At 42.6% G+C, this 72,089-nt stretch overlaps 1 protein-coding gene across 2 annotated transcripts; it reads right to left on the bottom strand.

Moving 5' to 3' along the window:
* Window positions 1-24,612: 24,612 nt before the first annotated feature.
* On the bottom strand, window positions 24,613-54,200 carry pxylp1 (2-phosphoxylose phosphatase 1). Of its 2 annotated transcripts, XM_033630610.2 has the most exons (6): window positions 54,087-54,200; window positions 50,591-50,737; window positions 36,933-37,121; window positions 35,199-35,325; window positions 26,636-26,775; window positions 24,613-26,437 (listed from the first exon to the last, which is right to left on the bottom strand). In XM_033630610.2, exons 2-6 carry the CDS (start codon window positions 50,670-50,672, stop codon window positions 25,413-25,415), a joined length of 1,563 nt encoding a protein of 520 aa, XP_033486501.2. In that variant the 5' UTR covers window positions 50,673-50,737; window positions 54,087-54,200; the 3' UTR covers window positions 24,613-25,412. The 2 variants fall into 2 exon arrangements, with proteins under 2 accessions (XP_033486501.2, XP_033486500.2); XM_033630609.2 differs by lacking the exons at window positions 50,591-50,737; window positions 54,087-54,200 and adding an exon at window positions 41,641-41,795.
* Window positions 54,201-72,089: the final 17,889 nt, after the last annotated feature.

Raw genomic sequence — 72,089 nt, 5'->3', positions numbered from 1 at the left:
TACATGTTTCCCTGAAGTTAGCATGTCGCTACATGAGGCAGTGTAGGCTACATAAAGTGAACACTTACAGTAATGTGCCTGCAGCAGATGACCATAAAGAAATTTATCATGCACTGATGTCGGGATCTGTTCAAAGATGGTCTCTGAAGTCGGATGTAAATGGTCATCTTTTACTCCCCTCCACTGACTTCTAATTTAAAATTGACCATTAAATGTTGCCTACAATACTTTAAAAAAGGACATTACAGGAATGCTGCACTTTTATGTTCCTGTTAATATCCTAATGTGCTGCTAAATTAAACTTTATCACCCTTATCATGTCAACAAAATACAATTTTTTAGATCAAAGGCAGGGGTCAAAAGGTCAAGATCTAAGGAGCAGATGAGTGAAAGAAAAAAGAACATCTCTCTGAACTTGAGACTGCACAATGGATGCAAAGCAGCCCCCAACACATACACACACTGCTAAATTAAGTCTTCACCTCCAGTTTGCCTGTGACACATCTTCATGACAGTAAACCCCAGGACGGGGCGTGAGGCGCTAACATCCTTGAAGCGCACTTTCAGCAGCCTGGAATGAGCAGATAAGCAAAAGTAAGTCCGCTAAAAGTGAAATATGGGAAATGTTGACATGTAACCAGAGCGCGCTTCTCCCTCTCTCTCGAGCCCCGCTGGATCATTGCCCCGGGGCTGCATCCAACAAGGTGAACGGGAGAATCCTAATGAAGCTGTGAGGACTCAATCAATACCAGCTCAGGATGGGAGTGAGGGGGGTCTGCACAGAGACAGGAGGGGGGAGTTGGGAGAGAGGGGAGGTGTGGGAGAAAGGCAAAAAAGGAGAAGGAAGAAGACGGATGAATGAAGGGAGAGAAAGACATGGGAAAAAAGGGGGTGATAATGAGAGCGGGAAACATAAAGAAAGGGGAAGGAGAGGGGCAGAGGCGTGCAGAACGTGAAGATGAAGGCAGGAAAAAGATAAATGAAGAAGGGAGGATGGAGCAAAACAGGACAAAGAGAAAGAAAGAAAATGTATGTGTTAGGGAAGATGCAGAAAATGGCAAAGAAGGAAAAAATGATTACACGAGAGAAGGATGAGGAATGGAGAGAAAAAGACGACAGAATGAAGACAAATACGTGAGGAAAGGATGGAGGGAGAGAGGGGAAAGAAAAGAGAGATTGAGAGAAAACCATGAAAGTATATAAACATATATGGAGAGAGTGATGGAGAAAGAGATTGCGGCGGAGAGAGGAGTGTGAGTCTAAATCGAAGACACTTAGAGAAAGCCCATTGATTGTGGTCACGGCTGGCTGGGCCCTCCTATTTGGTTAGTCATCTATTTCTCCTGTATGCTGAGATCAAGCCTTTCCCCTCCTCCTCCTCCTCCTCCTCCTCTTTTATCTCTCCATCAGAGATGACTGGACCAACTAGACCTGCAACTTTCTATGGAGAGGAGGGCAAACTTATAATTACTACCTCCAACTTTCTATAAGCAGTTCTCTCGAGATCAGCAGGGGCCTGTGGAAGGCTGGCGAATCAGTCAACGAGAGAAGTGTCAAGCGATGTGTCAAGTAGTCAAACATACAGACTCATGCTGATGCGATATGAGGCAATATCGGCCTTTTATTGACACAAGAGCTCATCAGCGGGTTATATTTCTGAATTTTTCCTGATAAAAATGAAAAACCTGGAGCTAGGAGTGGACATCTGGAATTCCAACAATGCCCACATTTAAAACACAAAGAAAAGTTTTAAATCCTAAACATCAAGTATAACATTTGTGACTATCACACCTGAACAGTTGTTGTGTTAACTGTCACAGACAAGCTCCGGGAATGTGACAAGTAGGGAGCTTAAAACAATCTATTACACTAAGGTTACAACAAAACAAACAATGGAGTGGGTGGATCAGTGATGTCAGTGATGAAAGAAGAGCATGGATATGTCGTGTCTGCTGTGGAGGCATCGCAGGGCAAAACCAAAAGACAATGACAAAGGGTGGGTGCCAGAGTGAACACATGGGTCTGCCTTTATTACCTGAGAACCCATTTATTCATTCATTCATTCATTCATTCATTTTCTGTAACCACTTATCCTGTTGGGTCTCGCAGGTGTGCTGGAGCCTATCCGGGCTGACATTGGGTGAGAGGCGGGGTTCACCCTGGACAGATCACCAGACTATCACAGGGCTGACACATAGAGACAGACAACCATTCACACTCACATTCACACCTACGGACAATTTAGAGTCACCAATTAACCTGCATGTCTTTGGACTGTGGGAGGAAGCTGGAGCACCTGGAGGAAACCCACGCTGACGCAGGGAGAACATGCAAACTCTGTAAAGAAGGGCCAGGAACCCTCTTGCTATGAGGCGACAATGCCCAGACACACCAAAACAGCTAACTAGCATCTGCATGAGAGGAAATAACTCTCTAACCAGCAGGTGGCAGTAGTATGTATTTGTGATTCAGAAAGGGAAACCAGAAGGCTGACAGAATGGATTTGAGATGCTAGTTAGCCAGTTAGCATGTTACCAACACAAGCTGATGTTGAAAGAAATTAAGCTTTGCGTTAGCTCATGCAGGACACAGAAGTCATACGCCCCACCTGTAACCAGCTGACCAGCATTTAAATATGGCCTGCTCACTGATCCCTGCTACACTAGTGCTGCCACACACTGCTGCTGCTGCTGCTGCTGCTGGCAAAGCTTCGCCTCCTCCACCCCAGCCTCCACCTTCCTAATTCAGAGTCCTAACATGGCTCAAAGGTCAAAAGGGGATTTTATGTCTTGCTTTGGGCCCACTCTTGTACACCCTGGGGGGATTTCTGCAATGCACTCCCTGTTTTGGTTAAGCATGCTGCTTGTTGAATCCAGGGAGCATCTTAAGAGTGGAGCCATCAGCACCAAGCATAACTGTATTTCTATTTGTTGCAATAAATGGTTCAATCTATGACGAGAGTGTTCCTGACTGAAATGATACTCATTTATTTATGTCTGCTGCTGGTCACTAAGGGCACAACTTTAACTGGCGGCCGACCATCACCTTAATGTCCTAAGGACCTACATAACCCTAATCAGTTGATGATCCTCCCAGGTCAGTCAACTTCCATCCGAGGTAGGCTAAGACAGCCTCCAAGACAGTGTGAGAGGCATAAATTTAAAGATTAAAGAGCAAGTCTTAAGCTCCATACCAGATAATGGCTGTATTCAAAACCACAAAATAGATACTGCCAACAAATATGTGTCCAGCACTGCATACGACCTTGATCTCAATATGTAACCGTTAAACCCATTCTTTGGGCCGGGCTTGGTTGGCTTCCAGTTTTTGAAAGTGGGAGTAAAAACAGTGCTGCTAATAGTAAACCACTGCTTCTGTATAGCTCCCCCTAGTGATAAAAGTCAGTTGTGATTTTGTTCTCCTTACACAAGACTAAGGCCCAATCCCAATACCCCCCCTTGTCCACTACCCCTTGGCCCTTGGCCCTACCCCTAGTCCTTGCCCACTACCCCTTGGCCCTCAAAATGAAGCAACGAGGGGTAGGGTTGAAATCTTTCCCTAGGAATTGGGACACCACTCACTCCGTCACCACGTCGGTTACGTTCACACATACGTAACTATTTTAAACAGGAAGCTGCGAGCCATCTACATTTCCAAGTGGCATGTACAGTGGAGTCTCATTCATCCTACCGACTGCGTTTGCCGCATTCATCATGCTTCGTTTGATGAACGACAGACGGCAGGGGACTTCTGCGAGCTAGCTAACCAGCTAACATTACGAGGCAGCATAATTATACTAGCTGGCATGTTATGTATGTAATGTGAAAAGTCTGACAATTTTGCAGAACTGGAGAGATGACAGACACCAGATAGTGCAAGCTAGCTAGCCAGCTAACAAGCAACCTGACAACGGTAACGTTAGCTATGCATGAACTTTTTTCCCCGTCTCTTGCTCGGTGGTAGCCATGGTGACATCTACCCCTTGCTGGCAAGTCAGCATTTGAAATCCCTCGCTCTGAAGGGCTAGTTTCATACCCACTACCCCTGGTTATGCCCCCTACCCCTACACACAAAAAGGAATTGGGACACCACTACCCCTCGTGGGAACACGCTAATGTAGGGGTAGGGCTAAGGGGGATATTGGGACGGGCCCTAAATAAGAAAAAAGTGTTAAAAGTGGCACTTATCCACCAAAGACAGACATGTTGTCAGCCATCTCACTAATGACTGGTTATTATGACTGTTCTAGCGCTTTGCACCATGGGACACAGTGGGTAAGGCAGACTGGTCGAATGCATACTAGGGATTTTGCTTTTGTTTACATACTCATACAACATGCTACATTTTGGCAGAATCAGTACATACTTCTAGTAGATTAGACGGCTTTAGAGACATCCATAGTCTATGTCAAAGATGGACATTTTTTGCAGTGCAAACACAAATAGGAACTGAGAATGAAAATCAATTACCAGACAAACATTCATAGATCCTGTGGGGGGAAATAATCAGTGTTTCCCGAATTCCATCCAGGGAAGGGTCATCATGCAGATTGGGATCAAAGCACCACAGTCACCTGTATCCCATCGTGAAATCATCCAATTAACACCAATACAACCCTGTGATCAGGAAGAGGAGAGGAACGGATGGGGAGAGGGGTGCTGGACAGACAGAAACAAGACCAGAGAATAAGAAAAGACAAGAAATGTTAACTGTAAATACAGCGATGAAAAACTGTCTGCAAACGCAGCTTGAGGAGAAGTGGGACAATAGGAGAAAGAAATTGAAAGAGAGTGGGGTGATCGATGGAGAGAGAAGCCATGAGATTAGAGAAGAGACGATCAGAGGAGGAGGAATTCAGCAAGGTCAACAAAGACAATGAAGCCAGGGAGAAAGTGAGTGAGAGAAATAGATAGACAGTGTATCAGCTGATAACCACAGAAATCTAAAACTGCCCTTTCAGGTATGAGAGGCCAGAGAGAGAGAAAAATCAGCTTTGGTTTTTATTGCGAAAGAAAATTGAAGTGGCAGCTCGGTCCATCAATTATAGATTCCATCATGACTTGACAAGTTACCACTGCTGCTGGAACATGCTCACACACACACACACACACACACACACACACACACACACACACACACACACACACACACACACATGAAAAGCCTTTTGATCCCTGCTGAATAGATACACGTCCATAAACCCATGATACTGTGTCATGTGGTTACTGAGGTACTTAACCATCTGAGCCATAGATTAATCGGGTGTTGAAGGTGTGTGTGTGTGTGTGTGTGTGTGTGTGTGTGTGTGTGTGTGTGTGTGTAACATCTGTGGACATAAACTCGTGAAACCCTTCCTTCCAACCCGCGTTACTGCGCAATTAAACAGGCACTATGGACATGAGGAAATAGGATTAGAAATCAGAGACACACACTGAATCCATCTGGAGGAAGCAGCTTAGCTTCACTGATATACTGTATATTATACAATATCCATTCTTCCATTAGTAATGCATACAGGATACTGTAAGTCCACGTCCCTGAGGTCAGGTCTTACCTGTTTCTGTGTATTTTGGGGCGTCCCCGCTGCAGCTTTTACACTTTCTGTGTGTAACTCATATGTGTGCGTGTCTCTATGAATGTACATTAGTGGTGCTACTTAAAACTGTGCTTGCCACAGTGCATTAGCACGGCTTGTGGCGTGTTAACACCCGGCACTGCGGCATTAAGTGTCGATGAGAGATGATACGGCTAATACGTGTTTATGTTCTGTCAGACAGCTAGATCTGTGAACTGTGTGTGTGTGTGAGAGAGTGTGAGTGAGAAAGAAGGGCATGAAAGTCTTCCATCCAAACTATGTCAGCTATTTAATTCTGTTCCTCTGAGAGCCAGGGCATCTGTCAAACAGAGACTTCAGCTGTCCTCTGCCTCTTAAGCTTTCCCAGAATCCCTGTCTGTGTGTCTTTGTACGCTGCTGGATCTGCTCGGTGTTGGGCAGTATGGCTTTGCTGAGCAACACATACAGTAATGTGAGCTCTTTTTGGCAGTAACATCTTGTGTATTTGACACGCAGTGAAAACAGTTACTAACCCCAGTATCACCGAGCTCCCTTACAGTGACATTCTGGGGGTTGGCTTGTTTGCGGTTTGGGAGACAGAGTTTATATCAGTTTCATCTCTGTGGATTCAGCGGAGAGACTAGTCTGGTGTTCGGTGATGAAACTTTTCTATAATCCCCACCTGACTGTGTCTGTGATAGTAAACCTCAAACCATCCTTACTATGACTATAGATACTAGTTTTAGTCCAATGAAAGTACTCGCCTGGTGCATTTACGCCAGCATTTCTCCTGCTGGCAAGTTCTGGGCTTGTAGATTTTACATTGTGATGACATCACAGATTGCTGAATTGCTTTTCTTGGCAATGTAAAACCTCTATGGATCAAAAATTCATACTAGAAAGAGTCATAATCAACCTTTTTTGCAGTTAGAGATTTACTGTCAACAGTTTTATAGACATCTCTTTTACAGTGGTGGTCTATGGGAAAAATGCTTATGGGGCCACAAAGGATTTTTTTTCAATCCCACGAGTGGCATCTGGGAAAATTTAGAAGCCAGGCTAAGCTGCTTTCCTGACCCTAACCTCTTATCTCTGAGACTAACCATAACCTGATGATATTCCAAATTAAGGCTAATCTCATCTGAACCACAGATGGCAGTGATATGGAAAACACTTGGTGTCACAGTGTCCACTTCTCACCTGCCATGCATGCCATCTTCTCAGCTCACTCAGTAGTTTCCCACTCGTCCCGCCTCTCCACCACACCTACCTGTCCACACATTTCCCACTCCTGCCAGTCCACCACACCCACCTCATCAAGCTAACACTGCTCGCCTGTAGATCATTACTCCCTGCCTCTATCAAGACTCCTACTTTACAGACTCTCATTTCCAGATTGTTCTTTGCCATTATTATGCAAGACCTCCGGCGCTTGTCCCCAGATTGCTTCCTCGTTGCCGACCTGGCCTGCCTCCGACTCTCCTGCTTCACCTGCTCCCCAGTAAACCACTTGGCCTTCTGTCCTCGACAAAGAACTCTGCTTCCGCCTTCTTGGTTTCTGTTCGCATGTTCCTGTGGCTTTTGGAGAGATTGTCACTCAGCTTTCTCCAAACCCAGACATTGACTCCCCCAGTTGTTTCATCAGTTTGCTCACTTTTATAAAATTCGAAGAGTGCACAGATTTTGACACAAAGTGCAGATAGCTTAGCGCAAGGGCTAGAGGTCCAGTAGCAGCTATATCCAACAAAACAGGAAGAATTGTCCCAAAAGAAACTCCAGATTTGTCTTATTAGCATGTTGTGTGCTCTTAGCTGCCTAGTTAGCTACAGGTCACTCTATATTCAGGACTTATCTTGGTTTTGAGGCCAGTTTGAGGCTGTGTGACTTCCCCAGTGCTGCGGGAAGTCACTGTTGGTCATTAAATATTACTTCCAAACCTCAAGCTCACTGATTTTCTATTTTAACACGTGTTAAATACAGAGAATGAAGTGCTTTCCATTTTTTGGAAAGCGATGGATTTGTTGGGCTACGTAAATTAAACAAGATGGCTGACGGCTTTTTAATAATGAGTAGCTGCTAATTTTCTCTGCTGTTAAGGAATTAATAAACTAATTTAATTACTTTTTCACTGCGTAAGAGGCATGAGTATTACATTTTTCAAGTAACTTAACCAAATTCTGTCATGTAATTTTGTGGTTATTACAACTACCGGCTGCACTTAAGCTCTGCTTCACATAGCCACATCTTTTATTATCAAAGACGTGAAAATTAGCCATAGGACATTAACAGTCTTAAGTATGCATATGTAGGCTACAATTTAAATCTAGGGTGGCCACAAGTACACTGACACCCATAAACGTACTCCATCCACTTGAGCCTAATTCCTTTAAGTCACATACGTTTACACAAAGTCCAAATCTTTTCATGTTCCCGTTCTTAAGGCTACATGTGTGCAGTGTTAACTTCATGGTGTGTTTGGACATGTACGTTCAACATCACCTTCCTATACTCTTAATTCACCCACGATATTAGCGCAGCGTGTATGTCTATGTTAATGGTGTTATGTCTAATAACAGTGATTTGTTATGATAGGGCTGTAAACTGTAGGAGGAGAGAGGATGAGGGCATGTGGAAGCAGGGATGTTGTTTGAGTGTGTGTGTGTGTGTGTGTGTGTGTGTGTGTGTGTGTGTGTGTGTGTGCAGCTTGTGGCCAGAGCGACAGGTGGATGACTCACCATCAGGACACGACAGGGTCAGGACACATCTGTCGAGGGATGATGACTTCATTAGCTCTTGAAAGATAGATGGAAACATCCCTCCATCTCATCCTCCACTCAGGGTGAAGTGTAAACCTCTCCAAGGAGCAAACAGAGAAGGAACTATTGAATCACACTAATCATAATACCGCATTTTTTTTGGCTTGACCTATGCTGGGGGCTCCGCAGGGCGTGCTTTGTTTGCCGTAGCCATTGATTTACTCTCATTGTTTGGACAACCTCCCCACCCCTTTTAGCAGGGACAGGGAAAAACAAGAGCAATGGATTTGTAATAATAATTCAAAACAGTGCTATAGATTTCTGCTGTAAAGCCAAGCTCACTGGCAGAATTGAGACTTATTGATCTTATACCCATGGCGCTTCTCATTGGCATCAACAATAGAAAAGAGCATCAGAATTTATTTGAGGGGGGGCGAAACAAGCCATGCAGAGCTGTGCCATTATTCCATGTTTTTATTTGTCACTTTAACTTTCACTCTGTTTGCCAACTTCACTCTTTCTGCCATTTGGTCTTCATCCATATACAATCCTGACCCTTCTATCTTACCGAATAAAACCAGTAACCTACTACTACTGGTTCTTACATATATCATTAAAAAGAATCAATATATTAATGGAGAAATAAGAAATTAACTGATCTTCCAGGAACACAGTAGAGGACTCCACGCTACAGTCAAAAATTGCGATGATCAAGACTGAGATTAAACTAGTTAATTTCAATGGAATCGCTGTAACTGGTGGATTCACTGGTGGGGAGAAAGAAAATCATGCATGAATTATTTATGTCAAGTTCAACTTTGTGAATTCTGACCCACAAATTTACACCTTTGACCAATAAATAGCAAGCTGTCTCGACAATGCTGAGGGTGCACCCAGCCACCGCAAAATTGTTCATGGGCTTCTAGGGATTTGTAACTTTTAAGGCCCTGACACAACAAGGTCAGCCGTCACCCAATGTTTAGCCATTGGTGAGCATCTGTGGCCTTTGTCACTGCGGTTTGTCCTGCACTGTTGGCCCTCATTGGCACTAGTCAGCTTTGTTTCCACTGATTCAGCACGTTGAATGCGACTGTGAAGCCTGTTGGTGAATAAAAACACTCTGATTGGCAGTTTAGCTCAGTGTACGAGAGAAACAGACATAAGGAAAGTAAAGAAAGAGCTAAAGTCAAGAGGGAATGAGACAAACTTGTTACATAATGTAAGATTATGTTTCTTTAGCCATTAAACTGTTTAGCAGAAACGTTTCATGATGGTTTGTGTTATTGTTCACTGGCACATCGTAAATATGCTATGTTCTTTCAACACTGGATTGTGTTGGTAACGTGCTAAATGGCTAACTAGCATCAAGGTGGTCTTCCAGTTTCCCTTTTTGAATCATCTCATGTAAGTGCAGAACATACGTGCTGGTTGGCTGTTGGCTATAGTTTTTGCAATATGTTAATGTGCAACTTTTTGGCCAAGATACAGCAACATCAGGCAACACAGCACGGGACCTTCATAGCCAGAAGTTCTCTAAAGTCAGTTTGGTATGTTTGGGCCTTTAAACTCACACAGATTTTATGCACTTAGAGTAAAGTGTCCAGTTATGTGAGTGGAGATAGTGCAACGGATACTGTAACCCATTCTTTGGCTGCCAATTGAAATGGATCTATGTTGTTTATTGTCATTAGTTTGCCTAAGTACCAGTGCTTGGTGGTGCGATTCAGTTTCTCTTGGCAGAGTCCCTTTTGTTTGTCTTTTCCCTTCTCCATCTTTTCCTTTTTCCATCAAATTGAACTTTTTAGCCAAAGAATAAGCAGGGAACCACCGTAGCAGGCACAGGTAACACAGCATGGTCCTCACAAGATGGCGCCCCCATCCTAAAATTCAACATGGCATAATGTCAGCTTCACATCACCTATTACGCTGGAATTCCACTGGATGCGTGTCCGTTGCGGAGCGGCTGCACTGGTTATCCGCTGTGTGCTCCACCGTCCGTCAACACCCACCGGCTGCGTTTGCTGTGCAGAGCGGTGCAGCTACGCAGGACAGTGGGAGTCACGAGGACCCGTTCACGCATAATCGCATGATATAACAATTGTGCTGCTAGTCAATTCTATCAATTCACATTGACTGAAACTGAAACGTGCCGGCTCCGCTGCCATTGCGGAGCGCAGACGCAACCCACACACATCTGGTGGAATTTGGGGGTTAGCTGTGTTGCACCATCCACTTAGATTTGACCCTCCACCATCAAACTTCTTCGCAACACAAGAATAGTTTGAGGCAGAAGTTCATTGTACAAATACATATTTTGAAGAAATTGTGAACTTATTGTCCGTTAGCAACCAAACTAAGAAGCTTAGGCTCCTTACTAATAGTTAGCAAGCAGGTGACAAGCTTATAAGCTGAGAGAACTACTTTCCCTCCTCAATGAATATTGTTATTGACTGACATGATGTACAATCATGAGGACAAAAGCCTAATGTTACAACCAGTGCTGGTCATGCTTGCAAGCATGCTAGCAGTTAACTTGCCAGTAGTTCAAGAATCAGCCCTGCAAGTCGTCTTCACACCACCATTAATTTTGCTGTGCCACTTTCTAGTGTGTGACCAGGACAGGACATATACATCTGTGAAACATGGCTAAACCATATCCGAGATTATTACAAAGCTTCACCAAACACAAGAGAAGACATAATACTAACTGTATTTAAGGAGCCGTAAAGGTCAACAGCAGATACAAGGAATAAATTAAAGTATTTTGTTTAAGAGGCAGAAACAATAATCAGCCATGATTACATCACTCTGAGTTCAAGGTGAGACAGACGCAGTTAAAACTATCGAGCATGTAACTTGTAAATTGTTTGAGAGTGAAAGCGCTGCTGTCTCTTGGTGAGTGGCACTCATTAAGGTGCTGTCTCTTCTTTGTTTAGTCAAGACTGAATAGTTCGAGCACCATTAGCCTGCTGCTTTGATAGGAGATTATTGCTTTGAAAGTGCTCACTTTGTTCTCTCTTTTACATGACCTTCAATGGATTTATACTTATTTAATCCACTTTCATTTGTGGCTTTCTATTTCGTTGTGCGCTGTTGTGTAATAGGATCATACTTCTTTCTCCCTGAAAAACAAAACAGAAGAAAATATGTTAAATAGCACTTAAGACATCAAACTCTGCCATTTACAATATACCCTCCATTGCCCTTTATGTACTGTAGCACTGCTCTGACAATCTTTGTTTTACTACATTAATCTTGTCTTCAGAGCCTTTGTTTTGATGATGATGTATTCATCCTCCTCACGCCACCCACAGTGGTAGACGTGAACTTTTGTCTCAGTGTGCTGTTGTTGAGAAAGCCATCTGTGGTGAGGCTGTTCCTCGCTAAGGTGGGAGTTCTTCTGATGTGTTTTTCAAGGGCCACGTTGGTGTGAATGTACCACAGAGCCTCATGTGTCAGAGCCCTTGCTGCGTTGCACTTTAAATGCTTAAAGGCACTAACTAGTTTGTACAAAGTGTTGTCTGACCACGTCTCAAGGAAAAATGTTTACAGCTGTTAGGAATGGCCACACACAAAGGTAGGGTGGAAAGCCTGTCATCATAACGAGGGTGAAGCACTATTTATTTTAAAAGAAGTGGATGGTGGTGCACATTTTCGCACAGTTTCTCATGTTATATGTGTGTTATATTCGGTTGTGCATGGTAAGAAGTGAGAGAAGCAGCTGAGTGAAGAGTGAAAGAGAGTTGGAGAGAGAATTTCAGCCCCTGCCTAAAAGGTCAATGCATAGTTTCTGCATCCATGTGTCTGCTAACACCTGCTTTGGTCCACATGGCGTAAATGTCGTTATTCACCCAAGCCTGTGAACGTCTGCATGTACCCCTATGTGCACATCCATGTGTGTGTCCGACAGAAATTTTGTAATCCATTGCATGGACCCCAATTATTTGACTGCCTAGACTGTATGTATAGCAAGTGTGCCGACTGCATACGCCCCAATCTCTTGTTCCACACCAGTTCAGTCCAAAACATTGCAGTCAAGGTGCCACCTCCTCACTGCGTAGGTAGTATCAAGTTGGATATTGACAGACAGTCAGGACCCAGCAGTGTCTTCTTAGTTTCACTTTTACCCAGTGCAGGCAGTAGGAGGACAGTAAGCTACCCTCCCAGTTCTCGCATGTACTGCTGGGGGCTGACATGGACCCTCAATTGACCCTTTGCCCCCGGATGCAGACTGGCCAATCATAACGTAGCATCTGGCTGGCTGCAGTTGTTTCAGATTTCCTTCATTTTCAGGCTGGTTTTCTGGATTTGGAGTTAAATGTTGTGCCTGGGGCATGTCGTGTATTAATGATACTCGTTACCTGGAGAGGTTGGAAAAAGATATACGTTTCTTCCCTGTTCCAAAACCAGAATCATACCCTGAAAAGTGTAGGGTTAGCTAGCTACTGAAGATATAGCCTGCTGAATGTATACACATGCTGCTTTTGCTTTTTAATGATTATAACAGTGAAACAAAGACAGACCCTGCTGTACAGGAACCAGTGAAGGGAAGCAGGGAAACTTTGCTGATATTCAACCAGCTGTGTGTCATTGCATTGTGCACAGATGAATGATGTTTGACTTCTGATGCCACACGGCTGGTTCAGTATCAGCAAAGTTTCCCTTTATATTCATTGTCTTGTGTGGCGATCAGCAGTGATGTGGTGGTTCACTTTGACACTGTGATCTGTAGCCTATAGTTCGGCTTTAGCTTCTAACTATCTTTGTCTTTTTAACCTGTTGTTGCTGCTGAGTCAGTTTGACATCCTGGATATATCCTTCAAACACAGACTGTAGACCCCTCTGTCTGCTGCTCTCTGGAATCACTCTTTCATTTTTCCAAAAATATGATAATATTTCTTCAGGGAGTGCAGTTAGTTACAGTGTGGGCTCATGCTTACTCTGACAGCTTGTCGAACCATCACAAAGGGGCGGGGCTTAGCGAAAGGTCAATTGTAGTATGTGACCACAGCTGTTCATGGATGTTCAATGAAGAATGTATGTCCAAGGCTTTAATCACATCTATGTTGCTGCATACAACAGGCATCGATATCTATCTATATCTAATTGTTGCTTTGATAAAGTTACAAAAATTGTCGTACTCAGCCATTCCAATTAAGATCGGTTATTCTCTTAAGTTATTCTCAGCCATTCCTCCGAAAAAAGACAAAAGACAATAGAGCATCAGAAATACACACAAATACATGTCTTCTTCTTCAAGATTAAACTTGAAATATCTCATTTACATGTAATGCATGACTAATAACCTATTAAGATTTTGATCCATCTCTTCTGGGGGCAACCTTTTAGAATCACACACGAGGTCAGAAAAGGAACAAAGGAGTGTGTGAAGAATCTGAGCTAGGCGTCTCACTCCTTCTGTCTCTTTGGATCTCTCTCCCTGCTTGTCACTGTCTGGCTCTGTGAGAAAGAAATCACGGCGGCTGTATTGGCTTTCTGGAACACTCCTCAGCTCAGAATGGGAAGGTCACCCACAGCGTGGACAAGAGAGATTCAATTTAAAATCTGTACAGCTCACCGAGGAACACTCATCCCGCGTGCATGTGTATGTGTGTGTGTGTGTGTGTGTGTGTGTGTGTGACATGTACCCTTCTTCATGGTTCACAGTCATGCGGTACAATCTCCTCAAATCAAAATTTGACACCACAGCTTTGGTACATTTCTGCAATCATACCAGCAGGACTGCAAATAATGTTTGTGAAACTCTTGAAGTCCTATTCTCGGCTGCAGCAATCTACTTCCTTGTTACCCATAAACATACGATGCATACTAACACCGCACACCCTTCCACAGGGCCCTGAGTGGCGCCGTCCGGGGCTGTGGTGGAACAGGTAGTGTCGCCCACGGGTTGTATGTTCAAACCACCGGGGGCCAATTGGGAGATTGTCCCCCTCGGCCAGGAACCTGCCCACAAAGACAGGAAGTGGAACTCTTCCACCTGATACCGCAGTACTGCAGGGCCCCGGGGGAGAAACATTTCAGCGTGACGCCCGTGATGGATTAGCTGCTATTCCCAAAACGTGTTTACCTAGGCGCACACAGACGGTAAGCAGCAGCCTGCTGCGCATACAATGGAGGCAAACAAGGCAAAGTGTATAGCAGAGGGCTGTACGGCAAATAAGGCCATGCTTCAGGAAAAAAAAAAAAGTTGCGAGTGAAGGAGGGAGCGAGAGGCTTTTGAGTCATTACTCATTGTTGTGTGTTGTCAAATGAGATTAACCCTTTCATCTGTTCAAGCCAAGCAGCCATGGAGCAGTTCTCACTTCAGTGACAGCTTGGCTCGTTCTCCTTTCTTTTCTCTTTTTCTTTGATGCAGTTCCAGTCCAGCAAACAAACTCACCGTGTCCTTTCATCAGGCGGCAGCGTACCATAAAAAACGACTGGTGCGGCCTGCGGTGCAGCAGCAGCAGGTCGGAGCACATTCTGCATCGTGGGTCACAGTCTAACGCAGGACCTCTGTCACAGGTCAAACCCAACTACGCTTCCTCCTTTAAGACCTGTCACTCAGAAATGCTTAGTTCTCTCTCTAAAAAAAAAAGGAGTTATACAACCAGACGTTCAGGGAGATGCTTACTGTAGGTGGCTTTTGACGCTGTACATACACACAGTCAGCCTTCCTCCTCAAAAATTAATCTTTATCGCAACTGAATGCAAAATGTATCATCAGAACAGAGCAGGATGGGCTCTGTACAATGTTGTAAAACAGCAACCTATAACATGTCAGCCAAAAAGAAGAATACAGTATAACAGTATTCATAATCACGACTCGTCACTCATGATGATGCCACACTTCTAAAGTGCTGCTGCTGGTTGAAAACTGCATGTGAACTTGAGTATTTAGTTCATGCTGGAGAGGCTGATTAAATCCTGCCACAACAGAGCAACACAGACAAAAAAACTATGAGACGCTGTCTTTTAATATTAAAGTATAGCTCACGCTGCTCACTCTGATTAAATGATACTGTTGCTGACAGGGACCAGGACAGACGGGATGTAAAATGACACATATAGCCTGTCTTAGCCACCTGGGGGCATATTCTATCATATGTACTGTAGCAACAGGTCTGTGACACCAGGGGGCAACATGCCCGGGTCGATGCCCCTGCCTGCCGCCTGTCACACAATGCACAGGGTCCTGATGCCAGTCCCTGCAGGTGGTGGGCCCACAAGGTGGCGGCTCCATGTCATTCATTCGGGCCGAGACCGACCGGGCCCCACTGCCCAAGGCCAGGCCACCAGACGCTCGCTGATGAGCTCCCCCACAAGGTCTGACCCCAGAGGTACTCTTTCCCTGAATGTGCTGTATCATTGCGGTCTTCTTGGACCGCTCTTAGTCTGGCCCCTCCCCTGGGACCACTTTGCCTTTGCCTGTTAGCCCTGGACAACACAGCCCCCAGGATCATGGGGACACACACACTCCTCCACCACGTTAAGGTGGCAATTCTTGGAGGGGGATAATGGCCAAAAGAATGAGGTCGCAGATACAAGCGGCAGGAATGAGTTTCCTGCAAAGGGTGTCTGGGCTCAGCCTTAGAGATAGGATAAGGAGCTCAGACATCCAGAGGGAGCTTGGAGTAGAGCCACTGCTCCTTTGCGTTGAAAGGGGTCAGTTGAGGTGGTTCGGGCATCTGATCAGGATGCCTCCTGGGCGCCTCCCATTAGAGGTGTTCTTGGCATATCTCAATAGTAGGAGGCCCCAGGGCAGACCCTTGGGGTCCCCCAGGAGGAGTTGGAAAGCGTTGCTGGGAAGAGGGACGTCTGGAATACTTTCGTCAGCCTGAATGGATGGCTGATGCAACAGGTGTGGATAAAGGAGAAGAGTTGGTCCAAAAAGCACTGAGTCACTGCTGCAGCATCAAGCTTTTGGTTTTATTTCTAACCACCACATTAGCCCTAAACCAGGAGCAGGTAGAGGTGTCGGGAGACAGCAGCTAATAAATACTGGGGATGTGTTAGCAGTTTACTATAGTGCACTGACTTTACTGTCCACCATTTTATCTGAGTCTCCAAATTCTGAGTGTGAAATTTATGCTCTATATAGTACCCGTAAAAAAACCAAATCAACAAGGGAATGACAAAAAGCAGTGTCCATGCCTAACAATCCCACCATGCAATCCATTGCATTTTATCGATGCAAACGTCTGTGTGGCAATACAGCTGTCAGTGATGATTCAGAATGACGATGACTGATAATACACGAGTGATCTTGGACATTGCACAGGTGTGCCAGCTGATTACTCAATTGAATCAATTAGGCTTGATGCGAATGATGATGTCAGAGGCCGACAGTGATTGTCAGATGGAACATCACACCTGGAGTTTATCAGCTGTTTCCTGACTCCTTTACCTGCTCCTGATGATGGTGCTGAAGTAAAAATGGAAAGCTTGGAACTGCAGCAAGACTAACTCTATTATGTCTCAAATATCAGTGGATCTTCTGGTTTCAAATAGAGCTGAGCTGTTGTTGCCTCAAGTGTAAAGTTACTTTAGAGATGTCAAAGTCAGGTCTCTGAATACTGGCCATTTTAACATTTGCCTTTCAATAGTGTGTTTTACAAAGTTGTGACTAAACATTCAGGTCTAATCATGAAATGCATAATTTCAAGTCTCAAGCAGAGTCAAGTCCGTAAAGCCTCTTACAAACTGTGAGATTTTATCAATCTTACAAGTTTAGTGCAGCTACACTGTGCGACATGGATCTAATAAATTTGGGTACGACATCAAGTTTGATGCATGCAGACTGAACGATGACAGCGCCTACTGAATTGAGGCTATGACGTATGATACAAAAGCTTCCCATACTGAGTGTGCAAGGATGCTGCACGGGTTATTATTTCTCCAACTGTGAAGCACAACATAGAGGCTCACATTTTTAAACAACGTTAAGTTTTGTGAGCACTATATACTGCGGAGTGTTTGCTAGTTGCTAGGTTGCTCACCTGGCAGCTGTAACGCCACCTCTATTTCCTTCGATGCTTCGCTCTTCTTTACGCAATCATGGTAAGAGCTGGAGGACACATCATTTACGCAAGGCTCCTGCTGCCACAATTTCACAAGGTTTTCCTCTCTGCTGGAATCCCACACATTATTTTTGGCACGTTCTGCCTCCATGGAGAGCTGCTATCTGTCTGTTTGTTTGGGTTTAGCGCCAGTGCATCGTTTCATGCTGCATTTCTATCGGTTGGATAGTATACGTAGGTCATAACAGCAGTCACACTGTGAGATGGTCATCCCAAATTTCTGACACTTTCAGAATTTTATCCCAGGCTGTCTTTGTTCACAAGACTGTGACAACAGCCATCCTTGAGCTTCTCTCACCGTGCAATCTAGGACTACATTTCTTTCACGTTGGTCATCTTTCGTCTGGGACAACCCGAAATCAGTTTTGACTGGGCAAGAGTCAAGAGTCAAGAGTTAAGAGAAAGTCTCACAGGATTCTGGTCGAACTCAAGTCTCATTTTTGTGGCTTAAATTTGATTTGAGTCCAAGTCTCAAGACTCATGAGGCGTTTTCAGACCAGAACTTTTTCATAGATCTAGGAACCCTCTTTTAATTGCTTTCACAAAGAACTTTGAACAATCTTAGTTCCTCAAACACCATTTTAAGGCACTTTTTTAGCTCCTATTTCAGAATAGAAACACTCCCAGTTTAAGAGGAACCTTGAGTGACATAAGAGTGCAGTGATTGGTTAAACACATGAGCCAATGCAACATCAGCAACCGCCATTTTTTAATCACCTGTTAGCTGCTCAGGCTTCACTGAGCACATATGCAATGAGGGAAATATTACACAATTTTGACTCGTGAAAGCAAACTATATGAATCTTCGATAGCCACCTTACATCACTTCAGCATTCTTGGATGAGCTCCACAGTGGGCACTTCCTCTCAGGACGTCCCCAGAATTGCTTGGTCCAAAAACACCTATTGTAAACCCCCCACTGAGTATCTAACAAGAAGATTCAGTGAATTATGTCATAACATGTTGAAAAATACAACGAGGCAACTGTTGACTTTGAATCTCTTCAGTAAATTCAGGAACATTATAGTGATTTTCCTCTGAAACCAGTTAGAGTAGAACTTGAATAGCCGGTTCATCCAAAATACACAAGCACATTTTCTCATTAACTAAAGTCATATCTGGCCAAACCATATCATCCCCGAACTCTGAGTGAGGGTTAATGAAAACTCATTTGTCAAATCATTCTAAAAAGCCACATGGAAAACATCAGATGTATTATTTTTAGTAGAAAGTGATTCCAAAGAAAACTGTACACAGGATTGGGATGGTGGCAGAATTACTACAGACTGACAGATAAACCTCAATCTCCATGGCTACATACCACTTTGTTTGTTCGATTCGACTGCACTGACCCTTTCAGATAAGAGCCAACACATCTGTCCCTCTTGCTTTCCATCCTTCCCCTTTCCCTCGCGATCCATCTGCAACCTTCTACTTCATCACATTTTCCTCTCGTCTCTCCTCTCTGTCTTCTTCCCTCTCCTCCTGTCGTCTCTCCTCTCAGCAGCATGTTGTACAGTCTGGGTCTCTCTCTGGGGGCTGCACACTGTGTGTATGTGCCTGGGATGGCAGACAGGCCTGACCCACTTACCAAACGCTTTTTCTCCCCCTCCTCCTTCACTCCATCTCTCGCTACCCGTCGTCGACTTGCTGTACATTTGTATGCATCTCTATCACTCTGCCGTGTTTGGTATGTATGTCTGTTCCTTTCGTCTGTCTGTCTCATTTTCCCTCTTTCTGTTTTTTCTCGAGAATGATCGGGGTGGGGTGGGGGGGGGGGGGGGGGTCCTTAGCCATTTCCATTCGAGGGGTGTTTTACAGGATGCCACACACGTACACACACTCCTAATCCCAGCTATCCGTGCTAGAGACACACTCAGACACTCAAATGTGCAACATCTAAAGACAGAGGATGAAGACGTGCGAGTTGGGGTAATAAAGACACAAATATCGCCGAAGACGGGCAAGATCCGCCAGGGTGGACATCAGGGTGTGTGTGCATGCTGGTATATGGTGACAAGAGTGACACACACACAAATAAAAATAATAGCAGCAACACACACCTTAAGAGAAAGTGTTCAAAGACTGTGTGCAGAGAAAAGAAAATGAACAAACTGTTTTTTTATTGAGTGTGTGTGTGTGTATGTGTGTTGTGATGGATGACCGGCTGAACGAGCCCTTGATAGAGGAACGAGACAGTAATAACCAAACTCAATTAGCCCGGCTGTGTGTGTCTGTGTGGGGCGAAGCCTCTGGCCCGTCACTTACAGCACAGAGAGACTCATAAATCCTGATTATTTTAGCTAACGAGAACTCGCTCCCATCTCAATAAATCACAGGTAAGTGCATCCACAAGGAGCACCAAACACAACCCGCATTCAGACTGGACGAGCAGCTCACACACTCACACAGAGACACATGCGTGCATGGTAGCCGGGTTATTTGCTTAGGTAAAGGGCTTAATAAAGCATAACATCAAAGAAACCCACTGGCGGTGCAGTCTAGACACTGACAGACAGAACACACACCCTGCAGACCCCAATTAGCTGACCCTAAACTTACACTCACTCTTTCGGTCGTTTTCTCACACATCTCTTCTGTCACCTCATCTCCCAAATATGGCTCCTTATGACTGCCAAGAATATCACTTTTAAACCTAGCTTGGCAGGTTTGGAGTGTTTGACTAGCTTTCAAACTTGGTAAAATAATGCAGAGTTCTTACTGTAGTTTATATGGAGCTTTAAAAGAATAGTTTGACATTTTGTAAAATAGGCTATACACTTTCTTACAAGGAGCAACCTCCAGGGCTGAAAAACTGAGCCAACAAAATGCCAAAAAATGCAGGTCTTTGAACGGCCACTTGAGGCTGGCTGCAGAAGTCAGTTACTATAGACCTCAATGTTATAATGCCCAACTTTACAGCAGAAATAAGCCTTTACAGCCTGGTACAAAAAACAGTTTTCAACAACACCATTTTTATGTCTGTACTAAAAATAAGGCTACAGTCAGCAACGTATTATCTTTGCTCAGCTAAAGGCTGGAAACAGGGTCAAACTGCTAGCCTAACGGCCAATGGGACACAGTTGCAGCGCAATACATCAGCAGTGGCATGCCCGCAGCAGACCGCAACCATTATGATCAACTGAAGCTGCTAAACTGAACACGGAAGCTGCACCTGCCCACGCGGGCACCGCACTGCTCAACTATTTTTGTATGGCTGGTCTATTTTTCCTCGCCTGTGCACAGCTCTGTGGCCCTCCAACAGATAAAAACGACATAGAACTGTGTAAATAATAAGTACTGTCTGTTTAGAAATGATAAAAACGAATATTTCATGCAATGCGAAAGAGCAGAGCAACACTGTATGTGTTTTTACGATCAATCAGATTGATGCACCCTGTGATCCAATTAATTAATTAATTAATTAATTCAGTACCAGTTAAAATAGTCCATACACTTCCAAACCCCCCTTAACCAACTGCATTATCACTTGGCACAACTCACACACAGTAAAGCTGGCAGCAACCACAAGCTGCAGAAATAGTCTGCAGAGCAGGTAAAAAACCCTGCTCCGCTCCGCCGACGTGACACGCCTGCTGTTACTCTGTCCAAAAGTACTGTTGAACAGTCCCAAGCTAGCTGTTTCCACTCTCTGTGCTAAGCTAAGCTAACAAATTCCTGTATCTCAGCTATGGCTTTGCATTTACCTTACAGATATGAGAGTCAAAGAAAGCAAAAAAGTGCATTAAACAAAATGTGGAAATATCTCTTTAAAAGTCTTCATGGAGGTGGCATCAGTCCATCCATTCTTATCCACCTATCCAGGGACAGGTAACGGGGGCAGCAGGCTGAGCAAAGTACTCCAGACATTCCTCTCCCCAGTAACGTTTTCCAGCTCCTCCAGGGGGATTGTGAGGCGTTCCAAGGCCGGATGACATATACAATCCCTCCAGCATGTTCTGGGTCTACCCCAGGACCTCCTACCAGTTGAACGTGCCCAGAAAACCACTAACGTGAGGCACCCAGAAGGCATCCTTAAGAGATACCCAACCCACCTCAACTGGCCCCTTTCAATGCAAAGGAGTAATGGCTCTACTTCTGGATGTCTGAGCTCCTCACCCTTTCCCTAAGGCTGAGCCCAGCCCCTGTACGGAAGAAACTTACTTGGGCCGCTTGTATCTGCAATCTCGTTTTCTCAGTCACTACCCAAAGCTCATGACGTAGATGGACCAGTTATCCGAACCTTTGCCTTCTGGCTCAGCTTCCTCTTCACCAGTCTGGCACAGCGCTTACGTCACTGTGGATGCCGAACCAAACTGCCTGTCCAGCGCAAGCTCCATTTTACCCTCACTCGTAAGCAAGACCCTAAGATATTTGAACGCCTTCACTTGGGGCAGTAATTCTCTCCCAACCCAGAGGGGGGAATCTGTTTTCTGGCAGAGAAAGCATCTGCATCAGGATCACAAAAAGTACAATATCCCAGGTTCCTAAATAGTCTCACAAGGATGAGATCCTGCCGTGAGAGTGAAGCCTATAATATGTCATTCTCACACATGCTCTTACTGGCTCATTTCTTTTGAATTATAGTGGAATGGAGCTGGGAGAACCCACCGTGGGAAGCTGGAGTCATTTTAGCGGTGGCATTAGTCTGAACCCGAGCTGCTTCCTCCGGTCAACACTTGGCTTCTTTCGCCCCGCGTCTGGTAGCTGTTGTTCCTCCTCCGAACCCTCTTCACAACATGAAATCTAATCTCTCTCTTTAATTCCTCCAACCAGTGGCTATGACTGCGGTTTTGGAGAGAGGAGAGTCCGGGGCTGATTCCATGAGGTTAATGTCGAACCATAACCGCAACCTCTCCCTCTCTTCCATCTTTGCTTCTTCACAGCGTTGACCACAATGATTCTCTCCTACTGTCTGAGCTGTCAGTCATCTGTCTTCCCATCGTCTCTCCAAATAACACACACACAGTGCTGCTATTGAAGCTGGACAACCTGGGTGTGTTTGGAAATCTATATGCAGGATTTTGTAGCCAGACTGGGTCAAGTGGACATTGTTCTGGGGCCAGACAAACAGGCTGACGTAAACATTGAGCCAAGCAAAAGCACACACACACCCAATACATTCACCTTGATCCGTCTTTACCCCTCTCCTTACAGCACACACACACCAGGAGACACCGGTGTATAAGCCAAAGCCGGAGGCAGCGTAACAACATCAAAGATTGAGCAAGTTGCGGCGGGAGGAAATTGCTGCTCCACCTTGGTCTGGCGGGATGACATCAGAGGCGTGGGTGGCAGAGGGGTGTCGGGGCCTGCAGCGCAAGGCGTTGGTGGGAGAGGGCAGGACAAGAGGGGGAGGAATCGGGTTGGCCGGGGAGGGTTAGCTCCTATCATTAACAACCCTGACGTCATGGCATAACATGGGAAATGGCCTGGGAGAAGGTTTGGATGTGACCGGGGAAAGTTTGGGAATAAATTTGCATCGACTTACGTGCTTTGCCTCAACTTTAGGATTGAGATGTGAGCTGAAGTTTAGGGTGTGACTCAGCAACAGAGGGAAATGTGACTTTTAATCCAATCTTTGAGTTCAAATATGTTCATAATTGACACGGTTTTAGTGTCACTGCTGTCAAACAATAAAATGAAAGTGACTCTATTAAATGTACGTCACACTTGTGGTCACAGATGAAAATCTTCATTAGGAGACCCTTAATTAAGACAATCAAATCACACAGTCTCCTAAAGATCCAGCACCTGCCTTCATAGTGTAACAAAATAAAACTCCTGCCCCAGCAGATGACATTTATAGTCTGTCTACAGCATCAATTGCGTTACCCACTTATTCACTAGAAAATAGCCGTCTACCGCCAGGACAAATTTAACATCCATATACTGCAAATGTAATTTACCCGACTCACTCTTGTTATTGCATTTTTCCAGTCAATACTCTCCTGATTCTGAGGATTCTGAGAGAAAAAAAGCAGTGCGAGCATGCTGGGGCACTTTTGAAAATGAGCTGTACAATTGATATCTTGTCAGCGTTGTATCATGTTCCTAATGATGATGACACACGACTTGTCTAGTGGTGGTGGAATAGGCACTCAAGGTTTTTACATTTATATAAATGTATTGACTATGTGCTGTGCTCCTGCAGCACTGCTGACAAAGTGGATAACTGATAGGAGCAGATGGGTTAGAAGAGGTTTGAATGGGGTTTGTGGAGCTAATACGCCATCTAGTGGTAGATTAGAAGAAGAGACACCAACTGAGAATTGTTTCTACATGAGCACACTGACCAGCCAAAACATTAAACCACTGACAGGTGAAGTTAATTACCATTGATTACCATGTTATAATGCAGTATTGTGCTGGGAAACCTTGGGTGCTGGCGTTCATGTGGATGCCACTTGACATGCACCCAAACACCATTACAGACCAATTCCCCCTCTCATGGCAACAGCATTCCCTGAAACACTGGGTCCCCAGCAGGACAATGCACCATGCCACACTGCAAAAACTGCTCAGGAATGGCCCAGGGAACGTGACAAAGAGCTCAAGGCATCGACCTGGTCTCTAAACTCCCCAGATCCCAATCTGATCAAGCATCCGTGGGACACGCTGGTATCCCATCTCACAACCCATAGGACTCAAAGGATCTGGTGCCTACGCCCTGGTTTAGGACAACACAGGGCCTGTATCCATGCACCAACAGGTCAGAACCAAGTCCAATCCACAGTGGGGCCTCTGATCTGTCAAGGCATGGACACAGGACATCTGGGGTACGGCCACGTCCCAAAGATGCTCAATCAGATTTGGATATGGGGAATTCGGAAGCAAATTGACGCTTTGAGCTCTTTGTCACATTCATCTGGCTGTTACTGAGCAGTTTTTGTGGTATGGCATGGTGCATTGTCCTGCTGGGGGGTCACTGCCATCAGAGAGTGCCATCACCCTGAAGGGGGGTACTTGGTCTGCAGTGTTTGAGTGGATGGTGCGGGTCATTTCGCATCCACATGAACGCAGGACCAAAGGTCTCCCAGCAGAACACTGCACTGTAACGAGATGATCGATGTTATTAACTTCACCCACCAGTGGTTTTAATGTTTCAGCTGATGGGTGGACATGGACTTGCAGCGTTCTTCAGGTCACATGCTTTACACCAGAATACCACCAGAAAACCATTCCTCAGCAAACCAGTCACAACTAATAGAAAAACGTCTAGTCAGAATGAACCTTTATTTAATTCAGTGTTCTACAAGCAAAAACATAAAATGGAATGTGATCAATTGTATCACCAATTAATATAAATACAGATGTTCTGTAGCTGTAAATTAATGTACAGGAAAAAACTAATTTGTTACAGAGTACCGTAGTCAGTTTTACTAAAACAGAATCAATGTGTCAAAACAGAAATAATAACCCTTGTTATTAAACAGACAGCCTAACACAATGAATAAACATTAAAACCCATAAAACCCAAACAGTAAAAGAAAGTGACATATGTGTCATATTGAGTAATGCGGCCAAAACTAGCCCAAAGTGTAATTTTCATGGAAAAGATTTATTATAAACAAAGTATTTCCCAGGAATGACTAGCACAGTATTTCCAGTACAGTATTTCCAGCGTCAAAATTCCCTTTTCTTGCATTTTGGGAATACTGGAATTTTAAAATTCCATGGTATTATGGAATGTCGGAATAAAGTGGCTAAGTGCCATACAACTTCCCTTGAATGACCTCTCTTGCACATCCTCTTTAGACAAAATACAGTATTCAAAAAAACGAGTTTGTAAAAGGTTAGAAATTGATCTTATGAAGATATGACGTACAGTACTGTGTGTGTTTGCCACTCACTTTGTGCTCAGGAATGTAAAGGACTACATTTAAAAGATGTGGAATTTTAGAGTTTGAGGCTATGAGCAGCATGAAAGTGCACAATCTTCCAAAGTGGAAAAGGACTAAAAAACAAGTACAACCATCTGCCAACTCTGCGCCCTTACTCAGTCACCCTCCTCTCCATCTGTCAACCAGCACGCCTGTAGCAGGCCTCCTGGTAGGAAGTAGCGTTGACAACACTGAACATGTCTCTCCTGACAAAAGACAGGAAGTTCTTCAGAGGGCAGAGGGGCTGGTTGGCGTGGCGGTCGTGGGAGCGACAGAAGGTGGTGTGAAATGTCACATCCTCCCCGTTGTACAGCACCCTGATGAACAGTTCCCCGTCTTTCGCCTTGGACTTCTCACCTTTACCAGCTTTCTTCTTTGCTTGTCCTTGTGTGGCTGGGGGACTTTTCCACAATTCAAAGACTACCCTCGCTGCAAACCGTGGAAAGCGGGCCTCCTCTAGTCCCAGGGCGCTCAGCAGTGGGGCCACAGTCACGTCGTGGCCTGAAGAGAGGGTAAAGACCTCCTCGGCCCCTGCACGAGGCTGTCTGCCAGCCTCATTGTCCTTGGCAACACGCTCCATCTTGGTGGCAGTTCGGTTGAGGTAGGGGTACATGGCGAGGATGGCGTATTTATGGTACAGCCCCACCCTCCTCCGATCCACCTCATCATCTAGCTGCTGTCTGCGAATCACAGCAAACTGGGCCATTGTCAGACACCCTCTGGTGCCATCTCCCATAGGAACACATGGGAATGAAATGCCATGACACAGGTGGCACAGCAGCGAGTCTATAGGGTTTGCAGCTCGGAGCTGGCGGGTCGGCAGACCCAAAGTCCGTGCCATATCGGCGTAGGTCTTCTCAAGTTTGGTATCACTCACTCTGAGCCGATACTGCCTCCTCTGCTCTTCCTCCAGGTATCTGTTCCTGGCGGGGCAGTCGCAGGCCGAGCCACAGAACAATGTGCTCCACTGGTGCCGCACAGTCACTTTTGACCAATCAAAGTCTGGGAGGAAGCCGAAGAGGAAGGCCAGTCCACTCTGGAGAGTGCGGCTCTTACCTGTGGTCTCAAACCATAACTGGCGGGGCGACCAGTCGGAGGGGAGGAAAATGTGGCGCTTGTAGGCTTGCTGGAGGAGCTGCCCGTTGCGCAGGTGCTGCACCACACCTGGAAAAATGGAAAGAAGATGGTTTGTCTGACATCTGGACTCGGTAAATGCTTCTTAACAAAGAGGGTTAAGAGGGACAAAAGGCTCTAATGCATAAAATAAAACATTAATTTGTAGATGAATGAATACTGGTCTATGAAAGTTAAGGTTAACCTCTGGTGGATGATAAAAAGAAAAACATCTGGTTCCTTGCTCACCTGTCTGCGTGAGTTCTCCCATCTCACAGGCATTGTGGTTGGGCAGACGAGGAACGGAGCCCAGTGGTGAATCCCAGTGGCCGCGACTTCCCTTACCCATGTGACGGATGAAGGGGTTCAGCAGGGGGTGGGAAGGCTTCCTGAGGGTGGTGAGGGATGACAAATGTTAAGAGATGGTCCACGGGTGTGCATTATTTCCAGTTAACCACACAGTTAACTGTGTACCAGTGTACCACATTTAGACTTGTGGCTAGAAGGTTGCTCACTGCTGCTGCTGCAGCTGTGGCAGCTATTTGGAATAATAGCTACTGCAAGCAAACATGGTGCCACTTAAAAAAATAGTTTTACTCCATCACCATGGTATTCGCAGAATACTCCACTTCAGCCCACACAGTTATGCGAAATAATGTCACACATAGGAAAACATTCACTCTGAAAATGGTTCAATACAGACACTGGGGAGCTTCCTGTTGAAACCACAGCTTTTATTGTTGGCCTCTGACAAACAGAGCAGCTGTCTCAAAGTCCCTTTGGATTCAAAGCCTGTGTGTTTGACCTCTTGGAAACTAAATATTTAAAGGAACATGCCAGATGAGAAAATACATTTTAGAGGATTTTCTTGATTTAAAACACCATCACGATTCAAACATCCAAGAAGTTACTTTGCAGTTAATCAGATTTATTCTCCTCTCACTTGGTTTCTAAATACACAACAGCACAAAACAACAACAGCAAGTCTGAACAACAAAATGTGATTTTGCTTGAACAGAATTTCCACAATTAATTTTTGTTTTTTCAGTATAAATCAACCACAATTCTCTTCTCATGTTAAGAAAAGGGTGTTTTTCACAGCAGACAGTTTGACATGTCACAGTCGGAACAGAAGTGAAAATAATCAAATAATCGATAGCCAATAGTAGGATAGTATAGTACTGTTTTGTGAAAACTGAACGTGAACTGCTTTATTCGGTGTGTTTTACCAATTTAAATCACCTGGTCTGTTTGTTTTGGAGAGGACGAGACCTCTGTGGATCAAAAAAAAAAAAGATGAGCACATTTAAGGTCATCAGAGAAAACTGTTAAGCAGACATAGCGCTGGGTGAACAACCCGTCTGCGATGTATCACGCAGCAGAGAGGAAACACTGATTTGATATGTGAACCTGCTTTAATCTGCGTTTTTACCAGTTTTTGTCACCAGGGGTCTCATTTATAAAACAGTATGTAGAGCAGTTTCTACAATCAGGCTTCCACCTCAACATCTGTGTCGCCAATTTCCCGTCTCCAAAATGTTGGTTATCATGGGTCAAAGTTTCTCCCATCAAGTCTGTTTTTATAGATCACACCTCTTCCATGGCCTACGCCCCTTTCAGGAATTGTTTCGTGTTTATAAATGAGACCCCTGGTCTGTTTGTTTTGGAGAGAAAGAGACCTCTGTGGATACTTCAGCCCATGATAAAAACCTCACAAATAGTGAACACTTAAGGAATTCTTATCGGGAAAAGATTAAATTGGTTGAGGTCTGCAGTTCTCTCGGCTAAATGCCATGAAATCTTATACACTGGACATTTAAGTCATAATTTGGATGCAGGATTTCTACATGTAAAAATATTTCTACACTGTACTATTGATTGATTTTCTTAGGTAAAAGATCTGAATACTTTTTCTACAGTACAAGCACAAGCCAATACATTATTCAATGGATAGAAAATTAATTCAAACAAATTTCAATAGACTGACAGATTATTAAGATAAAATACCAAACTTTTGCTGACTGCTTCCTCCAACTTCTGTACTCATTGAAAACTGAATAACTTTAGGTCATGAACCACTGGTGGGACTATAATAACTGTTAGTTGCAGCCCTGTAAGAAATGCAGCTATTAAACAACAGTACTTCACATAAAATTACAATTGTCTTGGTCATGATTTTGTTCATCAAAACATATACAACCAGCAGAAATTATAATTTGTAGATGAGGAGATGTGTTGTAGTAATGACCATTTGAATCATTTCTTTAGCAAAATTGCAAAATATTTTCCAGTCCCAGCTTCTAGGATTTCCTGTTGTTCTCTGTTTAATATCAATATGTAGACTTAATTTCTTTTTATGCTTATTTGTTGTGACAGAACAGGAAATTTGGTAACCTCAACCTGAACTATGTAAAATGTTAATTATCACCACTGAATTCCCTCAATCAAAAAAACATATTAATAAATATGAAAATAAACACAGGGAGGAGCCAATGACATTAGTTTATTGTCAGTGTACAGTGAATAAAACCATTTATGAAATAATAGAAACATGTTCAGTATGTAACTGCACGTGCGGGCCACTTCCTACATCCACCACCAGGTGTCCCTCTAACACAACGCTGCTGGACTACAGCACAGTTCGATATGTGTGGGAGGGAATATGGGAGATGGAGATATAAAAAGATGAAAGAACGTGTTGCCTTGGGACACACACTCACATATTTACACATATACGAGCACACACACACACACACACACACACACACACACTGACACGCGCAGGGACGAGGGCAGCGAGAGGAGCAGTCGGTGATCTGATAGATTAGAGATGATTGAAGATTACAGTTTAATATAACAAATCTGTGGGAGCTGCAGCTCAGCTCGCTCAGATTAAAGGAGCCCCCGCACACACACACACACACACACACACAAACACACACACACAGTTTCCATAGTGATCATGGAGTGGTTCAGGAACATGACATAAAAAACGACCTTCTGCCATTAAAATCCTGCTTGTGACTGTAACTGACTCAACACAGTCAACGCAATCTAGCATCTAAAGCCACTACCTACAAGGACGATTATAGCTTGACAGTTCCCTTTTTTGTCCAAAGGAAAAGCTTCAAAACACTCCTCTGGTCCTGGAAACACGAGCCTACATTTTGTGTTTTTGAGGGGATTTGTTGTCACGTTGCATAAGCAGCTGTTGTCACCATCTCTCCACTTGCACTTTAATATTCACTTAACTGTAATATATGCAGCACTAGGCGCATGAACGCATGGGAGTGGTGAAATGAGTGAGATACTGTGGCAGCCAGTGCACCATTCTGCTCTGTCATCAGCAGATCAGTTAGCTGAGGGGAGTTTGGGGCAGTCTAGATTTAATTGGCTACAGTGGGAGACTAGACGTCAGCGGATGGGGACACTAGTGTGGACAAAGAGCCAGCCAGGCTGTCTATTAGGATGATTGTTGCTAACCAAAGATTACAGAGCCCAATTACATTAAGCGGGGATTATTATCACTGGATAGGACAGGGAAGGAGATTAGTGGGGAGGGAGGAGGGGATGGAGAGATGAGGAAAAAGAGGTAGTATAAATGAGGGGGAGGCATAAGCAGAAAGGCAAATGAGATGATGTGGTCGAAACTCAGGGGGAGTGCAAGACGCAGATTAAAGTAAATGGGAGGCAGAAAGACAAAAACCTTGACAAAGACTGCACTGGTGGAAGATGAAGAGGAAAGAGAGAGAGGAGATGTTCCCTGCTAAAGAGAGCTCAGTTAACCGCAGACGGAGACAGTGGGTCGGCGAGCTGGTGCCAGCTCACACGCGCGCGCACACGCAAGCACACACTGAGCTCTCTCTGCGGAGACAGCCTTGGGCATATGCTAGTTCAGATCTCTTTAATTACACCCCAGTCTAAATAAAAACACAACTACCTACATCATTATGAGAACACACAGAATATTTAGCAAGCTTTTAATATTCAATCTGCCTGTGAAATAAGCACGTTCAAACCACTAATAATCCACACACACTGCAGCTGAACTCACTCAGCCCCAGCGTGGTGTGTCTGTGTACCTCCAGTTTCCTCAGATCTTTACTCCGTCTCAAAGAGAAGAGCTGCTATTAAATCAGATGAAGAGTTTACAGCCATGGTAGCAGCTTTGTGAGGCTGTACTTAAGCACAGCAGTGCTTCCAGCTAAATGCTAACCTCAGCATGCCAACATGATCACAGTAAATTAGATTCCATTCACCAGCTTTTATGGGCATTTCAAATTTGGGCATTAAAATACAAAAAGAGAAATGTCATGAGAAGTGTTTTAGGCTTTGCCAAGTTGGAAAAGTTGATCTATCCACAGAAACAAAATGCAACAAAGAGCAATGGAAACAGTAAAATCATGACCTACATCAAGCAAGTGACTTTGGAGTGAGTTTAGACCAAAGATTCACCACAAGACAAGCTGAAACTTGCAACAACTTGCATTCTGCAACGGTTTGAAAACCTGCCAGTTCACACCAATACAACCAGACATATATAAATAATGGGTGCAACTATCAGTCAATGAGAATGTGTGTGTGTGTGTGTGTGTGTGTGTGTGTGTGTGTGTGTGGAGGCAGCAGTGACCCACCGTGCGACACTGGCACACATGAGGACAGATATAGAGGGCTCGGCAGGGACGGAGCGAACATGCCCCATCTGTGGTTATTTTGACTTGACGAGCAAACTCCACCTCAAGCTGATTGGTGACAGGATACATGCTTTATGTTCTAAAACCAGCTGCAGGCGATTTGACCAGCTGAGTTGCAGGTGACAACATCAGCCAGCTTGAGTTGAGCTCAGACCGGCCAGTTCACACCGCTGCAACGTTCTAAAACTGATTGTCATGTCCTGAATCATCGGCATGAACTGGGCTTTAAACGTCCAACAGAAGCTTCCACTTCACTGTAGAGAGGAAAAACTAGCAGACAAAAACATCAGATCAGTGTGAAGTGATGAGGAGACTGGAACCTTCCACCAATGAAAACATGAAGCAAACTGAAATGCCATATTTCCATCTTGCTTTCCACAAGGTTTTCTACTGTTTGGCTGGTGTGCTTTTAAATGAATCACCTCGTTACGCCTCATCTTTTGTAGAAAACAAATTTCAAAAACTTAGGCCTTATCCACACATACACGGGTATATTTAAAAATGTACTTTTTATTTTAGAAGTTTTGGCTTTTCGTCCAATTGCAAGCTGCGTTTTAGGTCACTGAAAACAGATCTTGTGAAACTGTTTTGTCAGATGTCAGAGTGTGTGCTGTCATCTCCTTTGTAAAGCATCACAAATGAAGCAACATTTCATACAATGGCAGATGTGACTAAAATAATGCCAGCTCTTACTTTACGGACAGGACTTTTTTTTTTTTTTTACACTTTTACACATTAATGTACAGTTACTCCTCCACTATACTGAAGAACAGAGGCGTTGGCATGTGTTATGGAGGTCACTGCTCCAGGTAGCCTTCTGCTAATAGCTTTTTATTTTCCATGCTTCTGATTGGTCAGCATCTTCTTCTTCTTTGTGTGGCTTTAGGATTACAGTTGTATCACTGCCTGTTAGTTTGGCAGGCTCTTGACAGCACCTCAATTGTGTTTTGTGTTTTCATTGAGACAGATTTTTTCATTACAGAGCTGATGTGGGCGGGACTTTTTCTTTTGAGGATGTTCGAGGGGAAAACCCTGTTTTCAAAAAAATGTTAATGTGGACTAAGCTGATACTTATATTCTTTATCATGGTTTTCCTACATAATATTTAATAAAAATAAATAAAATTAAAAGAAACTATGAAAAGGGGACTAAAGTCTGAGACTAGCGGACGTATCAGAATACCAAGTGTAGTTAGCATTTTTAAATTGTTTGTGTTTTTTGTTAGCTTGTAGGCTAACTGGCAGTGGCTGACACAGCATTAATGGATTATTAAACTCACAATAACATCTGCTATGATGGGGTTTTTAGTAAATAGTGAAGGGAAGCTACAGGGTCCAGTTTACAACCAAAAACTGCTCTCAAAACTTTCACTATGCTAATGCTAACTGCTAACGCTATCTGTACTGACAAGTCAGCTCTATGTTTCTTTGCTGGTATTGTTTCCCCTGTCATTATGTGCTTCCTGTATTAGACAGCGATTGGTTTATATGTTAGTGATGTACCCAATCTAGCTTGACCGGCGTATGTTTGAATCTCAGATTTAAGAGAAGTGCACAGACATCGCCCCCCTTCGTGACAAACTTTGCACAGTTACAAGGCAGTATAGTCAAGGTCAGACATTTTAGAGGACATATGAGAAGAGCACATTTTTGAGTGAAGGACGACTTTAATAATTTTACTATTGAGCCAAAAATGCCTTTTGCAGCAGCGCCCTACTTCACACACACACTTTGATGTATTCACACAAGGAGGGAGCGCAGTATTCCAGCCAGAGGGTACGACTGTTGGCCACGGAGCAGCTCCCTGAGCAAAGGGAGGAGATGTAAGCTCATGGCTACATCAGTTCAATTCAATTCAATTTCTGAACGGAACCCAACGTCCATAATACGTCTCATTTGCTGGATGGCTTACTTTCAGCTCCAGTTCAAAGATCAAGGGTAGAGACAATATCTAATAATTAGATGTCCATAGCAGGTTATCTGCATCCTGTCAATCTGAAATGCAACTGTGTGTCACCGTGCCCGCTCTGAGGATTACAGCATGCCCACTCCGTCCAGATGTGCAAAGCCGATGTGAAAGCTTTGTGCAAAATTAAGTCACTGGCTAAATCTGAACTCAGGTACACTGCCCAGAAAAGGGGATTGGTCACAGGGAATTTATTGACCGTATGGTCTAAATAAATCATCCAAGAGGATGTGTGTGTGCTCACATCAAAAGCCATGCCGCCAGACTAAATATTCTGGTTTCAAAAATAGCAGTTTGTTATCTTAGCACAAATGTGTATCCACATGAGGAGTTTGCATATATTTGAGTTAATGTATACACACAGAAAGCAGGTGTGAAAGTGCTGATTTCAGGCTTCCTCTGAAGCTGGAGCACAGAGGCATCCTGGCCTTTAATAACTTCCTATCAGGAACTCTCATCCAGCCCACTTGAAAGAGCAGTAGAGCCAGTGTGAGCAGAGCCTGGCTGCTTACCGTAAAAAAAAAAAAAAAAAAAAAAAAAAAAAAGATACAGACAGGAAAAGATACAGATGAGAGAACGGAGCAAAATGAATTAAAGAAGATAACGATATTAATAATTGAGCTTTTATGTATTTTTCTACCCACAGTTCTGTGGGGAGTTTCTGCGGCAGCGACAGTTCTGCCTCACCAAAGCTGCTCAGTGAGCATGTTGTTTAAATCAAGTGAGATAAGACCCTCATAACTCTGCGTCAACAGACCCCACACACACACACGTTAATGCGTCTGCATTTTTGTGTATCCATCTGCACCAAAGCACAGCAGAACAGATGTAGCAAACCAAACCCACCCGCTCCCACTGACACACACAATAACGCTGGGACACCGGGGGAATTGTTGAATTCCTCAGTTTAATGCTTGTACCGGATATTTGGAATGTAAAACAAATTCATTACTGCTGCCTGTAAGCCTCACAAACACCACCAAAAAGAATGTAATACTGCGGTCTATTTAACACACACAGCTCATTTTCTGACAGCAGCTATCAAGCTGGCAGTTTTTGTCGGAGGATATGAGAAGCTGTTGCAGTAATTGGTGTCTCACTCTCTCACACTTTCCAGCAGGTCTCCTTGTTAGGCATTACACAGAGGTAGCCGGGGCTCTGCTCGGGAAGCCGACTAAAATCCCGGTGGCATTTTGTGCCCTTAACTCTGACCTGGATTAACTGAAACTGTGGGAATAAAGCCTTTATCTTCAGACTGGAGAACCCAGTGAAAAGTGTAGGAGTGTTCCTCATTAAACTTTTCATTTCTTTCCTGTTTGCTGTCTTCATAGTGTTACTTAATTACAGCACAATGAGTCAAATCATCATAAACAGCCTGCAATATAATGCAATTAAATGCAACAATATCATGAGTTGTTGTTTTTTTAATGCAGCATGTTTTTCAGTGGAGATATTTGATTTGTAGCTTGTATTTCGTGCCTTTTGCATTCGTTTTCTTAAGCAGCAGTGTGCTGTGCTCTTTCAGGCGATGGTACCATTTTAACATGTCCCCAATTCCAGATCACACAAATAATTTCTTTTTTTAGAAATCTGTAATTATACAGTGCTACTTTTCTGTCACTTTGAGGCTTTCCAGTCAACTACTGGGTTGACATGGCCAAGAAATCTGCCAAAAAAAAAAAAAAAAAAGATTCCTTTCAACATGTCCACCCTCTTCAGAAAATGTGGAGAAAACTGTATAAATGGAAGGACAGTTGGGGATCAAGAGGGGGCTGGAGCCTATTCCAGCTGACTGGGTGAGAGGTGGGGTACACCCTGGACAGATCACCAGACTATCACAGGGCTGACACATAGAGACAGACAACTATTCACACTCACATTCACACCTATGGACAATTTAGAGTCACCAGTTAACCTGCATGTCTTTGGACTGTGGGAGGAAGCTGGAGTACCTGGAGGAAACCCATGCTGATAGAAAACATGAAAACTCCACACAGAGGGGTTCCCCCAACCCTGTTGTTGTGAGGTGACAATACTAATCACTGCACCTCCGTGCCGTCATTTATTCCCACAGTATGTGCAAATTTGACTAGGACGTAAAAAGGCTACATGTCATGCTTGTATTAAATACATTGTAGTAAACATGTTTGTACCTGCTGACGGACAAGGTGCAGTCAATGGCGGGCCTTTTGGTCTTGGGGATGTAGTAGAGTGGATAGCGGTCACCATGGCGAATCATCACCTGGACAGACAGCAGCTTGTAGTCAGCAGGACTGTGACCTGTCAAAGGAAACTCTCGTCAGCATCCACAGTTTTTACTGAAGCTTTTAATGTTTTTCAGCTCATTGTTTTGGTTTTACAACCCACAACTGAATCTTATTACACTCATTTTGAGATGCAGCAGGCAGATACTTTCAGGGTCAAAGCTTTGTTAGCAACCTTTACACCACCTGTCCAGCGCCAAAGGGTGGACAGACTAAGGTAGCAATTAGCTGCCATACAGGGAGGAGCATTTAGCAACTACAAAGCCAAATGTTGTTCTCAGGAGTTGGAGGAGAAAAGAACTGACCTAACAGACCGGTTAATAGTGGACTTTCACCCATTTTCCATTGTCACTCTTGGCTGCGCTGAGTAAAGCCATGCTGCGACGATTTGTGTTTCCATTGTCAGTTTAGACATGCCATGCCACGCCAAGTAATGGAAATGCAAATCCCTGCTGTACTGGTCTGACGGCTCAAACCAAACCAATGCCAAGCCAGCTCATGACTGTCAGAAAGGGGTGTTTGACTTATCAGGTGGACAGAACCAAAACATACAGTGTTTCACTGTATCTGCTAAATGTGCCAAAGAGCAAATGTTTGCAAAAAAGTTAGCTTTAAAACCTTGAATGGTAATAGTATGCCAGTGTTGTGTCTGCAGCTTGTTTCGCCGCCCCTAGTGGCCACGAAAATCACCTGCTTATTTTAAAACACCCTGAAGACCTAATTCTACTCTAACCATTAAAACTAAATCACTGAAATTGAAACAGTGCTCAGGAGAGTTAATGCACGTCACCTCTTAGAAAAGCAAATATTGATTTAACAAATCTTTTGGCCACGCCACAGCAGCAGCAGCCCGAGGAACATCAAACAAATCTGCTCACTGTCTGTGAGTGCAGAGAATGGACTGTGGTCTCTGAGTGTGTTTGTGTTTAACAGTAAATTAAGTAGATAGGAGAAACCAGGACACTTAGAAAATGATCATGTCACTGGGAGGAAAAACACCACCTGAAACAAGAAAACTTGTTCCTGATTGATTTTCAATAACTTTCCATCTAAATCAAAGAGACGTAATGGATTTTTCTTCTTTGGAGACTAAACTGCCATCCGGAGATAAACAGAGTAAAACTCAATTAGCGGAGGCTGGTGCAACTTGTCTTAGGCAGTGAAGGATTTTTATATGATTGCCTCGGGCTTTGCTGACTTTTCAATGAAGGAAAAAAAAAACACAGGGCTCCATGCCACTGTGCTATAGAGAGGGAGCACTGCAGCATTATGGATGATGCAATCTACTGAAAATGACTTTCGCACAATTAACACATCCCCCGAGTCCTGACACACTAAATCTGACATTATTAATATATTAAGTATTTATGCACTGTCCATCAAACTGGGTGATTCTAGCAGTGGGAGAACTGATCCAAATTTGTTTTTAATGCTCTGAAACAGTGATGCTGCGACACTTGCTGCTGCCACAGTGGAAAGAATTAACATAATAAGTTCATTGCCTATTGCTGCTCCCAGATCAGTTCATATTTAAGACTTCCGGAAACACAAATCGTAGATGTAACCAAGGTCAACATCACATATCACATCCACAGGTTCACAGTCTTTATTAAGCCCCCTCACCTTCCCAGGAATGTTCGGTGCGGTTCGGGGTGTTACAGTAACCGTAAGCCTCAGATACGGGGTTGGGCTCCTGGGTGTGAGGCGCGGGGAACACTCTCTTCCTGCTCTTCCCCAGAGCCTGCCCAACACCTCCATCTGCAGCCTGGAAGGGGCGCTCCTCCAGTATGGGAGTGGTGGGGATCAGGTTCACTGTAGACAAAATGAATCAAAGTTAGAGGAGACACAAAGCACAGCTGATGAGAGTGTCGTTAGTTTAGCAGGTATTTGGTCATAAACTTAAGTGTTGACCTGATGATGGTGCTGGATAAAAAGTGAAAGGATCATCACAATAGCCTCAATTCAGCCTGTGGCAACATGACCACCTGCACCAGATTTTATAGCACTTGATCCAACAGTTTCTTATGGTCATGGGCAGATCATGAGACAATGGGCCCCTAGATACAGACATGTAAAAGGCCCCACCACCTCTCCCACGTAGGAGGGAGACACACAGAACTTATAGTTGTTTAGCCTCTTTTTGTTATTGTTTTGACTCTCTTTTTAGTTGCTTTGTGTATCTATGTGGTCATTATGTGTCACTTTGTAGTCGTTTTGAGTCTCTGTAGTCATTTTGAGTCTCTTTGAGGTCGTTTCGAGTCTCTTTGTAGTTGTTTTGAGTCTCTTCGTAGTCGTTTTGAGTCTCTTTGTAGTTGCTTTGTGCTTCTATGTGGTCATTGTGTGCCACTTTGTAGTCATTTTGAGTCTCTTTGTAGTTGCTTTGTGCTTCTATGTGGTCATTGTGTGCCACTTTGTAGTCATTTTGAGTCTTTTTATAGTTGTATTGTGCTGCTATGTAGTCATTCTTTTGTTTCTTTGTAGTCATTTTTCGTCTTCGTGTAATTGTTTGTGTTTCTGTATGGTCATTTTGTGTTTCTTTGGGGTTATTGTATTTCTTTGTGGTCATTGTGTCTCTTTGTAGTTGTTTTGTTTCTTAGTAGTCATTTTGCAACTCTTTGTAGTTGCTTTGCACTTCTCTGGTTATTTTGTGTCTTTTTGTAGACATTTTAAGTCACTTTGTAGATGCTTTGAGTTTCAATGTGTCTATCTGTAGTCTTTTTGTGTCTCTGCAGCTGTTTTAGATGGCTTTGCAATTGTTTGCTTCTCTTTGTAGTCATTCCATGTTTCTTTTGATTATTCTGAGTCTCTTCCTGGTTGGTACATACCTCTTTGAGTGACATTTTGGAGGTGGAGGCCAGGGTGCCCTGACACTTTGGGCCCCTGGGCCTATGCCCGGTAGGCCTGTTCCGTAATCCATAATAATGGATCAATGAATCCATAATCCATAGTGACATTAGATAAATCATCAGGAGAGGCACTAAAGTCATTAGGACACATCGTCTGGGAAGGATGAATGTCTGAAACAAACTGAGTGTTGAAATACTTCACCGTATAAGTGCAAACTTTGACCTAATGATGGCGTCTGATGAAAGGCCAAGGGATTGCTAAGGTCATTTAGATTTATCCTGGAGACCATTTCATAGCAATCAGTGCAGCAGTTGTTGAGATATTTAACTAGAAAGCAATGTCAACTTTATTTTTTGCACTAAAGGAAAAGTCACAGGATTCATTATCTGGGGACCATGAATGTCTGCACAAAATTCTATGGCAATTCATCCCATAGTTGTTTAAATATTTTAGCCCAGAACAAAGGCTGAACTGACAGACCAACACTGTGATCCCTTGGGCCACACTGCCAGCACGGCTAAGAAGAGAGGGGAAGTAATTTTGGCAACTGACAGGATCTAAAGGAAGGATCTAATACGTAAATGTAAAGAGCTGAGAAACATTTCAAGACAGTACTTCATAAATGGGACCAAGAAAAGTAAAAAGACCAACTGACGGAGCAGTGACACAGTGGCTAAAATTAAGAAATCCACAACTGTAGTTCATCTCCATGTCAACAGCTCTGTACCGCAAAACCCCTCACTGCGTTGCCCGGACACCAGTGGCCTGCGACCCCTGGCAGAAAAGGTCCAATAAGAGCAGAGATGTTGTGGGAACTGGAAGGCCCATTCACAAAGATCCAACTCTGAAGAAAAAGAAGTTGAACCCATATGGCCCTTTGGCAAGAGGAATATCCAAATCCTACGTATGTCACACAGACACACAAACACACACACACACACACACACACACACACACACACACAGGGAAATTCAAGCTTGCAAGTCAACTATGCAAATATAACATCCTGCTGCAGAGAAAGAGGAGAGGCCAGGCCTGTTCCATCATAAAGCACAAAGAGCTAATGGTTTCACATCGCTGTAACTACCCTCAAACTTAAATTACTTACACAAGTATAGGCGTATACATAGCGTGAAAAGTACACTGTCTCTTTTCGCTCTTGCATTCTTCGTCACACACACAGTTTTCCATTCCCTCATCTCTCCAGCTGAGCTCATAAAGTTCACTGGGTTGCGGACATGACATTTTGTGCAAAGCGTGTTTGCTCTATAAAACTGTTCCCAGGATCATGTTTTAGTGATAGCACTCAACAAAGTCTGACACCAATACTCCTTTCTCTGTTTTATATCATTGTTAAAGTTGTTGTTGGGCTTTGGACCTTTTGTCTGACAAAACAAAGCAATCTAAAGAGATAACCTTAGGCTCTGGGAGACTGTTACAGGCATTCCACAAGTTTCAGACATTTTATAGACTAAATCGTTTTTGTTTTTCATTTTGGTGTCATTTGGCAAAAAACACAATAATTATCTTTGAGCTGATTGTAATTCATACAGACCGAGAGAAAACCACCTCCTCGAGCTGGTGACAGGTGACTTTGGCCAATCACAGGTCATTTCAGAGAGAGGGTGTTCCTACTGACATTTCTACAAATGCAGATGTGCACATCCCTTTGGTGAAAGCCTGAATTGTAAACAACTGCGTACACTGCAAAGCAACCCAAAAAAGGAAGACAGACTTTTTAAAAAAAGAGTCTAATAGAACAACTAATATCAGCAAAGCGTTTCAGAGATGGAGAGAAATGTTGCTTATGGTTTAGCCTTCTGTAACCATAGCTACAGGCTCACAGCTGTGGCTTTATGCTTACGTTTATGCAGCTAACATTAGCTAGAGCCTCGAATCCCAGTGTGTCCTCCGCCTGACTGCCCACAGCTGCAGACCACCTTGCCAGGAGAAGAGCGGGCAGCAGGCCCAGTCAGCAGCTGCAGCAACCTGAATCCAGCCGGTGCAAACCCCAGCTATGGAGGACCAGACACCCCAAACTACCCAGCTCATAAGCAAACTTTCTGTTGCTGCCTTTACACTGGTCAGACCTGCTGCTGTTGTCCACCAGCCCGCTGTGAGACCTAACTCTGCGGGGTTTGCGCTGGCTGAATTTGAGCCACCACAATTGAGCCAAAGGTCAAGTCTGGAGCTGCTTCATGCTCTCCTGCCGGCGAAGCAACCCACTTTAGCGAGGAGCAGACAAAATGACGGTGGGGGGGCTAGCTTGCTAATTCATGTCTCATTTGTGGTCTGATAAACAGAGAGAGAAACCAGGATAAGGGGGGGTGGGAATACAATGAAATAGGGTTAAAAAAAATCAGTGTATGGGAAACGCTGGGTTACAGTACGAAGAGCATGCATATGCCCGTGGTCATCTGGTGGGAGGGGCTTAGGACAGAGAGGGGAGAGCTGCAGGAGGAGGGTGTATTTTCAAATTCTGCCTTTTTATCCCAGATTCCTGCTGACCCCAGATGTATTTGTAAAAATAATCCACAGCTGATGCGTCACATTGATTTTTGGATGGTTCCAGCTTTTCCAGTGTGATAATTAGCTGCTTTTCTTTGTGTTGCATTTTGGCAGATTTAATATCTTTGGGTTTTGGACCGTTGGTGGGACAATAGGAATATGTCACCTTGTGGAAATGTGAGAGCCACTTTTCACTATTGACCAAACAATTAATCAGTTAAACAAAAGAAATATCAAGAGAATAGTACCTGCTGAAATATTTTGTTGCAGCCCCAAAACCGTGATTGCATCACTATAAAATCAAGCATCACTAATGCTTATACAAAACCTCAATACAATGCAAATTGTTCAAGAAAATGTACCATATTGCTTTAGAAAATAAAACTGAGATTCACATGCATTTAAAGGACTAAATAAGATGAGACAAAATGTTCAGTATAACCCGTAAAGCAGCTGTCTCATGGAGCCAGGCGTCCTTTATCTACAGGAAGCAGACTTTTCTTCTAAAGCCATTTCTCACTTCTCTCTCCTCAACAGCAAGACATTATTGTATGACTTCATCTGAACAGCTGACAATACTGAAGCACAAGTTGCTGAAAAGGTAACAAGAAGGTGCCAAACAGGCGTTTTATTCTGACTATCTTGTAACAGAAGAAGGTAAATACTGGACAATGTGATCTCAATCATGGCTGTTAGTTAATAGTTACAGTGATTAAGGAGCAAACTTCATCAGCAGCACTGGGAAACTTATCAGCAAGGCACAAACACCTAGTATTAAGTCAGAGCAAAGACATAATAAAAGTCAGACAAAGCCAAATTCTGCTGAAGTTTACCCAGAACAGCACAACAAGATATTTTTAAGTTAAATAAGTGGTGAACTCCATGTGAATACCGTCTCTATTTCCAAATAGGTAGTAGAAAGGTCTTCATTAAAACAGTGTTGATATTCTACATGAAGATGTCAGCATAAACTCACCACTGACGAGGAAGAGGAGAAGGTGTGCGGCAAAAGCGGAGACCATTTTGACGACTGCTTGGTAGCTTGAGGTCCAGCCACGCACACTGGAGCTCATTCATTACCACAACCTGTCCCCCTCTACACTGTGTGCCCCATACACTGCCACCCTCCACCCCCAGCTACCCATCCACATACACACTCACACACACACACACGCCTGCCTGGACTAACCAAACTTTTGGAGGCCAACTCAGCCGCAGTCACCTACACAATGGAGCTTTTGTAACTCGCTGCCAAACACTACTGAGTGCACACACAGCAAATGACACACAGCTCGCTGCAGCCCAAACAGGACATGACAAATCCATGCACCCACACTAAATGTGGCCGGTGTAATAAGCATTTAGGACTTAAAATGTGTTTCCAACTTTGTGTCCACCTACATGAGATCTTAAAGACACAAAAGGAGGCTGCCTGAGAGGGATTTCAACGAAGCTGGGAGCTCAGTTTGATACTTGTACATCATTTATCTTGAATTCTAATAGTGTAACACTCCACTTACACACATACACACATAAACAAACATGCATGAATCCTAGCTCACAACTCCAGAGCTAAACATAGTACACCCTGTTAAGTCCTCCACCAGCATGTTGTGGAACCCATCATTATGCACACACAGACACAGTTTGACATCTACCTGCAAACACCACTGCGATAAGGTGATAAACTGTTATTTACGGAATGTGGTCTGGCCTGACTCTGAGGGGTTTTGTGCTGGTAGCACGAAGGTAATGACCAAAACCAAGTGGAGAGGTTGTGACAAATACTGACACAAACTAAGTACTGTGTATGTGGACGGACACGGCAGCCTCCAGTTGTCCATTAAAATGCCCCCGACTAAGAATTTTCCTAGTTGACCAATAGTCGTCATTTAGGGCCATTAGTCGACTAGTCACCCGCATGTTTATGATATTAATTTCATTATTAAATGATATATTTTGGTGGTTTGAGTTAAAGGTGTGAGAAAGAATAATATCAGTAACATTGTTAACACTGTGCTACATTACAGAGAAATACAAAACCGTACTAATGAACCTTCATTAATATAGGCCTATATTTTATCTCCAAGTGCACGTCACACACTGAGCGAGCCGCCTGTTAATGACGCTGTGGGCTAATGGGCATGTAGCTACTTCCATGTTTCAGATGATACGTCATGTTTGTAGTCGACCAATGAAGATGAGTTTACATATCACCTTGGGTTCGTCCTTCACCTTCTCAAAATGATCCCACACTTTGGATTTCCTGCCCGACATGTTATTAACTAGCCTGCGGAATAACCGCTGGTACCAGCCCTGGAAATTAGGGGCCGGACACGTTGCATCTTGAACCACCTGGAAATGGCTGGGCGGTACTCTTGAGCCTTTTTGGTACCAGCGTGGCAACACGTTGCGTTGTTTACCTGAAATCCTGAGTGCAGAGCTGATCTTCTTCCAAGAGCTGTTTAAAAGTGTGTAGGCCTATCATCCCTGGGACAGATGTAAAGCTCAGGGTAGCCCTGCACTAACATGATCAACTTTTCCACATTTATCAGACTGAATATTTACTGAAGAAGGAAAAGACATCTGTCGGCTGTGATTGGTTTGTAGCCTGACTCCACTCTGACTGCTGAGCGTGGCCACTTCCTGTGTCTGTCCCTTCGAATTAAATTCCCACATGGTCTAGTCATATAGGTTTTAATTTATTTTAACACGGCACACCTCCTAATAGAGTTTAATGTTTGTTTTTTAGGGATTTTTTTTTTCTGCGACTAAGCGACCAATGAAATCTTGATGACTAATGACCTCTCTGGTCGACTAACGTTTGGTCGACTATAATGGGGCAGCCCTGGATATAACCAAGTTAAATTTAAGACTCTAAGACCTTTTTTATACCACCTCTTGAGATTAAAAATCAAAATATACAGAATAAAAATGTAAATCTCTAAAACAAGCAATAGAAAACACAACCACTACAAGGAAAAGCCTAAAAGTATGTTAACATAAACTAGAAGTGAACCATGAAAATGCAAAAACAGCAACTACACATGACTACAAGGACCGGCTCAGACACACTGTGACATTGACATATAAAAGATTGTGTACAAAAATCCTGCAACAGAGAGGAACCAATGAGAGCAATTTTAAGTCCTTCTGCAGAAGATTCCACATATAAGGAGCTGCAGACATAAGGGCTCGCTTGCCAAACTCTGTACGTACCCTCGATACAGACAATGGAAACAAGATGATTGTAAACAGTCAGGCTGGAGACATTTTTGCTGTAACGTGACCGAAAACATTTGAGACCCATGGAATTTGAATTTGAGACAATTTAATACTTTTTAAGGCCGTATACTAAGAAAACTCTATTTAAGACATTTTAAGACACCCTGTAAATTCTGCTTCTTGTTTGACACTGGAGACTACACCTAGAGCAACACGGCAAGTTAAATAAGCGGTGAAAGCCGTGTAAAGATGTTCCAGATGCTGAGCAATAAAGTCTTCAATAAAAACATGTTGATTTTCTATTTGAAGATACTAAATAAACTCACCACCGACGAGGAAGAGGAGAAGGTGTGCGGCGACAGCAGTGACCATTTCGATGACAGCTCGGTAGCTTAATGTCTACCCTGGCGCACCAGAACCAAATCATCATCACATCCTAAATAAACAGGTGTTCACAGAATGTGGTTTGACCTTAATTTAAGGAGTGTCTCCTCCTATCTGGTGGAGTATAAGTACTGTGTTTGTGGATGGACATGGCAGCCTGCAGCTGTCCATCATAACAGACCTTCTAATTCTGATGGCAGATTTTACCCATCACATTTTCTGTCACGTGCACTCATCACCTGGGCACAAAAGCCTCGTATAAAGTCAGAGCGGAGACATAATTAAAGTTCAACAAGAATCACATGTATTGGCTCTTGCTCACAGGGAACTAATCAAAATCAAAAACTATTCACAACTGGAGAGGGGAGCGCTATGTGGCGTTATAAACAATCCGCATGGATACAAACCGTATCCGAGCACAGATTAACATTCTCCTCAGCACATTTAATTAAGCACTAATGCTAGGCAACACAGAGAGAGCTGGGAGTGTACTGATAAGACCCCTGATTGCCCACATGCTGTTCTGAATCTTATAGAACAGACTATCTTATCATACTGAGTGTGATCTGATATTTAATTTTAGTCTGTATTTAAAGTGCACAGTGGTTAGCATTGTCACTGCACAGATAAGCCCCAGCCCTCCTGTGTGGCGGTTCTTCCTGTGTGCTCTCACCATATCTCTGTGGGTTTCCTCTACATGTTTCCGTTTCCTCCTACAGGGTGGAAAATGCTTATTAGGTGAAGTAGGAACTCTAAATTGCCAGTAGATATGAATGTGAGTGCAACTTCCCTTTCACGTCTGTAGTTTGGTGTAGTTGGCACAGAAAAAGAGGAAACAAGACCAAGAGTCTAAAGCCAAAACAGCTGCTCTGTGAAGCTTTACTAAAAAGTGCTCACATCAGCAGCATTACTACATGCCTACAATGACAAATGCATCTGTTCCTGCTCCACGCATGAGTGTCTGAAGTTCATTTTTTTCTTCGTATGTGCTGACCCTTCTCTTTAAGAGCACCTGTGTTTCTTCTTGAGTATCATGTAATAAAGACGGTCCTCCAGCACACTACTATCTTCAAAGTTATAATGAATTTATTTGAAGGCTTTTCCAAGCAAATAGTTATATTAATTAAATGTGCAGGTATATATCCAGTTTGGGGACCTAATAATTGCATCTCTGCTTTTTGCAGATGATGTGGTACTGTTGGCTTCATCACATCGTGACCTCCAGCATGCACTGAGGTGGTGTGCAGCCGAGTGTGAAGCGGACGGGATGAGAGTCAGCACCTGCAAATCTGAGGCCATGGTTCTCTGCCCAAAACAGGTGGACTGCCTCAAATGAGAGAGTTCAAGTATCTCGAGGTCTTGCTCACATGAGAGGGTAGAATAGAGCGTGAGATGGATCGGCGGTTTGGTGGCAAAGCTTTCGATTTACTGCTCCATCTACGTCCCAGCCCTCACCTATGGTCATAAGCTCTGGGTAATGACCGAAAGAATGAGATCGCAGATACAAGAGGCCGAAATGAGTTTCCTCCATGGGGTGGTTGGGCTCAGCCTTAGAAATAGGTTGAGGAACTCGGACATCCAGAGGGAGCTCAGAGCAGAGCCGCTGCTCCTTAGTGTCGAAAGGGGTCAGTTGAGGTGGTTCTGGCATCTGATCAGGATCCTCCTGGGTGCCTCCTGCTAGAGGTTTTTCGGGCACGCCCCACTGGTAGGAGGCCCTGGGGCAGACCCAGAACACGGTGGAGGGATTACGTATCTCATCTGGCCTGGGAACACCTTGGGGTCACCCAAGAGGAGTTGGAAAGTGTCTACAGATGAAAATGGATTCATGGAAAAATACGTATATTTCTGTGACCCTTTCACCATTCCACGAATAATTCTTGAGATGCCTCTGTGTCCTGGATGTAGGATGAGCCTGAGCTGTTCACAACACAACAGGCAACTGCCAGAGTCTTAAATTTCACAGCAGCTAGCCTGAAAGTTGACGAGGTATTTCACTGTAGACTGGTCTACTGTATGTTCATCATAAGTGTCCATACAGTGTTGACACAGTGTAATACAGAAGTGTTTAAAATGTTCTTTATTTTTAATTTTTTTTGACATTTGTGCTATTGTCTGTTAAAAAAAATGAAAAGAAACAGATCCTTACACATTTGTTTGGTTGTTTTTTTTGCTGTACTGAACACACTCCAATCCATGAGTCCTGAACCAGGATATGAAACAGACCATGACCTCTGTGTAGAGTCACACCCACACTAGTCAGCAGGCATCACTGATATTTACCATAGAAGTACAGCTCTCTGCCCTGAGTTAGCCTTGGGATAGCGTGGCTAAAAGTTAAAGTTTAAAATAATCTAAGAGCAAAATTAAGGTCGGCCTTTTGTAGAGAAGTGTATCCAGCTTCCAGTTGCACTCCCCTTCCTTCTCTGAAAGCACAGGGGCAATCAGTCTGTTCCAACGGTGAGTGCCGACACTAGAAAGTAAGAATGTGAGGAATGTGGAGGAAAGAATTTGCAAAGTGCTTGGAGCCCTGCCTATTTAACACTTCACGACATTTGTTAGTGGATTGTTGTTTTGGAAAAGTTACAAAATTGGAGATGAGACATTTTCACCGCTCTCAAACTGTCTGGACGGCGTTTCGTTTGAAGTATGTGTGGGCCTTAAGTGCACAACTTTTGTCTCTCTTTTCCCTTAAAACAAGCATTTATTTTATTCCAGCTCTTTTTATCACTGTGCTTAAACCTCTCTCATCGCTCACAGGCAACCTGCCTTTTTATTTCTCCTTTTATATCCTCCCATGACATTCCCCTCTCCCTGTGAATCTACCAGCACTCCTGGAGCACTTAACTCCCATCAAGCTCTGCTTCACCTTTCCTCTCACTACTACGGCTGCTAACATCTCAAAATAGTCTCCTTTCTCTGTGTTTCAGCCACTTTGATTCCCCTTCCTGCAGTTGGCCTCTCTGGAGTGTCTCTGAGCTATGTCGTCACTTTCCTCAGGGAGTCCCCCGTGTGTCAATCAGTGTGGCGACTGCGCCCTTTGCTGCCGTGTTCGCAGCCATCCCAGTTTTTATTTGAGGTAGCCTGGAGCCAGAGAGAGGCATTTACTCCACCATCGATCACCACCCGTCACTCAGTCTCTCATGGTAATGGTCAACAAACAATAATAAATACATGAATGGGCTTTTCTAAAAAGCAAGGGGAGGAGGGTTGGAGACAGAAGATACTGCAGAGACAGACTACAGACAAGGATTTAAAAAACTGAACAGAAACGTGGAACAAAAACAGAAGCTGACCATCTATTAAACATGAGGAGAAATCCCATATGCTTTCTTCCCATGCTTCTCCTGGATAATGGCTCAAAATCCTTCTCTAAAGTGTCTTCAGCATAACTAAAGCGAGGCAGTTTTGAAAAAGAACCATCCCACAACAAATAATGTCCCTTACATAAAACGAAACACCTCATCAGACGGGGTGTAACTATCCATCAATCTTTATCCATGTGTCGATTTAGCAATCAGTGATAAAATATCATCAAAGCAAAGTGAAAACATTGGTTCACATCATCATCTTTAAGCCTTTATTTTGAAATTCTGTGTCACTGTCAAACAGCAGTGACCCGACAGATAACGCCCAGCAACCAAGACAGTGACGCTAATGTTATTTACTGTAAATATTTTGGAAGAAATACAAAGAAAATACAGGTCAACAGACAAAGCACGATGTGTTTAAATAGTGCCGTTATGAGATAAAATACTCAGGAAGCTTGGCTCACCTGCCTAGCCGGGCATCTCACTCCACTAAATTCAACTGTGCTCTTCTGCCAATGATCAGTAAGAGAGTATAAATACATCTGTCAAGCTGTGGAGGAAAAGTCTGCTAGCCACTAGGCTAATTTCAGCAACGTAAAAATGCTTAAGATGAAAATGGGTGACTAGAAAAAAACATTTTCTGTCTATGAATCTTGACAGTGAAAGGGTTAGGGGTGGGTGATATAGCCAATAATAATAATTAAGTTAAATTAAATAATAATTTCAGGGTATTTTTGCAATAATGCTATTCTTGACGATATTACAAATTATTTAAAAAATGTATTATAAATTTAAGAAAACAGAACTGCAGCAAAATAAGTGATACAGTTTTACAGTTTGCCTCCAAATATTCAGAAATAACTAAAATGATCTCTCATTTCTTTAGTTTGTGAACAACAGTAACTCAGAGTGAGATTCAGATTCTGTATACAATATTAATAGTTCAGCTAAAAAAATCTACCAAAAATTACACATTTAAACAGCTCCCAAATACAATAAATGTCCCCTGGGATATGTATATATATATATAAATCAACAGGTGATTTCCTTCTTTTAGTAAAATCCTAAATGATTGAGTTGTTTTTTTCCACCTGGACCTTAATGCTCTGCCATTTCTCCTCTAATCATCACACTGTAACCTGGCAGGCTGTTATGATACAGCAACTATCACACAGTCACATATATGTTTTCTGTCGAACTGTGAGCATCACGTAGGTTTACATTACCAAAGGTTTATGACAAAATCGACAAAATGACGCTGTGCTGCTGCCAGAGGAGCCGCTGAATGAGTTCCCTCTGAGCGGTAAGTCACTAAAAGAGTCTGAGAAGTCCGGGGCTGTTCATAAAACATTCAGGACGCCACAGTTTATTCCACACTACTGAAGCTGCTCCTCTTTTTGGAACCACTGCAGAGTCAGTAATAATTTGCTTTCAGCCATGCTTACTGTTGCTGTGGGTGACAGCATGACATCAATATGTCAAGAAGCTGAAATATCGCGAGTATCAGAATATGAACATTTCATATCATATTAAAATTATACGGGTTTTGTCATGAACGAGATGATATGGCACAGCCCTAGTTTGGGTTAGAGTGAAAGTAAAAAAGAAATGGTTGGCAGCTTCTTCTGTAACTGATTGTGTTAAATGGACAGATGACATCGTCTCATATTGACCACAGGCCCCTGAGTTGAATCAAATCAAAATGGCAGACTTTGTGATATCGCCAAATATCTAATCATTGTCCATCATCATGGTGAAAGTAGTGATTTACACCCCTACTAATCAATTCCATTTCCACTGTGAAGATAAAAAACAGAAGACAGTATCAACTCTCAAAGACGGGCATGTATGCAAATACCTACACACCCAGTTCTCTCATCGCGGCGTCTTAATCTGCCTCCGAGAGTTTTACAAAAGGAGAAGATTACAGGGCAGGAGATGAGAGTGGGTTTGATAGCGAGGCATTAATAATAACTTACACAGCAACCTCCTCTTATGCGGTCAAGTACACATTATTATCTCGTGGAGGAGGCGGGAGGGAGCAGCGGCTGGGGAGGCATGTGTGTATTTGGGGTCGCAAAGTTCAAACACTGGACAAGTATTTGTGAGAGCGTACTTGCTCTTGCTATTTTTTATACATGATGTTGCAGGGCATTTAAAGCAACAGCAGAGGAGACATGATGAAGAAGTGAACGCTTTCAGCATCCCAGTTTGAGTTGAAACGAGGGGACAGTGTCGTAAAAAAAGCTGATGAAGGACAGCTCATGAAAATTTGGCAAACATGCAGTCCAAAATATCAGCTCTGTCGCACTGAATTCCATGTAATCCCGTGTGTGTGAGAGAGAGCATGGTTTATGCGACTCTAATCCTATATGCTTGTCCAGACAAAGACTTACTATCACCACAAACGCTTCCACTGCGTTGGGGTTTTTAGGAAACGAGCACAAAGTAGCTTAATCTTTCGCATTTTACATGAAAATACAAATTTCCATTTGTGCTGTGCACCCCGCCTGCCTCATCACCCACTGTTTTTCCAATCACGCCTGCGAGGCTTGCAAATCATTTCCAGTGCAACAGACAGCGTCTCCTCTTGCTGAGCGGTGGTTTCCTTGCATTCACTGCGGCTGGTAGGGATACACCATCTAGACAATACCTACAGGAGATGCTGAACAAAGACACAATCGTATATACACCTAGGCATTCCACAGCTGATGTGTGTTGCCACAGTCTCTCCAAAGGTTTCAGAATATCCAGAGGCCCGCTGCTGGAGCTGGATATTTATAGGAACCCTATAGGGGATTGTGCTTTGTCTTGGTATGAATGGGGTCTGTTGAATGGGAACGCAATGAAAGGATATGCATGTATGAACACAAACACACATGCAAACACAAGAACTGTTGAACACAGCGCTGTCTTTCACATTAAAATTTGAATACTGGGCCAGGGCGTCAGAGACAGAGTGAATATGTGAAGCAGTCAAGTGGATCACAAACATCACGGCGCACTTACAGAACTGGAGGCTCAGACTGATGATGGCCAGTGCGGCTCCACCCACCGCCACCAGGAGGAGGAAGCGGTTACGGGCCAGCATCTTATCATGTGATTGGTCCTTGTCCTTTTCCGTCAGCCATCCATTCCACGGCCCATCCCTGCAGTCTGGACACAAGGAGTGAGCGGATGAGAATGTATATAGTGTGGTAACAACTTTAGTTTTGTCAATTTCATACCATTAGACAGTGATTATCTCAGGGCTGTTTTCTTGCTATAACACAGAGGTTTTCAACATGTGACACTGTCGGACTCCCTCAGACAAACTTGAGACAACTGTGTCCCACTCACCCCTCAAATCACAGACGTATGCTATCGGCTAAAACTGGAGGCTCACTTTTTAGTCAATGTTTATTCAAATTTTGCCAAACTGGCACCACTTAAAGTACGCCAAATACCCATGGATGTACGAAGGACTATCACTGGATTACTTTGATGCTGAGGAAAACATCATGACTCTCAGGCAAGTTCTGGAGTCATTAGAAACACCTCCTTTCTATCATTTCTAATAGGGTTTATGAAAATGTATTCAGAGATAATGAAATCACAAGGAGGTGTTAAGTCACACTGACTCTAAAAATATGTGTATAATATCTGTGTGTTTGGATTTGACTGAGTCATGAGAGAAAAGGCAGAGCAATTTTTAATGCATATTGTTGCAACTGGTTACCTTAATTGCCTCATGTGTTGGCTGAGCTTGGATGAGTGGGCAAAATCTGCACCCGAACTAAAATAACTAACTAAATAACTAACTTCCTGTTGTTTTTAGGGCATCGATCTGCAGATTATTTGAATGATCGATCAATCATTTAGTCTATAAAATGTCAAAAAATGTGAAAATTGCTCATCACAATGTCCCAGAGGCCAAAGTCTCATCTTCAAATTGCTTTTTTTGTTGAGCCAACAGTGCAAAACCAAAAGGCTTTTCATTTACTATTATGAAATGAAGACGAAAAGCAGCAAATCTTTGAGATTTTTGCCTGAAAAATTGCTGAAACAATGACTCAACTATCCAAAAAAGTCAGCAATGAAATTTCTCCTCACGTCCCTCCCTCTTCTGGAGAAACTAAAACATGCCTTTAACCTGAAAAAAAAGCCTCCTTCAGATGCTCTTCATATTTCTAGCCATCATCAATATCTGACATTCACTGCATTAGCACAGCCATTAATGCAAATTACCTCTGGTCTGCCATCTTCAGTGTGACCTGGCTACTTTAGACTGACATCATTTAGTCATTTCCATCATGTCCCGAAACAAGTGCAAAATGCAGCAACAATCTTATTGAAAACCTTAAACGTTAAGTGCTGTGTTGCACAAACTTAGAGGGCACAATCTGCAGAAAACACTGTATGTTTGCGTCGTCAGTGACAGATTAACTCTTCAAGGTTTGTGCAAAATGGTGACTCAAAAAGACAGTCGGCATCACCAAGGAATGTCACCTCATCTGTTTGCACTGATGATAGTCAAGGACTGAAACTCTGCTGCTGTTTTCATTCACTCTATCTTTTTTGCACTCTGAGCACCCTTTTTGTGCACAGACAGCTTCAATAAACTGACTATTTTGGCATGGATCTCAGCCTGTGGACCCTTTTGTGGCTTTCTAGTCCAGTTACATTGGTGTGCAGGTCGTCTGTTTGACCAGCTATTCACGGAAATAAGAAAATCTGACGACTGAGCTCTACTATTTTGTTCTGACTACACAGATAAGGACTCTAGCCTGTGTTGCTGCACTAATATTATGAGGCCAAGCTCTGCATGCAAGATGTAGTACAGTGGGCGGATAAAAGGGATTTTGTTATAATGGACAAGCCAAGTCATTAAGTGACTGGTTAGACGCTAAATAACCACGATGATTATCATGATGACTGAAAACAAGGTTTCCAATGTCACACATGTACAACCAGTGCCAGAACCAGGAGACATGATGCCATCACTCCAGTTTCAGCGTCTTTACGCTGACTCCCAGTATGTTTTAGAACAGATTTAAGATATTACTGATGACTTTTAAGGCTCATCATGGTCTCTCTCCCAGCTATATCGCTGACCTCTTAGTGCCGTACACACCAGGACGTATGTTGAGGTCTTTTGTCTGTTCCAGAGGTCCAACTGAAAACTAAAGGGGACAAAGCGTTTGCTGTCAGGGCCCCGAGGAAATCAGGTCAGCCAAGTCAGTGATCTCTTTTATGCCCCTTCTCAAAACATACTTTTATCGGAGAGCCTTTCCTGATTTTACTTGTGTAAAAGCTGTTGTTTTCATGTCTTGTCTGTTTTAATTATTGACATGTAAAGCACTTTGTAACTTTGAAAAGTGCTTTATAAATAAAAATTATTATATTGTTATTATTGTAATACAGCACTGTGACATCTTGCACCATTGTCCACCATGCACCCAGCAGTTAAACATGCCCATGAATAGCCCAGTCCGTGCAAGGGCACAGGGTTGCAAACCAAGCAGAAAGGAGATGGGGGTGGAAAAACTAAATCTGCAGTAAATGCAGCCCTACACAATAAACCCTACCATTAGGCGGCCTAAATATACTCCAGTCTGGAGTCTAACCGAGGTACTGTAAAACGATGCTCCAGGCAGGATTAGACCAACAAATATGCTCCTTCCTGACCCATTTCACCGCCTGCGCACACTAACCTGTGGCTTCAGGACGTGTCACACCAAACTCCAGTCAAAATTCCAGCACTTTATTACTGTGTTGCTCATCAGCTCAAATATGTCACTCAGTTTAATTATCACATACATATTTTAAAAATAAGGGACCAGCTGGTTGGTTCGGCTTACATATAACCCACGAAAAGGCACTCACTGAAATTAAATGCCAACTTAAATCCACGTATGACGCATTATTTGCTGTCGACATTTACAGTGAAGGAGCGCTGCCAGGTCTCATTTTCATTTAACAGCACGCTAATTTCTGTATTGGTTCAACGCCGAAATCAAAAGTGGACTATAACAAATGCCAAACACCTTTAACTGACACATTATTTCATCCATAAGTAACGTAAAACTGAATTTCTTTCAGGTGACCTTTTCTTGAATGGAGTTCTGCGCGTAACGTTGGTAACCAAAGGTGTATTGTTACTACAGCTAGATAACTAGTTGCTAACAGTTAGCTTGCTACTTACATCCATTAATCTCGCACGGTAGCGACACAATGCGACTGACTGGCTCATGAGGAACACTGTAAATGGAGCTACTGCTGCTGTCATGTATGTTATAGTTGACTTCTCCTAACTTTACTCCTCGGTAACGGTACTTGTTGCTTCTGTGGGACCGGAGACATAGTCCGGTGCTGATGTGCGGCTTTGTGTCGCTCCTCACCGACCGAGCAACCGAGACAAGAAATTAAATTAACACTCCTGAGAACTCGATGCAGGAGACGGTGACACAAACATTGCATGTGTGTACCTGAACTGACAGTGTAGTGTGTGTTACATGTTTCCTACCTGCAGGAACCGAGCGGCTCAGTGTCACACGACCGGGTTAAACACTTGAATCCAGCGCTCCGGTTTCTCCGGTACGACCGACTGCCGACACAGCGGCGGGAACCGGCGTTAAGGTGCACGCGACACACAGAGACACTTCCGGTGAGGACTTTTAAAATAATATACTGCTACGTTTTGTGTTTTACATAGTGGATTTAGAGTGTGTGATATTTTCAGACACTAACTTTTCAATAGTTTTATAATTATAATAATAAAAAAAAATAAAGTGTAGCAGTGGCGTAGCTACAAGGGGCCCCTGTGCACGCTATTATGAGGCAAGGCAAGGCACGTTTATTTGTAGAGCCCAATTCGTACACAAAGTAATTCAAAGTGCTTTACAGAACAAGAAAATGCATTAAAATCACAATACAAAATAAAAACACATAATCATTATAAAATGAACTTTAAAAGAGAAGAGTGCAGATAAGATCCTTTCAGTCATATGCACAGTGAAATAGAGCTGTTTTGAGCCTAGATTTGAACATTGTCAGAGTAGAGGCCTGTCTCACATCTTCAGAAAGACTGTTCCAGATTTTAGCTGCATAAAACTGGAATCCTGATTCCCCATGTTTAGTCCTGACTCTGGGCACCAGCAGGAGGCCGGTCCCTGAGGTCCTCAGAGTCCGAGATGGTTCATATGGCACTAACATGTCAGAGATGTACTTTGGTGCTAGGCCGTGGAGAGACTTGTACACAAGCAGAGCTGCTTTAAAGTCTATTCTCTGAGCCACAGGAAGCCAGTGTAGAGACCTGAGCACAGGACTAATGTGCTCGTACTTCCTGGTTCTGGTCAGGACCCGAGCAGCAGCATTCTGGATGTACTGCAGCTGTCTTACGGCCTGTTTGGAGAGACCAGTGAGCAGGCCGTTACAGTAGTCTAACCTACTAGAGACAAATGCATGGATAAGTCTCTCCAAGTCAGGTTTAGACACTATACCTTTGATTTTGGCAATGTTTTTTAGATGGTAAAAAGCTGCTGATGTTATTGATTTGATGTGGCTGTTAAAGTTCAAGTCTAAGTCCATTATTACCCCGAGATTTCTAACCTGATTTGTAGGTTTTAGAGAGAGAGACTGGAGGTGACTGCTGACACTTTCTCTTTGTTTCTGTGGACCAAATACGATGACTTCAGTCTTGTCTGAATTTAGCTGGAGAAAGTTGTTTTGCATCCACACACTGACCTGTTGGATGCAGTGACAGAGTGAATCCACTGGTCCATATTCACCTGCTGTCAGTGAGACATATATCTGAGTGTCGTCTGCATAATTGTGGTAGAACACATTATTACTTTGTATTAACTGGCCTAAAGGCAGCATGTAGAGGGGCCCCAGTGCATACAGTTACCACTGATGCAGGTGTACTCTTATCATCTCCTCACATTATGTAGTCTTGACACTGTCTAACACCAACATAGGCCCTAAATATTACCCCGAAATAATAATCGCACACACATACAGTACAGGCCAAAAGTTTGGACACACCTTCTCATTCAATGCATTTTCTTTATTTTCATGACTATTTACATTGTAGATTCTCACTGAAGGCATCAAAACTATGAATGAACACATGTGGAGTTATGTACTTAACAAAAAAAGGTGAAATAACTGAAAACATGTTTTATATTCTAGTTTCTTCAAAATAGCCACCCTTTGCTCTGATTACTGCTTTGCACACTCTTGGCATTCTCTCCATGAGCTTCAAGAGGTAGTCACCTGAAATGGTTTTCCAACAGTCTTGAAGGAGTTCCCAGAGGTGTTCAGCACTTGTTGGCCCCTTTGCCTTCACTCTATGGTCCAGCTCACCCCAAACCATCTCGATTGGGTTCAGGTCCGGTGACTGTGGAGGCCAGGTCATCTGCCGCAGCACTCCATCACTCTCCTTCTTGGTCAAATAGCCCTTACACAGCCTGGAGGTGTGTTTGGGGTCATTGTCCTGTTGAAAAATAAATGATCGTCCAACTAAACGCAAACCGGATGGGATGGCATGTCGCTGCAGGATGCTGTGGTAGCCATGCTGGTTCAGTGTGCCTTCAATTTTGAATAAATCCCCAACAGTGTCACCAGCAAAACACCCCCACACCATCACACCTCCTCCTCCATGCTTCACAGTGGGAACCAGGCATGTGGAATCCATCCGTTCACCTTTTCTGCGTCTCACAAAGACACGGCACTTGGAACCAAAGATCTCAAATTTGGACTCATCAGACCAAAGCACAGATTTCCACTGGTCTAATGTCCATTCCTTGTGTTTCTTGGCCCAAACAAATCTCTTCTGCTTGTTGCCTCTCCTTAGCAGTGGTTTCCTAGCAGCTATTTGACCATGAAGGCCTGATTGGCGCAGTCTCCTCTTAACAGTTGTTCTAGAGATGGGTCTGCTGCTAGAACTCCGTGTGGCATTCATCTGGTCTCTGATCTGAGCTGCTGTTAACTTGCGATTTCTGAGGCTGGTGACTCAGATGAACTTATCCTCAGAAGCAGAGGTGACTCTTGGTCTTCCTTTCCTGGGTCGGTCCTCATGTGTGCCAGTTTCGTTGTAGCGCTTGATGGTTTTTGCGACTCCACTTGGGGACACATTTAAAGTTTTTGCAATTTTCCGGACTGACTGACCTTCATTTCTTAAAGTAATGATGGCCACTCATTTTTCTTTAGTTAGCTGATTGGTTCTTGCCATAATATGAATTTTAACAGTTGTCCAATAGGGCTGTCGGCTGTGTATTAACTTGACTTTTGCACAACACAACTGATGGTCCCAACCCCATTGATAAAGCAAGAAATTCCACTAATTAACCCTGATAAGGCACACTTGTGAAGTGGAAACCATTTCAGGTGACTACCTCTTGAAGCTCATGGAGAGAATGCCAAGAGTGTGCAAAGCAGTAATCAGAGCAAAGGGTGGCTATTTTGAAGAAACTAGAATATAAAACATGTTTTCAGTTATTTCACCTTTTTTTGTTAAGTACATAACTCCACATGTGTTCATTCATAGTTTTGATGCCTTCAGTGAGAATCTACAATGTAAATAGTCATGAAAATAAAGAAAACGCATTGAATGAGAAGGTGTGTCCAAACTTTTGGCCTGTACTGTATGTGACAAAAATACCAAAGAAATTAGGAATTATTTATTTGATTGAATATTTTTTTAGTTTATTTATAGTTTATGTAGAATAAGTATGTATTTTATGACATATTTTGGTATAGATTGTTACTGACTTATAATAATGATATTTATTATTATTATGGCAACCATGGCCACCACCATGAGCCAGCTGCAGGTGATTCTCAGGTGTAGGAATATTCCAGGTTTTGTGTTGAGAACAAAGGCGCATTAGACTTGACTGAATGTGCTTTTATTTTGAAAGCAAAGTGTATTGTTTTCCGGTGCTACCTGAACTTTATTTTACTAACTTGACGGTTGTGGAAACGCGAGTCTCTGATGCTGGTCTGTGGACGGACAGCTCTGCTGAAACCCGACCACACTGCGCCATCTGCAGGACTGATGACGGCGGTGCACATGTTGCCTCCAAGGCCTGGAGGTGTTAGATGTGGTGTTCAAATGCTTTTGACTGCACACGAAAACAAATAGACTGTGTTACAGTGACATTTTTGTGAATGTAGTTTTATTTGATTTGATCAGTTTGCCAAAGCTTGGATTGTTTGCAGATGATTCAAATTAATTTTGTTCAACAAAAGATTATAAGCAGCTTCTGAGGAGCAGTGGAAACACTAGTGAAAACTTTAAAACCATGGTTTGATATTAAAATTTGTCATGAAATTTAAATAAAACTAAATGTACAATATTTGGATATCAACAAATCAATAATCCAGTACAAATCATGACTGATAAAATAGACAAAGTGTATGAAAATACATTTTGGGAATTGTCAAGTATCATAAACTGTGCTGGAAACCACATAGATCATGTAAAGACAAAAATGCTAAAGTCCACTGCAGTATTGCACGAAACCAAATTCATTTGGTTTTAGTAAATACATACAAAACAATCACAAATTCGAATCTCGTGCTACATAAGAAAGCTATAAGAATTATAAACTGAGCTGAAATTATTCATAAACAAACTCAAAGTTAGAGATTTGTCTGACTATAAAGTGAAAAATGTATATGCAGGGTTTGATGCTGTTGTTGCATTTAAGTCACTACAGTGGACCCTTGTGCTTCATGTCATATACTGCCACCCACTGGCCAGGTGCCGTCATTGCAACACAAAGCTGTCAAAACCAAGATGGCTGATGGACAGGAAGAAACGTGCAGCTCAGGAACATCTTGCCAATCCTTCTGTAATAGGAGACCCTGGCAGGTAAATCAAATCTGGTAACATCAGTAACATCTGAGGAGCAATACAGTTTAATTTTCCAAGTATTATCGCAGTCCTTTGACTCAAAGGCCAATTAACATCATGAGGGTGAAGCTGGGCTCTCTGGTGGCAGTATCTAAGATTCGTATCATCTCTCCCACCCACTCCATGATGTACTGGTCAAACACAGGAGCACATTCAGTGTTAGACTCATTCCCCCAAGATGCACCACAGAGCGCCACAGGATTCCTGCATGTAGTCATCAACCTGTACAGCTCCTCCCTCAGAGTGTCAGACGCTCTGAGCCAATAGACACTTGGCATTTGGACTTTATTTACCTGCTGTATTTATAATTAGTAATTATCTATTTGGTGCAATAATTCAACAGTGCAATATTCTTCAGTATACAACTTTATACTCACCAGTACCTCTTGAATGTATATATTTATTCAACATACAATGCACATAACTGTACACGTTTCTTATGTTTATTCTTACTCTGTTCTTTTATTTTATTGATGTATATATTGTAGTTAAATTTTCACACTTACAGCCTCAGCACAGTGATGATATATACTTTATTTTTAATATGTTAAGTACTGGCGTTAAACACTGTAGCATAATGCACATTTTATTTTTATTTTTAATGCATATTTTCATCTTTGTTTTATTTCATTTTATTCCATTTTATTTTATTGCTTTATATTTACATACCTCTATTTCTTATTCTTATTCTTACTTTTTATAATTCTCCATTTAACATGGGGGCAACTGTAATGAATCAGTTTCCCCTCGGGGATCATTAAAGTATTTCTGATTCTGATAAAATTGTAAACAATGCTTCAATTAGGAAGGAAATATCAAATAAAATTATAGCTGCTGCACAGCGATGGGTCGGGTCCAGGCATTTTTAGGCAATTCTGAGCAACAAGCAGAAGAATTGGAAGACATTTAGGAATTTAGCAACACAATTTGCCTTTTGCATCAGCTGAGGCTTGAACTCACAACCTCTGAGACTAAGAATCAATTTCTATCTCACTGAGCTAATTAGTCAGTGACAATTTATGTGTAGCTTCACAAATTGACTAAGCCAGACGTGCAGGTTTAGCAGCCGTCCATGTATGGAAAAGCAGATTTCAAACCACTGTAAAAAATTCAGTTATCAAAACAAAAATCTGAAAATACACATATTGCATCTAGACAGCACGGAGATGTTGGTAATTTATTTTAACAATGATTGATTTGCTTCATAAGTGAAAAACTGATGTTTAGCTAGTTGAGCTATGTGCAAAGTGAGAAGCTTCAGATGGTTTCACACTGAAGTATTGACACTGGATCTTTGTGCAAAGTTTGGTTTATTTTCAAGCATGAGAAGGCAGATTTTCTAACAGGAAGAAGACTTGTAGATGCTGAACATCAATGAGTCAGGCTCAGGCAATTTTAAGCAATAAACTGGAGCACAAGAAGATGTTTACATTACAATGTGGATTCTGCACCAGTTGAGGCTCAAACACACAACCTCTGGAACCTAAGACGGTCATCTACCGCTCTGAGCTAATTGGCAAGTAGCAACTCAACAGTGGCTTCACAAACTGAGTAAGCCATTCACTGTTGTGTAGGAAAGCAGCCATCCGTGCATGGAAAGGCAGCTTTGAAACCACTGTAAAAGATTCAGTTATTGAGACAAAAATCTGAAAATACACATATTGCATCTAGACAGCACGGAGATGTTGGTAATTTGTTTGTAACAATGATTGATTTGCTCCATAAGTGAAAAACTGATGTTTAAAATTGCCATTTTTACATTGACTCCAATTGTTCACATTAGAGCAAAATTCAAAATGCTGTCAAAAATTCAGTTTTTGAGATAAAATTCTGAAATTTGCCACACATCATCTACCATGACTCTAGAATTTTGTCATTTTTTCATGAACACTGAAGATTTATTTAGCAAGAATTTGCATGTATATGTTTACAGTACCGTTTACAGTCAAACATTTTGATGCACTGTAGGCTCAATTTTTGTTAAATCAAAAATCTGAGAAACGTAGTTTTTGTAGGACAGTCTGAAGATGCTCTGTAGCACGTTTGGTGTCAATTGAGCAAAAATTGTGGGAGGAGATAGGTTTAAGAAGTTTTACAGTTTTTGAAAAAAACAGAGTGATGAACTTCATAATTTTTAATAGGTTTAAATGTACAAAAGTTTCTTCAGTATTGGGGCTACAGTTTGATGAAAGTTGTGAAGTTGTAGCACGTATGGTTGATTTGTTATGAATTTTCAAAGTTTTGAACTTTAGACGCTTGCTGTAGCGCCACCATCAGGACTATTGGCTTGAGTTTACAGCTGAGGATATCTGGCATGAGACTGGACCTTTGTGCAAAGTTTGGTGAGTTTTCACCCATGGGAAGTATGATTTCCTCGGAAGAAGAAAGAAGAAAGAAGAAGAAGAATACCTAGGATTACAATAGTGTCCTGGCAGCTTAGCTGCCCGGACCCTAAAAAAACACCTAATGTGCCCATGATTTTTTTAATTCATTTTTTTTAGAATGGTTTCTCATTGTCTATCCATGTAAAGTCTTCAATATGCATATGAAGTGAATACGTCCTCTCTCCATCAAAAAGGTTCTTAGCTTGCAAGCAAATTCTGACTATAAGCGAAACCTGACCCTGTCCTTGTCATGTACATGTTACTGCCGCTCCATGCTTGGCATTGTTTTCTTTGCCATAGCTGTCAGGAGCAAGTATATGTATCCCATCTGCAAAACACTTACCACCAATAAAATATGGAAATATGGGCATATCACTGATTAAACCACAGGTCTCTTCAAAATCGAGCACTCGCCCCTTAATTTACATTTAAAAAAAAAAACTCTGAACACAGAGAATGTAACGTGACAGCGTTGCAGCATCAAATTCACTCAGCAGGTTTGGAGGGAAAGACATTTACATAAACACTTTAACCACTGACTGATTGTAATTATACATTATTGGCACTCCTGGGAAAATCTTTTTTATGGCCTGTTAGGAAACGTATTGAATCTACTCTTTAGTGCTGACAGGTAACGTGAATAAAATACCTGGCCATCTTTAATACCAATGAATACCTGACGGGGCAGAATTTTTCTTTCAGAGTTTGTCATGACCTTATGACCTAGAGGTGAACACAGCCAACAACACAAAAGTAAAAGGACACAGTTTTGTTTTGTTGTTTCATTATTATTATTACACATCAGTTCCTGAACTCATGAACATGAAATATTCACCAACACAAAGAAATATTTTCAAACATGATGTGAAGTTTAAAAAAACAAGCAAATTGGTGTTTGGAGGAAAGATCCAATATGAGCTAAAATAACCTGCTGAGCCTGCACTGAGTGAAGAAGAGAAAGTATCAGAGAGGAAGTTAAGTATCATGAAATTTACTCTAAATAAACTCTGGAGTTATGTTTGTCCTGAACTGTAATTTTTCAGTCCAGATTTCTTTTTTTCAGTATCACTTATTAGTAAAAGTTTAGTCACAAACGTGGGAATCTCTGAGAGCTACAGATGTTTTCTTCCTACAAACAGTAAAAACATAACAGTCACTTTCACATTTAACTGAACTGTGGATCCAGAATATTGGTTTTATGTTCACTGACAAAATAGATCCATCTGTGTGTGTGTGTGTGTGTGTGTGTGTGTGTGTGCCAATATACTGTGATACATATATTTCTTTCTTGGAAGTGACTAAGTACATTTACTCAGGTACTGTACTTCAGAACACATCTGGGGTACTTGTAATTAAAGTACTCTAATTTTATTTTACTTTCTACTTTGCTACATTTCAGCTGTAAATACTGTGCTTTTTACTCCACTACATTGATTTGACAGCTGTGTTATGACTGAATGAAAAATGATGCATCGTTACACAGAAGCCCAAATTAAACAATCCAATAGTTTATCACTTGTTAAAATCAGCACCATCTGAACACACTACAGCAGGGATCCTCAACCTGCTTTGCCTGGGGGCCACTTTTGCAAAATGACAGGAAACCAGAGGTCAGTCCAGGGCACTTACGGGGTGTAGGGATCCTTCTCTGGCACCTGGCAGCCTTGCAGCTGTGTCAAGTTCTGCCTGTTACATGCATTGTCTTCTTTCAAAATACACTTTCACGGGAAATTTATCATTTACCTACAGTCTCATTCAAAATAAATGCACTGCATCGGTACAACACTGCTAATCAACTTTTTTTTTCCTCCAAGAATTAACACGCATGGTTGGGTTTAGGATGAAAGAACAGGGTTTGGCTTTATAATCTTACAGGACGCAAACACCGCTTTCCTGGGTGAAAGTCTGTGTTTGTTTCAGGACAGCTTTTTCGTCAGTGTCTGATGCTGCAAGTCACTGCCCAAGTGCTGGATTTTGATGACTTCAGAGTGAGACCTGGTTGCCCTATCAGGGGCCAGATTTGGCCCATGGGCTGCAAATTTAATATCATTGAACAGCATTAAAATGCTTTTTCATGCATCAGTAATAATTATCCAAAGGTATAATAAGTCACAACAAACCACTGACAGAGCATTTAAGCCTGCATAGTGGGTACCTTAACTTTAATATTTTAAGTAGTTTTGCTGATAATGTTTGTGTCCTTATATTTAAGTATGGTTCTGAATGGACTTTTCACAAAGTGTTAGTGCTACTTCTATTTTAATAAAGCTGTTTGAGCAACATGTTTACAGAGATGCTCAGCATAGATTCTGGTCTGAATATTGCTTTAAAGCTCCTTTATGTTGACTTAAATTTCATTGTAAGATCTTTCAAATCATTTGGATGGAGTAATTTTTTGTTGGCAGGAAAATGAGTCAATCCAAGCACAAACCTAGTGTTGGTTGTGTGTGTTGCTCTCAGCCCTTTATTGTCAGGTAGTGGAGTGCTGCGCTCTGTCCCACAGGATCTCGACCACCATGGGGCGCCAGTGTCAGACATTTTTAAACCCTGTGAGGAGCTTTAAATGTTTCAGGATGATTGGGATTTATTTAAATAAACTGTTTTTGATTATTTTATGCAAGTTCATTAAAAAAATATCTCTTGCAGTCTTTTGGCTTTGCAAATGTGCAGCTCTGAAGTTATGATTTTTATAAATGAGATGTGTGGGACAAAGTTAACAGCCCGCTCCTCTCCACACAACTCTTTACAGTCCGGTAGCGCAGCCATCTGGTTGCTACTAATCAGTGTCATCCGGCCTGCAGCACACCACTGTCTGCTCATGTGGTTAGCAAAGAGGCAGCGAGTTTATTCACATTCAGTCTCAGTCAGAGCGAGACACTGAGACGTGACGGAAAGACTGAGAGACAAACAAGCTTCTAATGGTGCTGGGTTTGCAGGAGAACGCAGTGACACTTTGCATTGTGCAGTGTGTCACAATGCATTCTTAGTCAGCTCACCTGGTTGAATCACATTTCAACATTTTTTATCTGTTGGCTGCTGGAAACACGTACACATCACTCAGTTCATCACTGGATGTTTTTGTTCTTATTTGTTTTCAGCTCACGATAGAAATTTATATATCAGGTATGCATGAGTTTTATTTTGACTGTGACAAGAATCACACTCTTATATAATTACATTCTGACATTTCATCTCTCAAAACCTCATTTTCTTACCCTCTCACACTCTTTTGGTACTTTACTCTGAGAAGCAACTTCATTCAGCTCTTGTGCAGTTCTGCTGATTTATTGTAAATCACCTCCTGGTCGATAAAAAGCTTCTCATTTGAACAATTTGTTATCTGAACGTTATTGATGCAGAGCAGCAGGCAGATTGTCGGGCTGCCAGCCCAGACACTGACTGATGGATCATGCAGACAAACTCATCTGAGCAGCTGCTTCTATTCTCTACTTTGTATTCTGTCACTGAGGTTGTCTCTATCAAACCTATTGATGTTTTCAGCCACACTGGTGCAGAAACAAGTTGTGAACACATTATTGACATAACATCACATTTCTGATTCTGATTCTGATATAGTGAACTTGTTCACAAATCATTGGTCATGTACACATTCAGCAGTTAAGAGTCAACATTATCTTTTATTTGGAGTCGTGTATTTGAACAATGTAAGTGCAGTTTACTCTCTTTATCTCTGCAAGGGCGTAAACCTAGAGGAGATCACGTTTGGCTGTATGTGTGTGTGTGTGTGTGTGTGTATCCGTCTGTCCAAGGCTAATCTCCTGAACTACTGGACCAATTAGCCTAATATTTTCTGTGCACATGTATGACTGCATGCTCAGGGATCTCTCTAGGATGTGGTGATTTACAGTTGTTGGGAAAAACCTGTTTATACCATCACTGACTGCTGACGCCTCACTCCTCTGAACCAGCCAGTAGGGGCCGCAAGTTTTCCGGAAATTGACTAAAAACAAAAAGCTTGTTGCAAAACACATTTTGGCTTTCGTCATCGCTCATAAAAACATTTGGTCTACTTTTGAACCAGAGCATCTGCAGATTAGTTTTTTGCCTGATGTGTTATGAGCCACTGAAGTTAGGCACATTACGAGATGAATCAGTCCAGAGGAGTGAGCGCACGTTTTTAGTTTATCTGTTTTTCACTGCATCGGTACAACACTGCTAATTGACATTTTTTTCCTCCAAGAACTAACACACATGGTTGGGTTTAGGATGAAAGAACAGGGTTTGGCTTTATAATCTTATAGGACGTGAACACCGCTTTCCTGGGTGAAAGTCTGTGTTTGTTGGACCCACCACCATCCCTCCGACCCATCCACTTACTCCACTTGGACTTTCGTCGCCTTAACTTTTGTTCTTGTGCTCCCATGTTTCCCCGACGCCGCAAGTCTCTGCCCAAGCGCCAGATTTCGATAACTTCAGAGTTTGACCGGGTTGCCTTATCAGAGGCCAGATCCAAAAGAAAAATCTGATGTTTGGTGCAGTTGTGGGCCGCAGCTGAAACTCACTGTAAAGCCAACCCAGTCTCACTCCAAAGTCGTCAAAATCCGGCGCTTAGGCAGTGACTTGTGGCGTCAGACAGTGATAAAAAAAAAGACGCCATTTAACGTTGCCATGATACGCAGACAGTCGCCGTTACAGTTTAACAACGCTCTGTGGCATCAGGGGGAAACACGGCAGGACAAGAACGAAAGTCAGAGTTGGGTAAGTGGTTGTAGTAGTGGATAGGTCCACAAACACCTACTTACACCAAGGAGAATGGTGTTTGAGTCCCATAAGTTTATAAAGCTAAACTCTGTTCTTTTTCCTAAACTTAACCACTTGCAAAAACTATCAGTTTGTGTTGTTGTATCAACGTAGTGCGTTTATTTTGAAAGAGACTGTATGTAAACAGGAAATTTCCTTTGAAAATGGAAGTGTATTTTGATGCACCCAGGGTACCTTGCACGTCATATCTAGACATGGAAGGTCCATGACCAAACGTTGATATGTGATGAGGTCGTAGTGAGAATGTGTTGGTAAAGCTCCTTAAAGCCAAGGGGAGCTGCAAATTTGGGCGATAATTTTTTGTCGGGTCATTTCAAACAGCTCCTTTTACATTTACATTGTTTACACGTTTTCATTTGATACATTGTCATCACAAAAATATTTATTTTTTTCTGCTTTATGACAGTAGTTTTAACATTTTTGCAAATACACTTACTGATTCCCCCCAAGAAAAAGGTCGAGGCAATACCACTCTCATATCCGTCATATCTGTTTAATACAAAGCTACAGCCAGCAGCCAGTTAGCTTAGCTTAGCATTAAGACAGAAAATTAGCCTGGCCTAAACAACAAATTGTCATTTTATAATTGTTTTAATTGTATGGATTAAACAAATGAGACATGTCGTTTTAATTAGTGAACTTAAAGGGTGTTGGTTGGCTGATTTTGTTACCTTTAGACAGAGCCAAGCTAGCTGTCTCCCACCGATCTTAAATTCTAACGCCATTTTTGTTGCCTCCATGTCATTCTGCCACTTTGTCCCCTACATGTGCTCTTTAAATAAACTGATTTGACCTCAACTAACATGTGTCTTGATAAGAAAGCTCTTGTAGGAGCTGAAACAACTCACAGCATTGAGAGCTCCATGTTTTTATTGCAGGTGACAAGTCAGCCAGTTTCTTATATAACTGTTACAACTGCAGTACCGTCTCGTGGTTTGGTTTTTCCTTTGTGTTTTCCCTGATTGGCCCCAGTGTGGCGTGCATCTGCAGAAGGGTCCCGGAACAAACTTGGCCAGTCTGTGATTATTGATGATTGAATCAGGCATCCGAGAGGAAGCTCACAGGCCTTCAGTGGATCATTATCCACAGCCTCCTCCCTCCTCTGCTGCAGTAATATCTGAAGGTACGGCAGTCATATGAGCCGAGCTGCTGAACGTGCAACCACTTAACGTGACCTTTTTCTTTCATATCCACTCTGCACCAATAGCAGTCATGGGACAGGGATGACAGGGATGGTGTGGGTGATTGGGAATGGCATGTCTGTGCGTGTATGTATTTTTGTTGTCATGTGGACGGCTTCAGCTGATAACTTTAAGAGGTGTAGGGGTGTGTTATATGTCTGTGTGACATCCCCAAAGTGTCTTTTATAGAGTAAATTTTAAGTGCAATCAAATGCTGAGGTTGTGTTGGTAGAATTTTTGGAGAATCTCAATCATGCTTGGCAGCCAGATGTGTGTGCGTGTGAATGTCATAAGATTTGCATCAGTTCTAATAGTCTGCAGTGAGGGCATGCCTGGTAGCTGCCTTGATTCTTTTCCACATTATCATGAGTTTCATCTCTTGGTGTACGTACAGAGGTGATTATATAACAAATTAGCTCAAAGCACCACCATGTGTACTAATTGCCTCAAACAGCATCTAGCATGACTGTTATGCCATTAATTGTACCTTTGGAGAGAATTAGGCTTGTCTTAAAATGACAACAGTGATCAAAACGAATAGTCTATACATAAATGAACAAACAGGGAAGTGGGTGGTAAAAGGTTAATGCTTGATGGACATAAAGTGATGTTTTGATCAATGATGCTAACCTTGACAGGCTGCAATTTTATGTAGTGAATATGAACTAGATGTGGCGGAAGATAGTAACATTTCGACTACTCTCCTAACAATACATCAAATATTTACAATGGTTTTTGGGCCTTTGTCAAAATACTTGTATTTGCATCTTCTGCTACTTTAAACTACCCCACTACTATTTAAAAGGCTATATCAGTTGTTCTCAAATGCTGTGCCGTGATGGAGTCCAGGTGTGCTGTGGGATTTTGTGATAACCACACATTTTTATTGCAAAATTCAACTGCACTTTGGTCAATAAATGTGCTCTATAAATAAATCTGACTTGACTTGGCTTGACCTGACTTTCAATGCGAGCAACAGGAATAAAATATAGAAACTGGAGTACCTCAGGGCTCTCTTCTCGGACCTCCACTCATCTCTCATAAATTTCATCACTTGGCCAAACTTTACGTGATGGAATTAATTTTCCCTGCTACACTGATACTCCGCTCTATGTGCATGTAAAGATGATCATTCCCAAATTATTAAATTAGAGACCTGCTTCTCTGCTTTGAAAAGTGGATGTCACATAACTTCCCGTTTCAAAATTACGATAAAGTCTCAGTCTCAGTGAATCTGTAAAGCCAAGTACTACATGTTTATCCTGTAAATTTACAAAAAAACACTGCATCTCTCTAAGCCTCTAAAAAATATTGGTTGGGACTTCTCTCTCTGGCTGTTGGTGCCATATTCCAGATGTTTGGATGCAGATCTTTGTCCTGCAGGGGATTCAACCTCACCTTGTCTCTTTCTGTCTCCCTTGTTTACAAGTTGCCCTCCTTTCTCTCTCTCCTGCTGTGTGTTTTCTTTCTGCTATCTGTGTGAATGGTGAGCTGGAGTTGTGCCTGTGTTTGTGTAATTTGACTTCCTGACTTCCAGGTCTGCATAGTGAAGAGAACATTGTGTGGCTCAGGTCCTATCTGTTTGGCAACACCTAAAGTTGCTCAAAGTCCTCCTGGTTGCCTGCTTGACTGTGCCGGTGATAGCCGTGGTGGGAGGCATTGTGTTTTGGGGTTGTCTGTCCGTGCCATTTCCATGAATGAGATATCTCAAGAACGCCTTGAGGGAATTTCTTCAAATTTGGCACAAATGTCCATGAACTGATTAGTTTTTGGTGGTCATGGGTCAAAGGTCAAGGTAACTGCAACCCCATTGGTCTCATTTCATGAATCCGGTATCTTAAAAACACCTTGAGGGAATTCTTTCAAATTTGGCACAAACGTCCACTTGGGCTCAAGAATTCATGCACTCAGTGTGACAATTTTTTACAAAAAAAATGTCTAATGGGATAAAATGATGAAGTGATGAAATTTTCAATCCAAAATGCCAAAGGTCAGCTTCACTGTGACCTCATAAGGATCTGCAAAAACACTTTTCCGGCCATTACTCAACGCAATAACTCTGGGAGACATTTTGTCTGGTACTGAGTAGGTGGCTGGTATGGTGGCGTTATTGGTGGTAAAATGAATGTCTTATAGATGTGGTTTAGACAGGTGGCAGGAGGCAGGGTCAGCACTAATGTCACACTTGGGGGTTGGTGATATCGACTAATTAGCCACTATTAGCCGCACCTGGAGGGAGAACTGGAGAGGCCTTGGAGCTGAACTGGCACGCCACGAGTGAGACACCAGAGGCAAGACATTCTGAAGACGAAAGGAGACTGAGAAAGCATTTGACACACTACCACAAATTAAATACACATTCACTCTGAACAACCATGAAGAAAAGCGAGCTGGCCGACTGGTCCGACAGAAAGGTACCCGAGGGGTGTCCAATGGAATCTCTTGGTCCGAGTGAGCTGCTCGCAAGAAGCAAGAGTGGTGGCCTGGCACTGAGTCTAGGTAGTTTAGGGAAGTCTAGGTACATTTCTCATGTCTAATGCAACACGTACACACACAGTTATGGGCCTGCCAGCCTTAGTTGATGGGGTTCCACAAGCCAGGTTTAGTATAGCAGCCTAACAGTGACACAAATCTTGGGTGTCCACCTTGAAACTGCTGATTGTATAGATCTATGTGCTGCCGGGGGGGAAGATGTGTGTGAAGCATCCATGTTTTTACAGACATGGATCTAAACTGCAAATGCAACATGACGGGTTCGTGGCTGCATACAACCCTGAGGTGGTAATTCTATTTATGAGGGATCCATCTGCCTTGGCTCTGTTTCAGTTTTTTATTGTAGCCTGCTGTATTAACACTTTGAAGCCCAGCACAGGTCACAGCTAAGTTTCAAAATATCTGCAGTGACTCTTGGCTGTTCATGTAGTTAGAGTGTGTATGTTGTACCACCAAAGAAGGTATAGTCGAATATCTGAGGAGAGAACTAAGTGTATAAAAACTAGACCAGGGTGGGTACAGTAAGGATGCCAGGGCAAATGTGAGCAAAACACAGTTATCTCTGTAATCACTGACAACAACACTGTCACGTGTCATACACATAAACCCAGTGCCCTGAAACTGGTTAAAGTTTAACTTGTATTTTTGTCATAGATTTCACTTGTGTACATAAAATCATAGATCTTTCCCACTCACAACAAGTCATGAGTTCATGACTACAACATACTGAATAATGACTTTTACATGCATACATGAAAATAAACCGGCATAAATACTTACACTAATGGTAAGCACTTAGTATGAGGAGAAAATGCTTTTTTTTTTTTATCAACAAAGTTCATTAACCCAGATGTTCAAACAGTGGTTGATCATTGATGAGGTGTTGACCTACCACATGTTCCAGAAAATCCTTTTGAAATTAATGGTGTATAAAGTTTTTTTTCTTTCCTCAGCATTTCTAACCATGCAGGCCACATACAGTGCCAGACACTGGAATGAAATATAACAGTAAATTCACACATTTCGTATAATTAAAGTGCCTCATATGTGATTTATTGGTCTTTGAGAAGTGAAAACATACCTTGGTGTCTGCCTCACATTTATTCACTGAGTCCTCTTAGTGATACTAACAAAACATGCATTAGTTCATTTATACAGTATATTCACACACACATGCCTCACATTATATCCAGTGCTCCTTGGATACAGGGTATAAACTAGTCTCCTAATATGGTGACTGACACATGGAACTTGCCAGGGATTACTTCACAGTCAGGGATTCCCCCAAATCAATTCCCTTTATAAGGGAGCACCCTAATATGGTCGCCACGCTGATACACATTCACTGTCTCTCCCTAATATAGAGGGGGACAGGAACCTCGGGGATAGACTCAAAGGGACACGCACACTGTCAGCTGTGTTTACATGTGGCCTACTGTTGGTTACTGACTTTTCACTTTTTTGTTTGTTTGTTTTTCTTGAATCCAACACAGCGTGTATTTTTATTCCAGTATCTTATAGACATGAATCTACTGGCATATCAAAAATACATTTTTAATTCAAAGAAAGATTAAGTTTCGAACAACTTTGCAAGGCTATGAATTCTATGAGATGTTACTGAGGTTAGCAGGTGCCACATATTGATAAAATGGTCAAAATAAATGGCATGCAACCAAAAATACTTTTAGCAAGAGTACATACCTTCGGCTGCAACGCTACAACTGTGGCTACAAGTGACAATAATGCTATATGCTAAAACCTTCAGTGCTGTAAAGGTAGTACAAATAGAAAAAAGCCTTGCAATCATTGAACTGACTCAATAGTAAAGCTTGCTAACATCAGCCAACATATCATACTGGTCATACTGGACCAAGTGAGGACATAGCAGCAAAAGTGTCGAGTGTATTAAATCAAGAAAAAATGTCTTGCATTGCTTATGAATTTAAGCTTCATCTATAAAACATTGGATGATGTCTCTACATTCAATAACGCTAGAGTCTTGCTTTAAGCATTAGCAAGCAATGATTCTTGGGCTGCTTAATTCTAGCTGTCATTCCGTTTGTGCACAGAGGCCAACTGAAAGTCCCAGAGAGAATGTTTGCTCTCAAAGTTCAGACTAACATTTTATTTGACTATTTCCAGACAGACCTGCATGGAAGACCCCAGGATGTTGGCCTCTGCTTGGACAGCCAAAACAAACACCAAGCAAGCCGACTGAAAATACACTCCGCACAAACAGACGCCCACGGCTCATGTGTTCTGAGTTCATGTTGCCATTCCTCGTATAATTCAACATTTTTTGAGTAAGTAAATTTTGCACTTGGGTTTAAACTGCCAGGTTTTGAGGTCTTGAAAACTATTGTCATGCATTCACAAGTAACTGGTGTACAGACAGATATTTGGGAACCTGAAAGATTTTAGTAGAAGTAACACGACAAAACCATTCACTATGCTAAGCATGGACATAGTAAATTATTTGTGTCATCAAATACTAGTTCCTCACTCCCAACATTCTTGGTGTGAATAATATAACCTACCCTGCAAATGGCTGAACTGCCGAATCTCATTTGCTTTTGAGAGACAACAACAAACCTTTTCCCTTGTTTCACATGCTCAAGACTACATTTCAAAGATCTCCCATTAAAGAACCTGGCTGTGAGAGCAGGCCTGGTTACATAAGGTTAGTAATAAGCCCCCACACAGAAAGAATCACAGTTACTGTATATTAGCGTCATTAGAGCAATGGTTGTACAGTGGATGGTTTCAGA

Source organism: Epinephelus lanceolatus, chromosome 4 (genome assembly GCF_041903045.1).
Source record: "Epinephelus lanceolatus isolate andai-2023 chromosome 4, ASM4190304v1, whole genome shotgun sequence".
NCBI classification, from domain to species: domain Eukaryota; kingdom Metazoa; phylum Chordata; class Actinopteri; order Perciformes; family Serranidae; genus Epinephelus; species Epinephelus lanceolatus.
This window is presented reverse-complemented; position numbering and strand designations above follow the sequence as displayed.

Coding starts and splice junctions, on each gene's coding strand:
- pxylp1 (XM_033630609.2), bottom strand. CDS start 41,737: ATGAGCTCCAGTGTGCGTGGCTGGACCTCAAGCTACCAAGCAGTCGTC. Junction 35,326..36,932: donor CACCGAACATTCCTGGGAAG/GTGAGGGGGCTT, acceptor TTCCTTTGACAG/GTCACAGTCCTGCTGACTAC. Junction 26,438..26,635: donor GGGAGAACTCACGCAGACAG/GTGAGCAAGGAA, acceptor CCATTTTTCCAG/GTGTGGTGCAGCACCTGCGC.